At 46.8% G+C, this 72,089-nt stretch overlaps 1 protein-coding gene across 1 annotated transcript; it reads left to right on the forward strand.

Annotated features, from left to right (window-relative positions):
* Nucleotides 1-13,040: 13,040 nt before the first annotated feature.
* Nucleotides 13,041-55,403, forward strand: LOC142187356 (junctional adhesion molecule A-like). Its single transcript, XM_075261558.1, has 7 exons — nucleotides 13,041-13,268; nucleotides 22,379-22,426; nucleotides 22,502-22,612; nucleotides 22,693-22,845; nucleotides 22,927-23,129; nucleotides 31,973-32,072; nucleotides 55,267-55,403. Exons 1-7 carry the CDS (start codon nucleotides 13,202-13,204, stop codon nucleotides 55,281-55,283), a joined length of 699 nt encoding a protein of 232 aa, XP_075117659.1. The 5' UTR covers nucleotides 13,041-13,201; the 3' UTR covers nucleotides 55,284-55,403.
* Nucleotides 55,404-72,089: the final 16,686 nt, after the last annotated feature.

Consider the following 72,089-nt stretch of genomic DNA (forward strand, 5'->3'; position numbering starts at 1 on the left):
ATATGATACCGGTGCACATAACATAGTGCACTTACCTCCAATGGTATACTGGTTATTCCCTGTATGACCCCTGCTATATACAATGCAGACTCCTCACTGTCTGCACCATCTAGAGAGGTCACAGTAATTGTTATTGATATTGGAGTGTGATGGATATGATGCCGGTGCACATAACATAGTGCACTTACCTCCAATGGTATACTGGTTATTCCCCTGTATGACCCCTGCTATATACAATGCAGACTCCTCACTGTCTGCACCATCTAGAGAGGTCACAGTAGTTGTTAGTTATTGGTATTGCAGTGTGATGGATATGATGCCGGTGCACATAACATAGTGCACTTACCTCCAATGGTATACTGTTATCTCCCTGTATGACCCCTGCTATATACAATGCAGACTCCTCACTGTCTGCACCATCTAGAGAGGTCACAGTAGTTGTTAGTTATTGGTATTGGAGTGTGATGGATATGATGCCGGTGCACATAACATAGTGCACTTACCTCCAATGGTATACTGGTTATTCCCTGTATGACCCCTGCTATATACAATGCAGACGCCTCACTGTCTGCACCATCTAGAGGGGTCACAGTAATTGTTAGTTATTGATATTGGAGTGTGATGGATATGATACCGGTGCACATAACATAGTGCACTTACCCCCAATGGTATACTGGTTATTCCCTGTATGACCCCTGCTATATACAATGCAGACTCCTCACTGTCTGCACCATCTAGAGAGGTCACAGTAATTGTTATTGATATTGGAGTGTGATGGATATGATACCGGTGCACATAACATAGTGCACTTACCCCCAATGGTATACTGGTTATCTCCCTGTATGACCCCTGCTATATACAATGCAGACTCCTCACTGTCTGCACCATCTAGAGAGGTCACAGTAATTGTTATTGATATTGCAGTGTGATGGATATGATACCGGTGCACATAACATAGTGCACTTACCTCCAATGGTATACTGGTTATCTCCCTGTATGACCCCTGCTATATACAATGCAGACTCCTCACTGTCTGCACCATCTAGAGAGGTCACAGTAATTGTTATTGATATTGGAGTGTGATGGATATGATACCGGTGCACATAACATAGTGCACTTACCCCCAATGGTATACTGGTTATCTCCCTGTATGACCCCTGCTATATACAATGCAGACTCCTCACTGTCTGCACCATCTAGAGAGGTCACAGTAATTGTTATTGATATTGGAGTGTGATGGATATGATACCGGTGCACATAACATAGTGCACTTACCTCCAATGGTATACTGGTTATTCCCTGTATGACCCCTGCTATACACAATGCAGACTCCTCACTGTCTGCACCATCTAGAGAGGTCACAGTAATTGTTATTGATATTGCAGTGTGATGGATATGATACCGGTGCACATAACATAGTGCACTTACCTCCAATGGTATACTGGTTATTCCCCTGTATGACCCCTGCTATATACAATGCAGACTCCTCACTGTCTGCACCATCTAGAGGGGTCACAGTAATTGTTATTGATATTGGAGTGTGATGGATATGATACCGGTGCACATAACATAGTGCACTTACCCCCAATGGTATACTGGTTATCTCCCTGTATGACCCCTGCTATATACAATGCAGACTCCTCACTGTCTGCACCATCTAGAGAGGTCACAGTAATTGTTAGTTATTGGTATTGGAGTGTGATGGATATGATACCGGTGCACATAACATAGTGCACTTACCTCCAATGGTATACTGGTTATTCCCCTGTATGACCCCTGCTATATACAATGCAGACTCCTCACTGTCTGCACCATCTAGAGAGGTCACAGTAATTGTTAGTTATTGGTATTGGAGTGTGATGGATATGATACCGGTGCACATAACATAGTGCACTTACCCCCAATGGTATACTGGTTATCTCCCTGTATGACCCCTGCTATATACAATGCAGACTCCTCACTGTCTGCACCATCTAGAGAGGTCACAGTAATTGTTAGTTATTGGTATTGGAGTGTGATGGATATGATACCGGTGCACATAACATAGTGCACTTACCCCCAATGGTATACTGGTTATTCCCTGTATGACCCCTGCTATATACAATGCAGACTCCTCACTGTCTGCACCATCACATGATACCACTGGTAACAGCAGACTCCATCGTGCACAACCTTCATGCATTGCGATGTAAGATATTGCAGTATTCAGACCATACTAGATGGATATAAGGAATGATCATATTACGGTTTTATAGGGAGAGCAGATGTAAGTCTTAGAATATTATTAGAACGAACCAATAGAAGAACAGAATGTATTACTAGAGGTGGAGCGTCCTCAGGACCTTCTGATAGACTACGGCTAAGTCCTGTCTGATATTGATGGAGCGCTGGTGTTTCGTCTCCAGATCCAGTACGCCTCTCGTCTAAGGAGCGTCTTAAAGGATTATCTTATCTTATCTTCTTACGATCGCCTCCACGTACTGGGTGAGAAACGTGATCTATGGCATAAAACAAAAATGGTGACACCCTGCCTTTGTGACATAGAGAGACATGCTTGGACGCATTAGACATCTGTTCTGTGGGACCTTGGAAGAATCTGCTCAATCTTCTGATATTCTGACTCTCATTTGGCGCACATATAGTAAACTGCAAGCCGCGCACTCTATTACATATCGCATGGCTGCTATTGCCGTTCAGATCATTAGACATCTTGAAAGATGTTTCATTAGATGCCGCATGGAGAGTGGCCGTCTTTCTGCACATCTGCTGTGACCGCATCTATACAATCCAGAGCCGTCCAACCAAGTGGCCCCAATGTCCTCTTATACATGAAATCCACATCTGCTGTGACCGCATCTATACAATCCAGAGCCGTCCAACCAAGTGGCCCAATGTCCTCTTATACATGAAATCCACATCTGCTGTGACCGCATCTATACAATCCAGAGCCGTCCAACCAGGTGGCCCAATGTCCTCTTATACATGAAATCCACATCTGCTGTGACCGCATCTATACAATCCAGAGCCGTCCAACCAAGTGGCCCCAATGTCCTCTTATACATGAAATCCACATCTGCTGTGACCGCATCTATACAATCCAGAGCCGTCCAACCAAGTGGCCCAATGTCCTCTTATACATGAAATCCACATCTGCTGTGACCGCATCTATACAATCCAGAGCCGTCCAACCAGGTGGCCCAATGTCCTCTTATACATGAAATCCACATCTGCTGTGACCGCATCTATACAATCCAGAGCCGTCCAACCAAGTGGCCCAATGTCCTCTTATACATGAAATCCACATCTGCTGTGACCGCATCTATACAATCCAGAGCCATCCAACCAAGTGGCCCAATGTCCTCTTATACATGAAATCCACATCTGCTGTGACCACATCTATACAATCCAGAGCCGTCCAACCAAGTGGCCCCAATGTCCTCTTATACATGAAATCCACATCTGCTGTGACCGCATCTATACAATCCAGAGCCGTCCAACCAAGTGGCCCAATGTCCTCTTATACATGAAATCCACATCTGCTGTGACCGCATCTATACAATCCAGAGCCGTCCAACCAAGTGGCCCAATGTCCTCTTATACATGAAATCCACATCTGCTGTGACCGCATCTATACAATCCAGAGCCGTCCAACCAAGTGGCCCAATGTCCTCTTATACATGAAATCCACATCTGCTGTGACCGCATCTATACAATCCAGAGCCGTCCAACCAAGTGGCCCAATGTCCTCTTATACATGAAATCCACATCTGCTGTGACCGCATCTATACAATCCAGAGCCGTCCAACCAAGTGGCCCAATGTCCTCTTATACATGAAATCCACATCTGCTGTGACCGCATCTATACAATCCAGAGCCGTCCAACCAAGTGGCCCAATGTCCTCTTATACATGAAATCCACATCTGCTGTGACCGCATCTATACAATCCAGAGCCGTCCAACCAAGTGGCCCCAATGTCCTCTTATACATGAAATCCACATCTGCTGTGACCGCATCTATACAATCCAGAGCCGTCCAACCAAGTGGCCCAATGTCCTCTTATACATGAAATCCACATCTGCTGTGACCGCATCTATACAATCCAGAGCCGTCCAACCAAGTGGCCCAATGTCCTCTTATACATGAAATCCACATCTGCTGTGACCGCATCTATACAATCCAGAGCCGTCCAACCAAGTGGCCCAATGTCCTCTTATACATGAAATCCACATCTGCTGTGACCGCATCTATACAATCCAGAGCCGTCCAACCAAGTGGCCCAATGTCCTCTTATACATGAAATCCACATCTGCTGTGACCGCATCTATACAATCCAGAGCCGTCCAACCAAGTGGCCCCAATGTCCTCTTATACATGAAATCCACATCTGCTGTGACCGCATCTATACAATCCAGAGCCATCCAACCAAGTGGCCCAATGTCCTCTTATACATGAAATCCACATCTGCTGTGACCGCATCTATACAATCCAGAGCCGTCCAACCAAGTGGCCCAATGTCCTCTTATACATGAAATCCACATCTGCTGTGACCACATCTATACAATCCAGAGCCGTCCAACCAAGTGGCCCAATGTCCTCTTATACATTAAATCCACATCTGCTGTGACCGCATCTATACAATCCAGAGCCGTCCAACCAGGTGGCCCCAATGTCCTCTTATACATGAAATCCACATCTGCTGTGACCGCATCTATACAATCCAGAGCCGTCCAACCAAGTGGCCCAATGTCCTCTTATACATGAAATCCACATCTGCTGTGACCGCATCTATACAATCCAGAGCCGTCCAACCAAGTGGCCCAATGTCCTCTTATACATGAAATCCACATCTGCTGTGACCGCATCTATACAATCCAGAGCCGTCCAACCAAGTGGCCCAATGTCCTCTTATACATGAAATCCACATCTGCTGTGACCGCATCTATACAATCCAGAGCCGTCCAACCAAGTGGCCCCAATGTCCTCTTATACATGAAATCCACATCTGCTGTGACCGCATCTATACAATCCAGAGCCGTCCAACCAAGTGGCCCAATGTCCTCTTATACATGAAATCCACATCTGCTGTGACCGCATCTATACAATCCAGAGCCGTCCAACCAAGTGGCCCAATGTCCTCTTATACATGAAATCCACATCTGCTGTGACCGCATCTATACAATCCAGAGCCGTCCAACCAAGTGGCCCAATGTCCTCTTATACATGAAATCCACATCTGCTGTGACCGCATCTATACAATCCAGAGCCGTCCAACCAAGTGGCCCAATGTCCTCTTATACATGAAATCCACATCTGCTGTGACCGCATCTATACAATCCAGAGCCGTCCAACCAAGTGGCCCCAATGTCCTCTTATACATGAAATCCACATCTGCTGTGACCGCATCTATACAATCCAGAGCCGTCCAACCAAGTGGCCCAATGTCCTCTTATACATGAAATCCACATCTGCTGTGACCGCATCTATACAATCCAGAGCCGTCCAACCATGTGGCCCAATGTCCTCTTATACATGAAATCCACATCTGCTGTGACCGCATCTATACAATCCAGAGCCGTCCAACCAAGTGGCCCCAATGTCCTCTTATACATGAAATCCACATCTGCTGTGACCGCATCTATACAATCCATAGCCGTCCAACCAAGTGGCCCAATGTCCTCTTATACATGAAATCCACATCTGCTGTGACCGCATCTATACAATCCAGAGCCGTCCAACCAAGTGGCCCAATGTCCTCTTATACATGAAATCCACATCTGCTGTGACCGCATCTATACAATCCAGAGCCGTCCAACCAAGTGGCCCAATGTCCTCTTATACATGAAATCCACATCTGCTGTGACCGCATCTATACAATCCAGAGCCGTCCAACCAGGTGGCCCCAATGTCCTCTTATACATGAAATCCACATCTGCTGTGACCGCATCTATACAATCCAGAGCCGTCCAACCAGGTGGCCCCAATGTCCTTGTATACATGAAATCCACTGGCGGAGAGAATATCTGCGAGAGAGTCGCCCTTGGTAGATACAACCCTAATACCGTTCTGTAATATAGCCCTTGTTTGGGGATCACATACCATGGTTCTTGATGATTTGTATTATCTGATTGTATCGGGCACTATAGCGTGTCGAGAAAGAAATGGCTGTATCAGGACTGGTTGTTGGAGCCTTGTCTTCTAGCAAATTCTCGCTTTGTTTTCTGGACATAATATGTTTTGCCCTATTCAATGCCCATTGGGGATATTTATGTTCCAAGACTACGTTCCGCCTGCGGCATATAATCCTCATCTTCTGAACACGTCTCGTGCGATAAAGTTCCCCCACCGGAACCGATTGGATTGTATGCCTGGGATGGCAGCTAGAGGCTAACGAAATAGTATTACCCGCGGAGGGTTTGCGGTAAAGAGAGGTGTGAAGAGATGCCGTGGTGCCAATTAAACCTAAATCCAAAAAATTAAAGGGGTATTCCCACGTCGCATACTCACCAGTCTTCACTGCTGTAAAATCTTCTTTCTTCCTGGTTTCTTGCATCATTTGGTGGGCGGGGTTTCACATGCAATCTGCCATTTAGCTCCGCCCCAAAATTTGTGTGTAGCTCCACCCACCCATATTGGACTATGAAGTACAGGCAGGAGCAACTCCATTCTGTGTTACATACAGAGACTGCCTGACTCTGCCATAATGAACACAATTGAATTAGCTAGCCTGATAACTGGGAGAACAGGAGAAATGAAAGCAGCTCCTCTCCCCTATCTGAGTGCAGGAAGCTAGGTCACATGGTGCAGACACAGGAATAGCTAGAAACACAGGCTCCTCCCTGAACTTAGCCCCTCCTCCCTGAGAGCAGCAGATACATCACTGGACTCATGAGCAGATAGGTCAGGGCTGTGTCAACAATGAAGTGAATAAAGTAAGAGTGGACAAACAAAGCAGTTTTACTGAAGCAGTGTATTTAGGAAAAGTCTTACATCCACATTAACAAGCAGTATAGATAGGAGCCTTGTGATGGGACAACCCCTTTAACAAGCAGTATAGATAGGATCCTTGTGATGGGACAACCCCTTTAACAAACAGTATAGATAGGATCCTTGTGATGGGACAACCCCTTTAACAAGCAGTATAGATAGGATCCTTGTGATGGGACAACCCCTTTAACAAACAGTATAGATAGGATCCTTGTGATGGGACAACCCCTTTAACAAGTAGTATAGATAGGATCCTTGTGATGGGACAACCCCTTTAACCAACAGTATAGAGAGAAGCCTTGTGATGGGACAACCCCTTTAACCAGCAGTATAGAGAGGAGCCTTGTGATGGGACAACCCCTTTAAGAAGCAGTATAGATAGGATCCTTGTGATGGGACAACCCCTTTAACCAGCAGTATAGAGAGGAGCCTTGTGATGGGACAACCCCATTAACAAGCAGTATAGATAGGAGCCTTGTGATGGGACAACCCCTTTAACAAGCAGTATAGATAGGATCCTTGTGATGGGACAACCCCTTTAACAAACAGTATAGATAGGATCCTTGTGATGGGACAACCCCTTTAACAAGCAGTATAGATAGGATCCTTGTGATGGGACAACCCCTTTAACAAACAGTATAGATAGGATCCTTGTGATGGGACAACCCCTTTAACAAGCAGTATAGATAGGATCCTTGTGATGGGACAACCCCTTTAACCAACAGTATAGAGAGAAGCCTTGTGATGGGACAACCCCTTTAACCAGCAGTATAGAGAGGAGCCTTGTGATGGGACAACCCCTTTAAGAAGCAGTATAGATAGGATCCTTGTGATGGGACAACCCCTTTAACCAGCAGTATAGAGAGGAGCCTTGTGATGGGACAACCCCTTTAAGAAGCAGTATAGAGAGGAGCCTTGTGATGGGACAACCCCTTTAAGAAGCAGTATAGAGAGGAGCCTTGTGATGGGACAACCCCTTTAAGAAGCAGTATAGAGAGGAGCCTTGTGATGGGACAACCCCTTTAACCAACAGTATAGAGAGAAGCCTTGTGATGGGACAACCCCTTTAAGAAGCAGTATAGATAGGATCCTTGTGATGGGACAACCCCTTTAACCAGCAGTATAGAGAGGAGCCTTGTGATGGGACAACCCCTTTAAGAAGCAGTATAGAGAGGAGCCTTGTGATGAGACAACCCCTTTAAGAAGCAGTATAGAGAGGAGCCTTGTGATGAGACAACCCCTTTAATCTCATCTTTACAAAAATTAGGAGTAAATGATCAATTTCAATAGTTGGTGTTGAGGTGGTCTAATAACATTGGGCGTTATATCTCCCCTCCAAGCGATGAAAATGTCGTCTATATAACGCCCATAGCAATGTAAAAAAGAACTAAAAGGATTGGAAATAGAAAACATGTGAGACTCCTCCCACCATGATAAATAACGGTCAGCCAGTGAAGGGGAACAAGGCGAGCCCATAGGGGCCCCACATATCTGTAAAAAAAAATTGAATCAAATATAAAAAAAATTGTGTTTTAACAAAAATTCTACAACTTGAATAATGAATTTGCAGAAATCGGGGGTGTAATTACTGTAACGGTCCAAATGGTATGACAGTGCCGGGATAGAAGGAGTTAATGTCGCAGGTGAGCCACGAGCTGGAGGGATCCCAGGAAATACCTTACAAGATTTTCATCAAGTCTTTGGAGTCCTTGATGTGTCCTGGGACCCGTGTAACCAGCGGCTGTAAAAAGTCACCCCCCCCCCAAATGCAGAATCTCTCACTATAGGAATCTATGCTGGCAATTCTAGGGCGCCATGGTGGCGGAGAAACGGATTGATGAGTTCTCGGTAGCCCATGGAATCTGGGGGTGACTGGGAATCTATGAACCAAAATCTATTGTTTGGAGTCAGGACTGATCCCCAAACTAGCACCCTCCCCCTTTACTAAATCCTGTAGTGCCTGCCTGAGAATTGGAGCGGGATCTTCCTTCAGTGCTCTGTAAGTTTTCTCATCTTTCAATGACAGACTTCCGGGTTATCCCTAGCGGACGGCAGGGTGCTAGACATGACAGGGAATTTAGGAAAACCGAACCGTGGCTGAGAGGCGACCCTCGCATCAGGATACCTGTCTAGCCACGGCGCCATCTTTTCCACGTTCACCGGTGTCCTTACCATCGCCCGCGCGCTCTTGCTGAGGTTTAGGGGAGGGACGGGTACATCTGGAAGCGGCCTGGGATCCTCCGCAGGAGGCACATTCATGCTTGAACTTGCATAGGCCAAAGAACCGGCAATGGCCCTCGTTAAAGAGCCAGCAGGTTCCTGGTCTACGCACGGCCACCGCACTTGGGGACGGAGCCCCGGGCGCGGTGGCCGAGGACTGAAAGGGCGCAGCAGATCTCTGCACCACCATCAATCAAATCCAAACATCCGTTGCCTGAACGGCCCAACCCAAACCGGGCTGCAGGGACAAGCGACGCCTGAAGTCCTCATCTTCACGCCACCAGGCGCCACCACCATATGTATGAAAAGCTCAGCACAGCGTTCAGGGTGTCGCTGTCCCATAATACCGCCCAGCACATGAAAAGCCTGAATCCAGTTATTTATCGTATTGGCTACACGAGGGCGTCCATCTACAATACGGTCAGTCACTACACGCCTCTCCTTGTCAACCACATGCTGATCGACAGACAGGAGAGACCAAATATCAATATACTGGGTGTTATAAATCTTAGCACGAGCAACGTCATCAACATGGGCGCCTGGGGGAGTCAAACCACAGAAAAAGGAATCTTTATAGAGACCGGCAGCAGGAGGGGGTCACGCAACCCTTGACCCTGCTCACATTGGGAAACCAAGGCCTTTAAGGGCCTTTAAATGTGCGGGGACGTCGCACAACAGCCGGTGTTCGGGCAGATGGAGGCGTTGCTGGAGTGTATTGAGGCTAGCAGTGGCTCCTGTAGACTTGCGCACAAGCGCCGCATTTTCACCAGTAGCTTCGGTACATTTGGGTATTTTTTCAAAAAACGTTGCACCACTAAGACGTAGGCCAGACATGGAACGTGTTGGAGGCTAGCAAGCTCCAGAGCCGCTACCAGGTTCCTGCCATTATCACACATGACAAAAATGCCTGGCCCCAGGTGCAGCAGGGAACAACACATTGCCATCTCAGCCAGGATGGCATCCCTGACCTCGGAGGCACTGTGCTGTCTGTCCCCCAAGCTGATGAGCTTCAGCACGGCCTGCTGATGTCTACCAACGCCAGTAGCTGGGGTCGATTCAACAGCGGAGGAGGAGGAGGAGGGTGGGGTTTCAGCACTCCTGCCAGGAATATTGGGTGGGGAGACAAGGCAGGCCGCCACAGTTTGCGACCCGGTCCCAGCCTCAACTACATTCAGCCAGTGTGCCGTGATTGAGATGTAGCGTCCCTGGCCGCATGCACTTGTCCACGTGTCGGTGGTCAAGTGGAACTTTGTGCAACTTAGCGCAGAACTTAGGGCCTGCCTGATGTTACGGGACACACGCTGGTGCAAGGCTCAACTCACCCAAAGGGCCAAAAACACTGCTGGTGCATGACTCAACTCACCCAAAGGGCCAAAAACTAAATCTCTGCTGGTTAAAGGCTCAACTCACCCCAAAGGGCCTAAAACTCTGCAGGTAGAAGGCTGGGGGTCCGCTCTCTCTCCCTGTGGGAATAGAGGAGGGTACTCTCTATGCTTGACTCTGTAATATCACTGATGACAAGGATACGGCCGCCATCCACCATATGTGACACCGGTCACAAGGACACGGCTGCCATCCACCATATGTGACACCGGTCACAAGGACACGGCCGCCATCCACCATATGTGACACCGGTCACAAGGACACGGCTGCCATCCACCATATGTGACACCGGTCACAAGGATACGGCTGCCATCCACCATATGTGACACCGGTCACAAGGACACGGCTGCCATCCACCATATGTGACACCGGTCACAAGGACACGGCTGCCATCCACCATATGTGACACCGGTCACAAGGACACGGCTGCCATCCACCATATGTGACACCGGTCACAAGGACACGGCTGCCATCCACCATATGTGACACCGGTCACAAGGACGCGGCCGCCAGTCACCATATATATCACTAGTTACAAAGACCAAAATGACAGGACAAGTGTTGCTGTTTCCATCACATTCTTATTGTTAGTACTTGCACTAGTGATCCCTCCTCCCCCCTATAGCCGAGGCCCTGATACTACACACACCACTTATCTACTTAGAATTGTCATTTAAAAAAAACAAAAAAAAAAAAAAAGAAGTAAACTATTTCACAGAAAATAGCAAATTAGTAAAAGTACTAGAGGGGTGACCGGCATCAGTGATAACAGCAGCCATAGGGGTTAATGGGGTCTCCTGGCAGGGGGCATTGTATATGGACTGTGACAATTGGGGGTAATTTAACATCAAAGGTAAGCGGTTTCCTGGATTTACAGAGGTGTTGGTGGCGCTGGGGGCCAAATAAACAGCAGATCAGGTGGTACAATCCAAAATCAGTGGCTTTATTCAGCTGTAGCAGGAACAAAAACAACAAACAGCCCACACACAGGGCAATATCACTAGTCTATGGGGCAAGATACTCTCAGGTTTCTTCTCACCAGTCTGGTGCAAAGTCTTTTCTGGAATCCAGTCCACTTGGGACAGACCTCCTGTCTGTCTCTAACTGGTCCACCTTCCTCTCTGGAGTTGGGCTCCTTTTGGATACCAGTCCTCTTGGGACAGACCTCCTGTCTGTCTCTCACTGGTCCACCTTCCTCTCTGGAGTTGGGCTCCTTTTGGATACCAGTCCTCTTGGGACAGACCTCCTGTCTGTCTCTCACTGGTCCAGTCCACCTTCTCCTGCAGGCCACCAGTAGCGCTCTCCTGCTTTTGGTTGGGACAATCCTGGGCTATCTGATTTGTTTGCGCTGCCTGGTGCCAGGTCCTGGTCCAGATATGGGGTGTCTTCCCTGGCAGACTTATACACACACGGGGTGTTTGTCACTTTTGATTCCTTGGTCTCTTCCCATGAGATTCCGAGGAACCAATTCTTTAGATTCCTCCAGATTCGGCATGGCCTTTCCTCATTGTTCCCTCACCAACCCTGCGCCATATCAGAATCCCCGCTTATTGGTGTGTTACGTTCCCTGGGCTTTATACTCATTTGATTCATGTGAAGGTATCTCCAGCTGAAGCCCCGACATTGAGGCGATGGCGCACCAATATCCCAGAGCTGACGGAGGAGACACTTCAGGAGGTTTTGGAATCCCCACGTTACGTTTCCCCCTCAGCTAACAACAAACTGATTAAGATTTTCCTTTTACACCAGTGTTATCTGACCCCGGCCCGGTTACACCGGATGGCTCGGCTGCCTGGCCCTAATTGTCTTAGATGTCCATGCCCTCGTGCGGACTTTTGGCACATGCTGTGGAGCTGCCCGGTTATCCAGGCCTTTTGGAGGGGGCTGGTGGTTCTCCTGACGGATGTCCTGCATCTCCCGGTCCCACTTTCTCCTGAAATATGCCTATTCGGGGGGTTGGAGGAGGAGTTGTGGCCACATCACACCCGCATCTTCCTTCAGGAATGCTTGTTCTATGCGAGGAAGGCCATTGCCTTGCGGTGGACGGCCCCTCGACCCCCATCCGTTCCCCGGTGGCGGAGGCCGGTTAATGCGGTTCTTCCGTTTAATCAGATTATATATAAAGGGAGGAGTTGTCCCCAGAAGTTTTATAAAGTTTGGGGGGCCTGGTGTGACTCCCCCATGACCCAATATTCTGCCCCTTCCATGCGCTCGGCTATTGATGCCTTCACTCCGTAAGGGGTGGCTGGTGCCGGTTGGGTTCACGGCTCCCCCTGTCTTGTTTCATTTTGTGGGTATAGTGTGTAATGTTCTGCCCTGGACTGTGCGGGCGGTGGGGTGGGGTTCGGGGAGGGGAGGGGAGGAGATGATGTGGCTTATTTCGTATTTCTGCTTCCATTCGATTCTCTGGTTGGTCTACAGCGCCCTCTAGGACCACACCCGTACACTACATAGAAGAGGACGGAGCAATCATTAACCTAGTGCACAGGAGCAGATACACAGGTGCGGTCAGGGACCGTTTACTGGCTCATAAATACGCTATTTCCTTATTGGGACAGCAGAGATATAAGAGGGCGAGGAACGGGGTCAGAAGAGATCAGAGCGAGCCGAGACATGGAGAGTGCAAAGAGGAGACTGCCGGGGGGCCGGACTGTGCTGGGGGTCCTCATCCTATCAACATGTAAGTAAAGGGGGACCCTACAATGTATCACTATCATCATCCCTGACCCCAGGAGGTGACACTCTAATCTCTTATGGCCCAGTACTCTCTGGTTTGCAGGACCGGATGAGCTCGTATATACACATATACACTATATACACGTGAGTGGATATAGGGGACTCTCCTTAGGATATGCCGGGGGCCCCCACAGATCAGCAATAGTTCTGTGTATTGGTTATGTAGCGGTGCTAATAACTCACTGTATATACTGCAGAGCTGCCCCATACCCTTCTATTAGATAGTATATACAGTATATTACCTACCGCCTGTATACATCCACCTCTCCTCCACCGTCTGTATATATCTATATCTCCTGCACCGCCTGTATATCAAATCAAACAAGCTTTATTGGCACGTCCGAATAGATATTTGGCATTACCAAAGCTAGTAAAGTGGGGGAGGGGAGTTGGGGTCGAGGGTGTGAGTGGTGGGTATGGGTGGGGTGGGTGGTTTGGGGTATAACAGTCCGTGGAGTCTCGTCTTCCTCTTCGTTGGTGACCGCTATATGGGGAGGTGGGGGTGGGGAGGGTGTATTGGGATAAATATAACAGTCCATGGAGTCTCATCTTCCTCTGGTTTGGTGACAGCTGGACACGTATTGGGCAGCGATCTCCACAGTGGCCTCTTCTTCTCCCAGTAGGATGTAGAGTTTCCTCTTCTCCCAGTCTGGGATGTGGGCAGAGAGTCTTTGGTAGTAGACGGCCCTCACAGCTGAGTATTTGGTGCAGTGTAGCAGGAAGTGGGTCTCGTCTTCTAGGGCCCCCTGGTCACAGTGCTGGCACAGTCTCTTCTCCCGTGGCTTGTACGTCTGTCTGTATCGCCCCGTCTCTATCTCTAGGTTGTGGGCGCTCAGTCTGTACCGGCTCAGGGTCTGTCTGTGCTTGGGGTGGCGTATTCTCTCCAGGTAGGTGGCCATGGTGTAGTCCCTTTGTAGGGATTGGTACACATTGGTGAGTTTCTTGGAGTTATTTATTTCGTTTCTCCATTCTTCAATGTACCGCTCTCTGTTTGCCTCTGTGGTTGCCTTTATTTCGGCCTTGGTTATCATCTGTTGGTGTTTTTGGTTTGGTGGTTGGCTGCTGTTTGGTTGGTGAGTGTCTGGTTTGCTCCGGTGGCTTAGCCATGCTTGGTGGTGGTAGGAGTCGCTCCCCTGGATGTGTGCCTGGAAAGCTAGCGCCCTCTTCTGTATGGTGAGCCATAGGGGGAGTCTGCCTAGCTCTGCCCTGCAGGCCATGTTGGTGGTGTTGTGATGGACATGTAGCAGGTATTTGCAGAACTCCAGGTGGAAGTTCTCTGTTGGGCTGGAATCCCACTGTGACTGGTCTGGGTAGGTGGCTGGGCCCCAAACCTCACTGCCATAGAGAAGGATCGGGGAGATGACAGCGTCAAATATCTTCATCCAGACCCTCACCGGTGGTTTGAGGTGGTACAGTTGTCTTCTGATGGCGTAGAAGGTTCTGCAGGCTTTTGCTTTCAGGGTTTCTATTGCTGCTTTGAAGCTTCCTGATTGGCTGAGCTCCAGCCCCAGGTCGGTGTAGCTGTTGGTTTTCTCCAGTGTGGAGCCGTTCAGTGTGAATTGTGAGGTGGTGGAGGCTTTATTGTGGCCCTTCTTCTGAAATACCATGACTTTGGTCTTCTTCTGGTTGATGGGTAGGGCCCATGTGGTGCTGAATTTTTCCAGCACTGACAGGCTTTCTTGGAGGTCTTTCTCGGTGGGGGCCAGGAGTAGGAGGTCATCGGCGTATAGCAGGAACTTCACCTCTCGATTGTTCAGGGTGAGGCCTGGGGTTGGTGAGGCCTCCAGGGCTGTAGCCAGTTCATTGATATAGATGTTGAAGAGCGTTGGGCTCAGGCTACAGCCTTGTCTGACCCCTCGGGCCTGTTGGAAGTATGCTGTCCTTTTCCCATTCACCTTCACACTGCACTGGTTTCCGGTGTAGGAGCTCTTGATGACGTCGTACGTTCTTCCTCCTATTCCACTCTCTAGGAGTTTTAGGAGTAGGCCTGGGTGCCATACTGAATCAAACGCCTTCTTAAAGTCCACGAAGCAGGCGAATATCTTGCCTCTTCTGGTGTTGTGGACGTGCGTCTTGATGAGGCTGTGCAGGGTGTAGATATGGTCTGTGGTGCGGTGGTTTGGCATGAACCCTGCTTGGCTCTTGCTGAGGACCCCGTGTTGTGTGAGGAAGGTGAGGATTCTGTTATTGATGATGCTGTTGAACAGTTTCCCCAGCTATGTGCTGCTGACGCAGATCCCTCTGTAGTTGTTGGGGTCATATTGGTCCCCATTCTTGTAGATGGGGGTTATGAGCCCTTTGTTCCAGTCTTCGGGGAAGTGTCCAGCATTGAGCACGAGGGTGAATAGCTTTGCCAGTGCCGCGTGTATTGCTGGAGGGCTGTATTTCATCATCTCTGGTAGGATGCCGTCAGGGCCACTGGCCTTTTTGCCTTTCAGCAGGACAATTCTTTCCTGTATATCTTTTATGGTGATTGGCGAGTCCAGAGGGTTCTGGAAGTCTTTGATGACTTTCTCCATGTCCCTCAGTTTGGTGATTATCTGTTGCTGTTCTGGAGTTCGTTCTTCTTCTGGGATGTTTTTGTAGAGACCTCTGAAGTAGTTGAGCCAGATATTGCCATTTTGGATGTGGAGAGAGTTTTTCTTGGGCTTTGTGCCCATGTGGTGCCAGGTCTCCCAGAATGAGCTGTCCTGGAGGGAGTCCTCTAGTTGCTGTATTTTGTGGGAGAGGTATCTCTGTTTCTTCTCTCTGAGGGTGCCCTTGTATTGCTTGCATAGATTGTTGTAGGCTTCCCTCACCTCCTTGTTGTTGGGGTCCCTGTGTTTTTGGTTGGAGGCTGTTCTTAGGGTATGGCGTAGTGCTTTGCAGTCGCTGTCGAACCATTTGTGGGACTGTTTGTTGGTTTGTCTTATGGATTTGGTTGGTTTCAGGCCTGCTAGTTCTGCTGTGGTCTGTAGGATGTACTTGAGATCCTTCACAGCTCTGGTGACTCCCTGTTGGTCTGGCTGATAGGTGTTTGTATGGAAGTTTGTGAGCAGTGTCTTGATTTCGGGTCGGTTGGTTGCGTTGCTATATTCTATGGCCTGGTGGTTGGCCCATGTGAAATGTCTTGGTAGGTTGTAGAGGCCGGACTGTTGTGGCTCATGTGTGGGTGTTTTGTTCCTGGTTCTCATGTATAGTAGGATCTGGTTGTGGTCTGATAGATGGGAGTCAGGTGCGATTGTGAAGTCTTCAATGTCTGACAGGTCTGCGTCTGTAATGGCATAGTCCACCACGCTGTTGCCCACTTGAGAGTTTAGTGTGAAGCGTCCTCTGGGATCGCCTGTGGTACGTCCGTTTATTATGTACAGTCCTAGGCTTCGGCACATGTTCAGCAGTTGTCTCCCACTCTTGTTGACAATTCTGTCTTGGCTGTTTCTTCTTGTCTGTGTGGGTTCTGGGTGGTGGATCTCACTACCGTGCGTATGTGGGTTGTCGTCAGGAGGCAGGTAGTCTAACTCTGTGCCTGTCCTTGCATTCAGGTCTCCGCATATTAGTACTCTGCCTTTGGGTTGGAAGTGGACGGCTTCCCTTTGTAGGACCTCGTAAGTGTCGGGGTGGTGGTAGGGGGACCCTGGTGGGGGCATATATACTGCACAGAGATAGATGTCCTGCTGGCCGCTGAGGATGGAGCTGCTTATTTTTATCCATATGTGATTAGTTCCACGTTTGGTAGCTTTTACGTGTTCTTTGAGCTCCTCCTTGTACCATATTAGTATGCCTCCTGAGTGGCGGCCATGTTTGGTGGTCTTATTTTTCTGGGCGGGCACTGAGAATTCCTTGCAGCCCATGGGTGTTAGGGACTCGTCATCTGCCCGGGTCCATGTCTCTAGGAGGATTTGAATGTCTATGTTTTTTAGTCTGTCTATGAAGTCTGGATCTTTTGGGTTAGATCTATAGGCTGAGGCGTTCAGCCCTTGTATGTTCCAACTACTGATAGTTAGTGATTTCATCTTCAGTGTGTAAACCTTGTAATGAGCTGTCCTGCAGAGGACGGGCTGGGTTCTTGGTTGGTTGCAGTGTGGCCAGGTATTGGTTTATGTGCATTGCTGTTGTGGCCATTGTAGTGACCGCATGCTCTATTCTCTTTATTGTCTCTATGTCGGTGCTCTGGGTTGCTCTGGTTGGCTTTTTCTTGATAGGTGGCATCTTTGGGGGGTTCTGTCTTGGATATTGGCGGTTGTCGGGTATTATTAACATGGTTCTTTGTCTTGTTTGTTGTCTAGGCCCGGGGTCTCTGTTGAGCACTAAGTCTTTGAATTCCTTCGCTAGGAGGCTGACGCCATGTTTATTGAGGTGTTTGTCATCATATAGGTGACGCTTATCTATGGAGGGGTGTTGTGCCAGGGTGATGCCTGGTGTTTGTCTGATTCTGGTCGCCAGCTCTTTGTTGATCCCCATGATGGTAGCTTCAGAGATGTCTTCTCGTGTCTTCTCGTGTCTTCTCACATATATATATCCATCTCTCCTGCACCCCCTGTATATATCTATATCTCCTGCACCCCCTGTATATATCCACCTCTCCTGCACCCCCTGTATATATCTATATCTCCTGCACCCCCTGTATATATCCATCTCTCCTGCACTCCCTGTATATATCTACCTCTCCTGCACCCCCTGTATATATCTATATCTCCTGCACTCCCTGTATATATCCATCTCTCCTGCACTCCCTGTATATATCTACCTCTCCTGCACCCCCTGTATATATCTATATCTCCTGCACTCCCTGTATATATCTATATCTCCTGCACCCCCTGTATATATCCACCTCTCCTGCACCCCCTGTATATATCTATATCTCCTGCACTCCCTGTATATATCTATATCTCCTGCACTCCCTGTATATATCTACCTCTCCTGCACCCCCTGTATATATCTATATCTCCTGCACTCCCTGTATATATCTATATCTCCTGCACCCCCTGTATATATCTACCTCTTCTGCACCCCCTGTATATATCTACCTCTCCTGCACCCCCTGTATATATCCATCTCTCCTGCACTCCCTGTATATATCTACCTCTCCTGCACTCCCTGTATATATCCATCTCTCCTGCACTCCCTGTATATATCTATATCTCCTGCACCCCCTGTATATATCTATATCTCCTGCACTCCCTGTATATATCTATATCTCCTGCACTCCCTGTATATAACTACCTCTCCTGCACTCCCTGTATATATCCATCTCTCCTGCACTCCCTGTATATATCTATATCTCCTGCACTCCCTGTATATATCTATATCTCCTGCACCCCCTGTATATATCCATCTCTCCTGCACTCCCTGTATATATCCACCTCTCCTGCACTCCCTGTATATATCCATCTCTCCTGCACTCCCTGTATATATCTATATCTCCTGCACCCCCTGTATATATCCATCTCTCCTGCACTCCCTGTATATATCTATATCTCCTGCACCCCCTGTATATATCCATCTCTCCTGCACCCCCTGTATATATCCACCTCTCCTGCACTCCCTGTATATATCCATCTCTCCTGCACTCCCTGTATATATCTATATCTCCTGCACCCCCTGTATATATCTACCTCTCCTGCACTCCCTGTATATATCCATCTCTCCTGCACTCCCTGTATATATCCATCTCTCCTGCACCCCCTGTATATATCCATCTCTCCTGCACTCCCTGTATATATCTATATCTCCTGCACTCCCTGTATATATCCATCTCTCCTGCACTCCCTGTATATATCTATATCTCCTGCACTCCCTGTATATATCTATATCTCCTGCACCCCCTGTATATATCCATCTCTCCTGCACTCCCTGTATATATCCACCTCTCCTGCACTCCCTGTATATATCCATCTCTCCTGCACTCCCTGTATATATCTATATCTCCTGCACCCCCTGTATATATCCATCTCTCCTGCACTCCCTGTATATATCTATATCTCCTGCACCCCCTGTATATATCCACCTCTCCTGCACTCCCTGTATATATCTACCTCTCCTGCACTCCCTGTATATATCTACCTCTCCTGCACTCCCTGTATATATCCACCTCTCCTGCACCCCCTGTATATATCTATATCTCCTGCACCCCCTGTATATATCCATCTCTCCTGCACTCCCTGTATATATCTATATCTCCTGCACTCCCTGTATATATCTATATCTCCTGCACCCCCTGTATATATCCACCTCTCCTGCACCCCCTGTATATATCCATCTCTCCTGCACTCCCTGTATATATCCATCTCTCCTGCACTCCCTGTATATATCCATCTCTCCTGCACTCCCTGTATATATCTATATCTCCTGCACCCCCTGTATATATCCATCTCTCCTGCACTCCCTGTATATATCCATCTCTCCTGCACTCCCTGTATATATCTATATCTCCTGCACTCCCTGTATATATCCATCTCTCCTGCACTCCCTGTATATATCTACCTCTCCTGCACTCCCTGTATATATCCACCTCTCCTGCACTCCCTGTATATATCCATCTCTCCTGCACTCCCTGTATATATCCATCTCTCCTGCACTCCCTGTATATATCTATATCTCCTGCACCCCCTGTATATATCTACCTCTCCTGCACTCCCTGTATATATCTATATCTCCTGCACCCCCTGTATATATCTACCTCTCCTGCACTCCCTGTATATATCTATATCTCCTGCACTCCCTGTATATATCTATATCTCCTGCACCCCCTGTATATATCCACCTCTCCTGCACCCCCTGTATATATCTATATCTCCTGCACTCCCTGTATATATCTATATCTCCTGCACTCCCTGTATATATCTACCTCTCCTGCACCCCCTGTATATATCTACCTCTCCTGCACTCCCTGTATATATCCATCTCTCCTGCACTCCCTGTATATATCTATATCTCCTGCACCCCCTGTATATATCTATATCTCCTGCACTCCCTGTATATATCTATATCTCCTGCACTCCCTGTATATATCCACCTCTCCTGCACCCCCTGTATATATCCATCTCTCCTGCACCCCCTGTATATATCTATATCTCCTGCACCCCCTGTATATATCTATATCTCCTGCACTCCCTGTATATATCTATATCTCCTGCACTCCCTGTATATATCTATATCTCCTGCACCCCCTGTATATATCCATCTCTCCTGCACTCCCTGTATATATCCATCTCTCCTGCACTCCCTGTATATATCCATCTCTCCTGCACTCCCTGTATATATCTATATCTCCTGCACCCCCTGTATATATCTATATCTCCTGCACTCCCTGTATATATCCACCTCTCCTGCACCCCCTGTATATATCCATCTCTCCTGCACCCCCTGTATATATCTATATCTCCTGCACCCCCTGTATATATCCATCTCTCCTGCACTCCCTGTATATATCTATATCTCCTGCACCCCCTGTATATATCTATATCTCCTGCACTCCCTGTATATATCTATATCTCCTGCACCCCCTGTATATATCCATCTCTCCTGCACTCCCTGTATATATCCATCTCTCCTGCACTCCCTGTATATATCTATATCTCCTGCACCCCCTGTATATATCCATCTCTCCTGCACTCCCTGTATATATCCATCTCTCCTGCACTCCCTGTATATATCCATCTCTCCTGCACTCCCTGTATATATCTATATCTCCTGCACTCCCTGTATATATCCATCTCTCCTGCACTCCCTGTATATATCTACCTCTCCTGCACTCCCTGTATATATCCACCTCTCCTGCACTCCCTGTATATATCCATCTCTCCTGCACTCCCTGTATATATCCACCTCTCCTGCACCCCCTGTATATATCCATCTCTCCTGCACTCCCTGTATATATCTATATCTCCTGCACCCCCTGTATATATCTACCTCTCCTGCACTCCCTGTATATATCTATATCTCCTGCACTCCCTGTATATATCTATATCTCCTGCACCCCCTGTATATATCCACCTCTCCTGCACCCCCTGTATATATCTACCTCTCCTGCACTCCCTGTATATATCTACCTCTCCTGCACTCCCTGTATATATCTATATCTCCTGCACTCCCTGTATATATCTATATCTCCTGCACTCCCTGTATATATCCACCTCTCCTGCACCCCCTGTATATATCCATCTCTCCTGCACCCCCTGTATATATCTATATCTCCTGCACCCCCTGTATATATCCATCTCTCCTGCACTCCCTGTATATATCTATATCTCCTGCACCCCCTGTATATATCTATATCTCCTGCACCCCCTGTATATATCCATCTCTCCTGCACTCCCTGTATATATCCACCTCTCCTGCACTCCCTGTATATATCCATCTCTCCTGCACTCCCTGTATATATCTATATCTCCTGCACCCCCTGTATATATCCACCTCTCCTGCACCCCCTGTATATATCTACCTCTCCTGCACTCCCTGTATATATCTACCTCTCCTGCACCCCCTGTATATATCTATATCTCCTGCACCCCCTGTATATATCTATATCTCCTGTACTCCCTGTATATATCTATATCTCCTGCACCCCCTGTATATATCCACCTCTCCTGCACCCCCTGTATATATCCATCTCTCCTGCACCCCCTGTATATATCTATATCTCCTGCACCCCCTGTATATATCCACCTCTCCTGCACCCCCTGTATATATCTACCTCTCCTGCACTCCCTGTATATATCTACCTCTCCTGCACCCCCTGTATATATCCATCTCTCCTCTGCATACGTCTTCCCTCTTGTAGACATCTCCAGTGTCAGGATCCCATCCTCTGAGAAGCCGCATCTCCACCAAGTCTCTAGAAAGGGGCAGGGAGCCGTTGAGGAGCATAGAGTCAGGTCTACCCTAACAGAACCCCACAAAGATCAGCCACGTTCAGGAAGAGGGATCGGGGTCCCCCCTCTGTACAACCCCTCGATAGTCTCATCTCTCTATTAGCTCCCCCACTGACCAACTCTGGTACTACAAGGTTATTAGGTAGAAGCAGCTCCTGATGTCACCGCCTGCCTCTGACAGTCTTGTCTTCTCCCTCTACAGGTGCTGCTGTGTTCGGTGACAACCCTATTAGGGCCAAGGAAGGAGAGAGTAAGTCATCTCATCATGTAGTGCCACTGCCCGGTGACTGCGCCCCCTGCTGACCATGTCATTATCTCTCTGCAGGTGTGGAGTTCCCCTGTGATTACCCCTCCAGCTTTCAGAATCCGCGTATCGAGTGGAAGGTCACTTCCAGCCAGGGAGCCTCGCTCATCTATTTCGATGGACAGAAGACTGGTGCGTGCTCTAACTATAGGGGGTCACAGATCTGCTCGATTCTGACCTGAGGACCTGTCTGACTAGTCTCCTTCTTCTAGTGCTCTACCAGAACCGAACCGAATTTTACCCACGAGGGCTGCGGCTGAATGATGTGACCCGGAAGGATTCGGGCGAGTACACGTGTGAGGTGACGGACACCAGCTCTGGGAAACCATCCTACGTAGAGAAGAAGACCCAGCTGGTGGTCTTGGGTAAGGGACGTTCTTCGACATTTCTCCGATGGCTTTGGTTCTCTTCACAATGTCTCTAACTTGTTCTCTGTTACTTGCCAGTTCCACCATCTACACCCGTGGCTCATGTGCCCAAATCTGTGACCATTGGGAGCCCCACTACACTGCACTGTGCTGAGAGCGACGCCTCGCCCCGCCCCATCATCAACTGGTACAAGAATAATGTCCTAATGCCCGAAGACCCCAAGACCAGTCCCAGCTTCCAGAACTCAACCTACACCATTGACCATACAACTGGAGACCTGGTAACCTGCTGAGCCAAATCCTAATGTACCCTGTATACGTGTCTACCGATCCCTCATGTCTGTACCCATCACTGAATCCACATGTTACTGCTCATGGAGTATGGTGAGCTCCCCATCTCCATACTGATCTCCCCATCTCCATACTGATCTCCCCCATACTGCCCATGGATCTATATGGTGATCTCCCCGTCTCCATACTGATCTCCCCGTCTCCATACTGATCTCCCCTATACTGCTCCTCATCTCCATACTGATCTCTCCTATACTGCCCATTGATCTATATGGTGAGCTCCCCATCTCCATACTGATCTCCCCCATACTGCTCATGGATCTATATGGTGAGCTCCCCTTCTCCATACTGATCTCCCCCATACTGCCCATGGATCTATATGGTGAGCTCCCCATCTCCATACTGATCTCCCCCATACTGCCCATGGATCTATATGGTGAGCTCCCCATCTCCATACTGATCTCCCCTATACTACCCATGGATCTATATGGTGAGCTCCGATCTCCATACTGATCTCCCCTATACCGGCCATGGATCTATATGGTGAGCTCCCCATCTCCATACTGATCTCCCCTATACTGCTCATGGATCTATATGGTGAGCTGCCATCTCCATACTGATCTCCCCTATACTGCTCATGGATCTATATGGTGAGCTCCACATCTCCATACTGATCACCTCTATACTGCCCCTGGATCTATATGATGAGCTCCCCATCTCCATACTGATCACCTCTATACTGCCCATGGATCTATATGGTGAGCTCCCCATCTCCATACTTATCTCCCCTATACTGCCCATGGATCTATATGGTGAGCTCCCCATCTCCATACTGATCTCCCCTATACTACCCATGGATCTATATGGTGAGCTCCGATCTCCATACTGATCTCCCCTATACTGCCCATGGATCTATATGGTGAGCTCCCCATCTCCATACTGATCTCCCCTATACTACCCATGGATCTATATGGTGAGCTCCGATCTCCATACTGATCTCCCCCATACTGCTCATGGATCTATATGGTGAGCTCCCCATCTCCATACTGATCTCCCCTATACTGCTCATGGATCCATATGGTGAGCTCCCATCTCCATACTGATCTCCCCTATACTGCTCATGGATCTATATGGTGATCTCCCCATCTCCATACTTATCTCCATTATACTGCCCATGGATCTATATGGTGAGCTCCCCATCTCCATACTGATCTCCCCTATACTACCCATGGATCTATATGGTGAGCTCCGATCTCCATACTGATCTCCCCCATACTGCTCATGGATCTATATGGTGAGCTCCCCATCTCCATACTGATCTCCCCTATACTGCTCATGGATCCATATGGTGAGCTCCCATCTCCATACTGATCTCCCCTATACTGCTCATGGATCTATATGGTGATCTCCCCATCTCCATACTGATCTCCCCTATACTGCTCATTGATCTATATGGTGAGCTCCCTATATCCATACTGATCACCTCTATACTGCCCATGGATCTATATGGTGAGCTCCCCATCTCCATACTGATCTCCCCCATACTGCTCATGGATCCATATGGTGAGCTACCATCTCCATACTTATCTCCCCCATACTGCTCATGGATCCATATGGTGATCTCCCATCTCCATACTGATCTCCCCCATACTGCCCATGGATCTATATGGTGAGCTCCGATCTCCATACTGATCTTTCCTATACTGCTCATGAATCTATATGGTGATCTCCCCATCTCCATACTGATCTCCCCTATACTGCCCCTGGATCTATATGGTGAGCTCCCCATCTCCATACTGATCTCCCCTATACTGCTCATGGATCTATATGGTGAGCTCCACATCTCCATACTGATCACCTCTATACTGCCCCTGGATCTATATGGTGAGCTCCCCATCTCCATACTGATCACCTCTATACTGCCCATGGATATATATGGTGAGCTCCCCATCTCCATACTGATCACCTCCATACTGCCCCTGGATCTATATGGTGAGCTCCCATCTCCATACTGATCTCCCCTATACTGCTCATGGATCTATATGGTGAGCTCCCCATCTCCATACTGATCACCTCTATACTGCTCATGGATCCATATGGTGAGCTGCCATCTCCATACTGATCTCCCCTATACTGCTCATGGATCTATATGGTGAGCTCCCCATCTCCATACTGATCACATCTATACTGCCCATGGATCTATATGGTGAGCTCCCCATCTCCATACTTATCTCCCCCATACTGCCCATGGATCTATATGGTGAGCTCCCCATCTCCATACTGATCTCCCCTATACTACCCATGGATCTATATGGTGAGCTCCGATCTCCATACTGATCTCCCCCATACTGCTCATGGATCTATATGGTGAGCTCCCCATCTCCATACTGATCTCCTCTATACTGCTCATGGATCCATATGGTGAGCTCCCATCTCCATACTGATCTCCCCTATACTGCTCATGGATCTATATGGTGATCTCCCCATCTCCATACTTATCTCCATTATACTGCCCCTGGATCTATATGGTGATCTCCCCATCTCCATACTGATCTCCCCTATACTGCTCATTGATCTATATGGTGAGCTCCCTATATCCATACTGATCACCTCTATACTGCCCATGGATCTATATGGTGAGCTCCCCACCTCCATACTGATCTCTCCTATACTGCCCATGGATCCATATGGTGAGCTCCCCATCTCCATACTGATCTCCCCCATACTGCTCATGGATCCATATGGTGATCTCCCATCTCCATACTGATCTCCCCCATACTGCCCATGGATCTATATGGTGAGCTCCCCATCTCCATACTGATCTTTCCTATACTGCTCATGGATCTATATGGTGAGCTCCCCATCTCCATACTGATCTCCCCTATACTGCTCATGGATCTATATGGTGAGCTCCCCATCTCCATACTGATCTCCCCTATACTGCTCATGGATCTATATGGTGAGCTCCCATCTCCATACTGATCTCTCCTATACTGCTCATGGATCTATATGGTGAGCTCCCCATCTCCATACTGATCACCTCTATACTGCTCATGGATCTATATGGTGAGCTCCCATCTCCATACTGATCTCTCCTATACTGCTCATGGATCTATATGGTGAGCTCCCATCTCCATACTGATCTCTCCTATACTGCTCATGGATCTATATGGTGAGCTCCCCATCTCCATACTGATCACCTCTATACTGCTCATGGATCTATATGGTGAGCTCCCCATCTCCATACTGATCACCTCTATACTGCTCATGGATCTATATGGTGAGCTCCCCATCTCCATACTGATCTCCCCTATACTGCTCATGGATCTATATGGTGAGCTCCCCATCTCCATACTGATCTCCCCTATACCGGCCATGGATCTATATGGTGAGCTCCCCATCTCCATACTGATCACCTCTATACTGCCCATGGATCTATATGGTGAGCTCCCCATCTCCATACTGATCACCTCCATACTGCCCATGGATCTATATGGTGAGCTCCCCATCTCCATACTGATCTCCCCTATACTGCTCATGGATCTATATGGTGAGCTCCCCATCTCCATACTGATCACCTCTATACTGCTCATGGATCTATATGGTGAGCTCCCCATCTCCATACTGATCTCCCCTATACTGCTCATGGATCTATATGGTGAGCTCCCCATCTCCATACTGATCTCCCCTATACCGGCCATGGATCTATATGGTGAGCTCCCCATCTCCATACTGATCACCTCTATACTGCCCATGGATCTATATGGTGAGCTCCCCATCTCCATACTGATCTCCCCTATACCGGCCATGGATCTATATGGTGAGCTCCCCATCTCCATACTGATCACCTCTATACTGCTCATGGATCTATATGGTGAGCTCCCATCTCCATACTGATCTCCCCTATACTGCTCATGGATCTATATGGTGAGCTCCCATCTCCATACTGATCTCCCATATACTGCTCATGGATCTATATGGTGAGCTCCCATCTCCATACTGATCTTCCATATACTGCTCATGGATCTATATGGTGAGCTCCCATCTCCATACTGATCACCTCTATACTGCCCCTGGATCTATATGGTGAGCTCCCATCTCCATACTGATCTCCCCTATACTGCTCATGGATCTATATGGTGAGCTCCCCATCTCCATACTGATCTCCCCTATACTGCTCATGGATCTATATGGTGAGCTCCCATCTCCATACTGATCTCTCCTATACTGCCCATGGATCTATATGGTGAGCTCCCCATCTCCATACTGATCTCCCCCATACTGCCCATGGATCTATATGGTGAGCTCCCATCTCCATACTGATCTCCCCATACTGCTCATGGATCTATATGGTGATCTCACCATCTCCATACTGATCTCCCCTATACTGCCCATGGATCTATACGGTGATCTCCCCATCTCCATACTGATCTCCCCTATACTGCCCCTGGATCTATATGGTGAGCTCCCCATCTCCATACTGATCACCTCTATACTGCCCATGGATCTATATGGTGAGCTCCCATCTCCATACTGATCTCCCCTATACTGCTCATGGATCTATATGGTGAGCTCCCCATCTCCATACTGATCTCCCCTATACTGCTCATGGATCTATATGGTGAGCTCCCCATCTCCATACTGATCACCTCTATACTGCCCATGGATCTATATGGTGAGCTCCCTATCTCCATACTGATCACCTCTATACTGCCCATGGATCTATATGGTGAGCTCCCCATCTCCATACTGATCACCTCTATACTGCCCCTGGATCTATATGGTGAGCTCCCCATCTCCATACTGATCTCCCCTATACTGCTCATGGATCTATATGGTGAGCTCCCCATCTCCATACTGATCTCCCCTATACTGCTCATGGATCTATATGGTGAGCTCCCATCTCCATACTGATCTCTCCTATACTGCCCATGGATCTATATGGTGAGCTCCCCATCTCCATACTGATCTCACCTATACTGCTCATGGATCTATATGGTGAGCTCCCCATCTCCATACTGATCACCTCTATACTGCCCCTGGATCTATATGGTGAGCTCCCCATCTCCATACTGATCTCCCCTATACTGCTCATGGATCTATATGGTGAGCTCCCCATCTCCATACTGATCTCCCCTATACTGCTCATGGATCTATATGGTGAGCTCCCCATCTCCATACTGATCTCCCCTATACTGCTCATGGATCTATATGGTGAGCTCCCCATCTCCATACTGATCACCTCTATACTGCTCATGGATCTATATGGTGAGCTCCCCATCTCCATACTGATCTCCCCTATACTGCTCATGGATCTATATGGTGAGCTCCCATCTCCATACTGATCTCTCCTATACTGCCCATGGATCTATATGGTGAGCTCCCCATCTCCATACTGATCTCCCCTATACTGCTCATGGATCTATATGGTGAGCTCCCATCTCCATACTGATCTCTCCTATACTGCTCATGGATCTATATGGTGAGCTCCCCATCTCCATACTGATCACCTCTATACTGCTCATGGATCTATATGGTGAGCTCCCATCTCCATACTGATCTCCCCTATACTGCCCATGGATCTATATGGTGAGCTCCCCATCTCCATACTGATCACCTCTATACTGTCCCTGGATCTATATGGTGAGCTCCCCATCTCCATACTGATCACCTCTATACTGTCCCTGGATCTATATGGTGAGCTCCCCATCTCCATACTGATCTCTCCTATACTGCCCCTGGATCTATATGGTGAGCTCCCCATCTCCATACTGATCTCCCCTATACTGCCCCTGGATCTATATGGTGAGCTCCCATCTCCATACTGATCACCTCTATACTGCTCATGGATCTATATGGTGAGCTCCCATCTCCATACTGATCACCTCTATACTACCCATGGATCTATATGGTGAGCTCCCCATCTCCATACTGATCTCCTCTATACTGCTCATGGATCTATATGGTGAGCTCTCCATCTCCATACTGATCACCTCTATACTGCCCCTGGATCTATATGGTGAGCTCCCATCTCCATACTGATCTCTCCTATACTGCCCATGGATCTATATGGTGAGCTCCCCATCTCCATACTGATCTCCCCCATACTGCTCATGGATCTATATGGTGAGCTCCCCATCTCCATACTGATCTCCCCCATACTGCTCATGGATCTATATGGTGAGCTCCCCATCTCCATACTGATCACCTCTATACTGCTCATGGATCTATATGGTGAGCTCCCATCTCCATACTGATCTCCCCTATACTGCTCATGGATCTATATTTTGAGCTCCCATCTCCATACTGATCTCCCCTATACTGCTCATGGATCTATATGGTGAGCTCCCCATCTCCATACTGATCACCTCTATACTGCCCCTGGATCTATATGGTGAGCTCCCCATCTCCATACTGATCTCCCCCATACTGCTCATGGATCTATATGGTGAGCTCCCCATCTCCATACTGATCTCCCCCATACTGCTCATGGATCTATATGGTGAGCTCCCCATCTCCATACTGATCTCCCCCATACTGCTCATGGATCTATATGGTGAGCTCCCCATCTCCATACTGATCTCCCCCATACTGCTCATGGATCTATATGGTGAGCTCCCCATCTCCATACTGATCTCCCCCATACTGCTCATGGATCTATATGGTGAGCTCCCCATCTCCATACTGATCTCCCCCATACTGCTCATGGATCTATATGGTGAGCTCCCCATCTCCATACTGATCTCCCCCATACTGCTCATGGATCTATATGGTGAGCTCCCCATCTCCATACTGATCTCCCCTATACTGCTCATGGATCTATATGGTGAGCTCCCATCTCCATACTGATCTCCCCTATACTGCTCATGGATCTATATGGTGAGCTCCCCATCTCCATACTGATCTCCCCTATACTGCTCATGGATCTATATGGTGAGCTCCCATCTCCATACTGATCTCCCCTATACTGCTCATGGATCTATATGGTGAGCTCCCCATCTCCATACTGATCACCTCTATACTGCTCATGGATCTATATGGTGAGCTCCCCATCTCCATACTGATCTCCCCCATACTGCTCATGGATCTATATGGTGAGCTCCCCATCTCCATACTGATCTCCCCCATACTGCTCATGGATCTATATGGTGAGCTCCCCATCTCCATACTGACCACCTCTATACTGCTCATGGATCTATATGGTGAGCTCCCCATCTCCATACTGATCTCCCCCATACTGCTCATGGATCTATATGGTGAGCTCCCCATCTCCATACTGATCACCTCTATACTGCTCATGGATCTATATGGTGAGCTCCCATCTACATACTGATCTCCCCCATACTGCTCATGGATCTGTATGGTGAGCTCCCCATCTCCATACTGATCACCTCTATACTGCTCATGGATCTGTATGGTGAGCTCCCCATCTCCATACTGATCTCCCCCATACTGCTCATGGATCTATATGATGAGCTCCCCATCTCCTTACTGATCTCCCCTATACTGCTCATGGATCTATATGGTGAGCTCCCCATCTCCATACTGATCACCTCTATACTGCTCATGGATCTATATGGTGAGCTGCCATCTCCATACTGATCTCTCCTATACTGCTCATGGATCTATATGGTGAGCTCCGATCTCCATACTGATCTCCCCCATACTGCTCATGGATCTATATGGTGAGCTCCCCATCTCCATACTGATCACCTCTATACTGCCCCTGTATCTATATGGTGAGTTCCCATCTCCATACTGATCTCTCCTATACTGCCCCTGGATCTATATGGTGAGCTCCCCATCTCCATACTGATCTCCCCTATACTGCCCATGGATCTATATGGTGAGTTCCCATCTCCATACTGATACCTCTATACTGCTCATGGATCTATATGGTGAGTTCCCATCTCCATACTGATACCTCTATACTGCCCCTGGATCTATATGGTGAGCTCCCATCTCCATACTGATCTCCTCTATACTGCCCATGGATCTATATGGTGAGCTCCCCATCTCCATACTGATCTCCCCCATACTGCTCATGGATCTATATGGTGAGCTCCCCATCTCCATACTGATCTCCCCTATACTACCCATGGATCTATATGGTGAGCTCCCCATCTCCATACTGATCACCTCTATACTGCTCATGGATCTATATGGTGAGCTCCCCATCTCCATTCTGATCTCCCCTATACTGCTCATGGATCTATATGGTGAGCTCCCCATCTCCATTCTGATCTCCCCTATACTGCCCATGGATCTATATGGTGAGCTCCCCATCTCCATACTGATCACCTCTATACTGCTCATGGATCTATATGGTGAGCTCCCCATCTCCATTCTGATCTCCCCTATACTGCCCATGGATCTATATGGTGAGCTCCCCATCTCCATACTGATCACCTCTATACTGCTCATGGATCTATATGGTGAGCTCCCATCTCCATACTGATCTCCTCTATACTGCTCATGGATCTATATGGTGATCTCCCCATCTCCATACTGATCTCCCCTATACTGCTCATGTATCTATATGGTGAGCTCCCCATCTCCATACTGATCTCCTCTATACTGCTCATGGATCTATATGGTGAGCTCCCCATCTCCATACTGATCTCCCCTATACTGCCCATGGATCTATATGGTGAGCTCCCCATCTCCATACTGATCTCCCCTATACTGCCCATGGATCTATATGGTGAGCTCCCCATCTCCATACTGATCTCCTCTATACTGCTCATGGATTTGTGTGGTGATCATCTATTTTTCCACATCCCTTCTGTATAGGTGAGCGCTATTAACCACAATTTCCTTCATTGTCCTTTAGACCTTTAACCCTGTGACGCAGGCGGACGCTGGGGACTATTACTGCGAGGCGTCCAATGAACTAGGTCGCCTGACGTCTGTACCAGTCACTATGGAGACATGTGAGTACACGTTCTGTGGTGTGGAGCCCACTGTTGTCTTCTGCAGCTGGAGAAGGTGTATGCAGGTGTGCATGTGTATGAATATATGAAGTATGAGTGCATGTATGCAAGTGTGTATGAATATATGATGTATGAGTGTATGTATGAAGGTGTATGCAGGTGTGTATGAATATATGATGTATGTATGAAGGTGTATGCAGGTGTGTATGAATATATGATGTATGTATGAAGGTGTATGCAGGTGTGTATGAATATATGATGTATGTATGAAGGTGTATGCAGGTGTGTATGAATATATGATGTATGTATGAAGGTGTATGCAGGTGTGTATGAATATATGATGTATGTATGAAGGTGTATGCAGGTGTGTATGAATATATGATGTATGAGTGTATGTATGAAGGTGTATGCAGGTGTGTATGAATATATGATGTATGTATGAAGGTGTATGCAGGTGTGTATGAATATATGATGTATGTATGAAGGTGTATGCAGGTGTGTATGAATATATGATGTATGTATGAAGGTGTATGCAGGTGTGTATGAATATATGATGTATGTATGAAGGTGTATGCAGGTGTGTATGAATATATGATGTATGAGTGTATGTATGAAGGTGTATGCAGGTGTGTATGAATATATGATGTATGTATGAAGGTGTATGCAGGTGTGTATGAATATATGATGTATGTATGAAGGTGTATGCAGGTGTGTATGAATATATGATGTATGTATGAAGGTGTATGCAGGTGTGTATGAATATATGATGTATGTATGAAGGTGTATGCAGGTGTGTATGAATATATGATGTATGAGTGTATGTATGAAGGTGTATGCAGGTGTGTATGAATATATAATGTATGAGTGTATGTATGAAGGTGTATGCAGGTGTGTATGAATATATGATGTATGTATGAAGGTGTATGCAGGTGTGTATGAATATATGATGTATGTATGAAGGTGTATGCAGGTGTGTATGAATATATGATGTATGAATGTATGTATGAAGGTGTATGCAGGTGTGTATGAATATATAATGTATGAGTGTATGTATGAAGGTGTATGCAGGTGTGTATGAATATATGATGTATGTATGAAGGTGTATGCAGGTGTGTATGAATATATAATGTATGAGTGTATGTATGAAGGTGTATGCAGGTGTGTATGAATATATTATGTATGTATGAAGGTGTATGCAGGTGTGTATGAATATATGATGTATGTATGAAGGTGTATGCAGGTGTGTATGAATATATGATGTATGTATGAAGGTGTATGCAGGTGTGTATGAATATATGATGTATGTATGAAGGTGTATGCAGGTATGGGGACTGCCGTGGGCCAAGGATGAGGATGCGTTATGCCAACAGATTACCTGCAACTCAGGTCAGAAAACTGTCCGGAATTATAGCCAAAGTCTAGGTCAGTACTTCTGGGTAATGGTAACTCCCAAGATGCACCCGAATTACCAAGAGGGCGGGGCCCCCGAGCATTTCTGATGCCTCACACACCAGTGAGAATTTAAGAAGAGTGGTGTAGAAAGCTACACGCATGTGGCACACATCACTTAAGATCTCTAAGCATGCAGCACACGTCACTCACACACTACACACATACGGCACACGTCACTCACACACTACACACATGCGGAACACGTCACTCACACACTATACGCATGCAGCACACGCCACTCACACACTACACGCATGCGGAACACGTCACTCACACACTATACGCATGCAGCACACGCCACTCACACACTACACGCATGCGGAACACGTCACTCACACACTATACGCATGCAGCACACGCCACTCACACACTACACGCATGCGGAACATGTCACTCACACACTATACGCATGCAGCACACGCCACTCACACACTACACGCATACGGCACACGTCACTCACACACTACACACATGTGGAACACGTCACTCACACACTACATGCATGCAGCACATGTCACTCACACATTTCACGCATACGGCACGTCACATACACTACATGCATGCAGCACATGTCACACACTACACGCATGCGGCACACGTCACTCATACACTACTATGACAGAAGGACAAGACACGTGATCCTAGAGACAGACAAGAAGAATGACATTTAGCCACTCCCCTTTCTCCCGGGCAGTTATGGGCAGTGACAGGGAAGTCCCAACACAATTTCAGCAGGTCAGTGGCCTCAGCATGTAGTGGTCACTTATCTGGAGCTTAGACATTGGGTCCATGGCGCTCACATAGACTGGAGTCACAAGGGGAGACCTAGAGGAGATCTCCGACTGCCGAGCAACCTGAGGCCGGAACATCACTGCAGATCCGGAATCAATACAGGATTCATCAGAAACCCGTCCGAAGAACAAGGACTGCCCTATGAGGTCTCCAAAGTCCTCACAACCACCTCCATACTGAAGTCTCTGGACAGATCTAGAGCCAAAGATAGGAACCGTCATCTCTGATAATTCCTTCAATTCTGTGGATTCATTATAGGAGATACTTATATATCGCCAACATATTCTGCAGCACTTTATAGATACTGTCAGGGACTGTCCCATATATGGCTCACTATCTAGATTATAAATCAAGAGGGAAGAGTGGCTGGACAGTAGACCTCCAGGAACAGAGCTCTAGAACAAGACGACCACACGACAGTGACTGGACAGAATACTAATGCCTCCAGGAATAGAGCTCTAGAATAAGAAGACCACGCGACAGTGACTGGACAGAATACTAATACCTTCAGGAACAGAGCTCTAGAATAAGACGACCACACGACAGTGACTGGACAGAATACTAATACTTTCAGGAACAGAGCTCTAGAATAAGACGACCACACGACAGTGACTGGACAGAATACTAATACCTCCAGGAACAGAGCTCTAGAATAAGAAGACCACGCGACAGTGACTGGACAGAATACTAATACCTCCAGGAACAGAGCTCTAGAATAAGAAGACCACGCGACAGTGACTGGACAGAATACTAATACCTCCAGGAATAGAGCTCTAGAATAAGAAGACCACACGACAGTGACTGGACAGAATACTAATACCTCCAGGAACAGAGCTCTAGAATAAGAAGACCACGCGACAGTGACTGGACAGAATACTAATACCTCCAGGAATAGAGCTCTAGAATAAGAAGACCACACGACAGTGACTGGACAGAATACTAATACCTCCAGGAACAGAGCTCTAGAATAAGAAGACCACACGACAGTGACTGGACAGAATACCAATACCTCCAGGAACAGAGCTCTAGAACACGAAGACCACACGACAGTGACTGGACAGAATACTAATACCTTCAGGAACAGAGCTCTAGAATAAGACGACCACACGACAGTGACTGGACAGAATACTAATACTTTCAGGAACAGAGCTCTAGAATAAGACGACCACACGACAGTGACTGGACAGAATACTAATACCTCCAGGAACAGAGCTCTAGAATAAGAAGACCACGCGACAGTGACTGGACAGAATACTAATACCTCCAGGAATAGAACTCTAGAATAAGAAGACCACGCGACAGTGACTGGACAGAATACTAATACCTCCAGGAACAGAGCTCTAGAATAAGAAGACCACACGACAGTGACTGGACAGAATACTAATACCTTCAGGAACAGAGCTCTAGAATAAGACGACCACACGACAGTGACTGGACAGAATACTAATACCTCCAGGAATAGAGCTCTAGAATAAGAAGACCACGCGACAGTGACTGGACAGAATACTAATACCTCCAGGAACAGAGCTCTAGAATAAGAAGACCACGCGACAGTGACTGGACAGAATACTAATACCTCCAGGAATAGAGCTCTAGAATAAGAAGACCACACGACAGTGACTGGACAGAATACTAATACCTCCAGGAACAGAGCTCTAGAATAAGAAGACCACACGACAGTGACTGGAAAGAATACTAATACCTCCAGGAACAGAGCTCTAGAATAAGAAGACCACACGACAGTGACTGGACAGAATACCAATACCTCCAGGAACAGAGCTCTAGAACACGAAGACCACACGACAGTGAACTGGACAGAATGCTAATACCTCCAGGAACAGAGCTCTAGAATAAGAAGACGACACAACAGTGACTGTACAGAATACTAATACCTCCAGGAACAGAGATCTAGAATAAGAAGACCACGCGACAGTGTCTGGACAGAATACTAATACCTCCAGGAACAGAGCTCTAGAATAAGACGACCACACGACAGTGACTGGAAAGAATACTAATACCTCCAGGAACAGAGCTCTAGAATAAGAAGACCACACTACAGTGACTGGACAGAATACTAATACCTCCAGGAACAGAGCTCCAGAACAAGACGACCACACGACAGTGACTGGACAGAATACTAATACCTCCAGGAACAGAGCTCTAGAATAAGAAGACCACACAACAGTGACTGGACAGAATACTAATACCTCCAGGAACAGAGCTCTAGAATAAGAAGACCACGCAACAGTGACTGGACAGAATACTAATGCCTCCAGGAATAGAGCTCTAGAATAAGAAGACCACACGACAGTGACTAGACAGAATACTAATACCTCCAGGAACAGAGCTCTAGAATAAGAAGACCACACAACAGTGACTGGACAGAATACTAATACCTCCAGGAACAGAGTTCTAGAATAAGAAGACAACGCAACAGTGACTGGACAGAATACTAATACCTCCAGGAACAGAGCTCTAGAATAAGAAGACCACATGGCAGTGACTGGACAGAATACTAATACCTCCAGGAATAGACATCTAGAATAAGAAGACCACACGACAGTGACTGGAAAGAATACTAATACCTCCAGGAATAGACATCTAGAATAAGAAGACCACACGACAGTGACTGTACAGAATACTAATACCTCCAGGAACAAAGCTCTAGAATAATAAGACCACACGGCAGTGACTGGACAGAATACTAATACCTCCAGGAACAGAGCTCTAGAATAAGAAGACCACACGACAGTGACTGGACAGAATACTAATACCTCCAGGAACAGAGCTCTAGAATAAGAAGACCACACGACAGTGACTGTACAGAATACTAATACCTTCAGAAACAGAGCTCTAGAATAAGAAGACGACACAACAGTGACTGTACAGAATACTAATACCTCCAGGAACAGAGCTCTAGAATAAGAAGACCACGCAACAGTGACTGGACAGAATACTAATGCCTCCAGGAATAGAGCTCTAGAATAAGAAGACCACACGACAGTGACTAGACAGAATACTAATACCTCCAGGAACAGAGCTCTAGAATAAGAAGACCACACAACAGTGACTGGACAGAATACTAATACCTCCAGGAACAGAGCTCTAGAATAAGAAGACCACACAACAGTGACTGGACAGAATACTAATACCTCCAGGAACAGAGTTCTAGAATAAGAAGACAACGCAACAGTGACTGGACAGAATACTAATACCTCCAGGAACAGAGCTCTAGAATAAGAAGACCACATGGCAGTGACTGGACAGAATACTAATACCTCCAGGAATAGACATCTAGAATAAGAAGACCACACGACAGTGACTGGAAAGAATACTAATACCTCCAGGAATAGACATCTAGAATAAGAAGACCACACGACAGTGACTGTACAGAATACTAATACCTCCAGGAACAAAGCTCTAGAATAATAAGACCACACGGCAGTGACTGGACAGAATACTAATACCTCCAGGAACAGAGCTCTAGAATAAGAAGACCACACGACAGTGACTGGACAGAATACTAATACCTCCAGGAACAGAGCTCTAGAATAAGAAGACCACACGACAGTGACTGTACAGAATACTAATACCTTCAGAAACAGAGCTCTAGAATAAGAAGACGACACAACAGTGACTGTACAGAATACTAATACCTCCAGGAACAGAGCTCTAGAATAAGAAGACCACACGACAGTGACTGTACAGAATACTAATACCTCCAGGAATAGAGATCCAGAATAAGAAGACCACACGACAGTGACTAGACAGAATACTAATACCTCCAGGAATAGAGATCTAGAACAAGTCGACCACATGACAGTGACTGTAGAGAATACTAATAGCTCCAGAAACAGAGCTCTAGAATAAGAAGACCACACGACAGTGACTGTACAGAATACTAATACCTCCAGGAACAGAGATCTAGAATAAGAAGACCACACAACAGTGACTGGACAGAATACTAATACCTCCAGGAACAGAGCTCTAGAATAAGAAGACCACACAACAGTGACTGGACAGAATACTAATACCTCCAGGAACAGAGTTCTAGAATAAGAAGACAACACAACAGTGACTGGACAGAATACTAATACCTCCAGGAACAGAGCTCTCGAATAAGAAGACCACACGACAGTGACTGGAAAGAATACTAATACCTCCAGGAATAGACATCTAGAATAAGAAGACCACACGACAGTGACTGTACAGAATACTAATACCTCCAGGAACAAAGCTCTAGAATAATAAGACCACACGACAGTGACTGGACAGAATACTAATACCTCCAGGAACAGAGCTCTAGAATAAGAAGACCACACGACAGTGACTGGACAGAATACTAATACCTCCAGGGACAGAGCTCTAGAATAACAAGACCACACGGCAGTGACTAGACAGAATACTAATACCTCCAGGAACAGAGCTCTAGAATAAGAAGACCATACGACAGTGACTGTACAGAATACTAATACCTCCAGGAATAGAGATCCAGAATAAGAAGACCACACAACAGTGACTGTACAGAATACTAATACCTTCAGAAACAGAGCTCTAGAATAAGAAGACGACACAATAGTGACTGTACAGAATACTAATACCTCCAGGAACAGAGCTCTAGAATAAGAAGACCACACGACAGTGACTGTACAGAATACTAATACCTCCAGGACAAAAGCTCTAGAATAATAAGACCACACGGCAGTGACTGGACAGAATACTAATACCTCCAGGAACAGAGCTCTAGAATAAGAAGACGACACAACACTGACTGTACAGAATACTAATACCTCCAGGAACAGAGCTGTAGAATAAGAAGACCACACGGCAGTGACTGTACAGAATACTAATACCTCCAGGAACAGAGCTCTAGAATAAGAAGACCACACGACAGTGACTGGACAGAATACTAATACCTTCAGGAATAGAGATCTAGAACAAGTCGACCACATGACAGTGACTGTAGAGAATACTAATAGCACCAGGAAAAGAGCTCTAGAATAAGAAGACCACACGGCAGTGACTAGACAGAATACTAATACCTCCAGGAATAGAGCTCTAGAACACGAAGACCACAGGACAGTGACTGTACAGAATACTAATACCTCCAGGAACAAAGCTCTAGAATAATAAGACCACACGGCAGTGACTGGACGGAATACTAATACCTCCAGGAACAGAGCTCTAGAATAAGAAGACCACACGACAGTGACTGGACAGAATACTAATACCTCCAGGAACAGAGCTCTAGAATAAGAAGACCACACGACAGTGACTGGACAGAATACTAATACCTCCAGGGACAGAGCTCTAGAATAACAAGACCACACGGCAGTGACTAGACAGAATACTAATACCTCCAGGAACAGAGCTCTAGAATAAGAAGACCATACGACAGTGACTGTACAGAATACTAATACCTCCAGGAATAGAGATCCAGAATAAGAAGACCACACGACAGTGACTAGACAGAATACTAATACCTCCAGAAACAGAGCTCTAGAATAAGAAGACCACACGACAGTGACTGTACAGAATACTAATAGCTCCAGGAACCGAGCTCCAGAATAAGAAGACCACACGACAGTGACTGTACAGAATACTAATACCTTCAGAAACAGAGCTCTAGAATAAGAAGACGACACAATAGTGACTGTACAGAATACTAATACCTCCAGGAACAGAGCTCTAGAATAAGAAGACCACACGACAGTGACTGTACAGAATACTAATACCTCCAGGACAAAAGCTCTAGAATAATAAGACCACACGGCAGTGACTGGACAGAATACTAATACCTCCAGGAACAGAGCTCTAGAATAAGAAGACGACACAACACTGACTGTACAGAATACTAATACCTCCAGGAACAGAGCTGTAGAATAAGAAGACCACACGGCAGTGACTGTACAGAATACTAATACCTCCAGGAACAGAGCTCTAGAATAAGAAGACCACACGACAGTGACTGGACAGAATACTAATACCTCCAGGGACAGAGCTCTAGAATAACAAGACCACACGGCAGTGACTAGACAGAATACTAATACCTCCAGGAACAGAGCTCTAGAATAAGAAGACCATACGACAGTGACTGTACAGAATACTAATACCTCCAGGAATAGAGATCCAGAATAAGAAGACCACACGACAGTGACTAGACAGAATACTAATACCTCCAGAAACAGAGCTCTAGAATAAGAAGACCACACGACAGTGACTGTACAGAATACTAATAGCTCCAGGAACCGAGCTCCAGAATAAGAAGACCACACGACAGTGACTGTACAGAATACTAATACCTTCAGAAACAGAGCTCTAGAATAAGAAGACGACACAATAGTGACTGTACAGAATACTAATACCTCCAGGAACAGAGCTCTAGAATAAGAAGACCACACGACAGTGACTGTACAGAATACTAATACCTCCAGGACAAAAGCTCTAGAATAATAAGACCACACGGCAGTGACTGGACAGAATACTAATACCTCCAGGAACAGAGCTCTAGAATAAGAAGACGACACAACACTGACTGTACAGAATACTAATACCTCCAGGAACAGAGCTGTAGAATAAGAAGACCACACGGCAGTGACTGTACAGAATACTAATACCTCCAGGAACAGAGCTCTAGAATAAGAAGACCACACGACAGTGACTGGACAGAATACTAATACCTTCAGGAATAGAGATCTAGAACAAGTCGACCACATGACAGTGACTGTAGAGAATACTAATAGCACCAGGAAAAGAGCTCTAGAATAAGAAGACCACACGGCAGTGACTAGACAGAATACTAATACCTCCAGGAATAGAGCTCTAGAACACGAGGACCACAGGACATTGACTGTACAGAATACTAATACCTCCAGGAATAGAGATCCAGAATAAGAAGACCACACGACAGTGACTAGACAGAATACTAATACCTCCAGGAACAGAGCTCTAGAATAAGAAGACGACACAACAGTGACTGTACAGGATACTAATACCTCCAGGAACAGAGCTCTAGAATAAGAAGACCACACGACAGTGACTGGACAGAATACTAATACCTCCAGGAACAGAGCTCTAGAATAAGAAGACCACATGACAGTGACTGGACAGAATACTAATACCTCCAGGAACAGAGCTCTAGAATAAGAAGACCACACGACAGTGACTGGAAAGAATACTAATACCTCCAGGAACAGAGCTCTAGAATAAGAAGACCACACGACAGTGACTGGACAGAATACCAATACCTCCAGGAACAGAGCTCTAGAACACGAAGACCACACGACAGTGAACTGGACAGAATGCTAATACCTCCAGGAACAGAGCTCTAGAATAAGAAGACGACACAACAGTGACTGTACAGAATACTAATACCTCCAGGAACAGAGATCTAGAATAAGAAGACCACGCGACAGTGTCTGGACAGAATACTAATACCTCCAGGAACAGAGCTCTAGAATAAGACGACCACACGACAGTGACTGGAAAGAATACTAATACCTCCAGGAACAGAGCTCTAGAATAAGAAGACCACACGACAGTGACTGGACAGAATACTAATACCTCCAGGAACAGAGCTCCAGAACAAGACGACCACACGACAGTGACTGGACAGAATACTAATACCTCCAGGAACAGAGCTCTAGAATAAGAAGACCACACAACAGTGACTGGACAGAATACTAATACCTCCAGGAACAGAGCTCTAGAATAAGAAGACCACGCAACAGTGACTGGACAGAATACTAATGCCTCCAGGAATAGAGCTCTAGAATAAGAAGACCACACGACAGTGACTAGACAGAATACTAATACCTCCAGGAACAGAGCTCTAGAATAAGAAGACCACACAACAGTGACTGGACAGAATACTAATACCTCCAGGAACAGAGCTCTAGAATAAGAAGACCACACAACAGTGACTGGACAGAATACTAATACCTCCAGGAACAGAGTTCTAGAATAAGAAGACAACGCAACAGTGACTGGACAGAATACTAATACCTCCAGGAACAGAGCTCTAGAATAAGAAGACCACACGACAGTGACTGGAAAGAATACTAATACCTCCAGGAATAGACATCTAGAATAAGAAGACCACACGACAGTGACTGTACAGAATACTAATACCTCCAGGAACAAAGCTCTAGAATAATAAGACCACACGGCAGTGACTGGACAGAATACTAATACCTCCAGGAACAGAGCTCTAGAATAAGAAGACCACACGACAGTGACTGGACAGAATACTAATACCTCCAGGGACAGAGCTCTAGAATAACAAGACCACACGGCAGTGACTAGACAGAATACTAATACCTCCAGGAACAGAGCTCTAGAATAAGAAGACCATACGACAGTGACTGTACAGAATACTAATACCTCCAGGAATAGAGATCCAGAATAAGAAGACCACACGACAGTGACTAGACAGAATACTAATACCTCCAGAAACAGAGCTCTAGAATAAGAAGACCACACGACAGTGACTGTACAGAATACTAATAGCTCCAGGAACCGAGCTCCAGAATAAGAAGACCACACGACAGTGACTGTACAGAATACTAATACCTTCAGAAACAGAGCTCTAGAATAAGAAGACGACACAATAGTGACTGTACAGAATACTAATACCTCCAGGAACAGAGCTCTAGAATAAGAAGACCACACGACAGTGACTGTACAGAATACTAATACCTCCAGGACAAAAGCTCTAGAATAATAAGACCACACGGCAGTGACTGGACAGAATACTAATACCTCCAGGAACAGAGCTCTAGAATAAGAAGACGACACAACACTGACTGTACAGAATACTAATACCTCCAGGAACAGAGCTGTAGAATAAGAAGACCACACGGCAGTGACTGTACAGAATACTAATACCTCCAGGAACAGAGCTCTAGAATAAGAAGACCACACGACAGTGACTGGACAGAATACTAATACCTTCAGGAATAGAGATCTAGAACAAGTCGACCACATGACAGTGACTGTAGAGAATACTAAAAGCACCAGGAAAAGAGCTCTAGAATAAGAAGACCACACGGCAGTGACTAGACAGAATACTAATACCTCCAGGAATAGAGCTCTAGAACACGAAGACCACAGGACAGTGACTGTACAGAATACTAATACCTCCAGGAATAGAGATCCAGAATAAGAAGACCACACGACAGTGACTAGAAAGAATACTAATACCTCCAGGAACAGAGCTCTAGAATAAGAAGACGACACAACAGTGACTGTACAGAATACTAATACCTCCAGGAACAGAGCTCTAGAATAAGAAGACCACACGACAGTGACTGGACAGAATACTAATACCTCCAGGAACAGAGCTCTAGAATAAGAAGACCACATGACAGTGACTGGACAGAATACTAATACCTCCAGGAACAGAGCTCTAGAATAAGAAGACCACACGACAGTGACTGGAAAGAATACTAATACCTCCAGGAACAGAGCTCTAGAATAAGAAGACCACACGACAGTGACTGGACAGAATACCAATACCTCCAGGAACAGAGCTCTAGAACACGAAGACCACACGACAGTGAACTGGACAGAATGCTAATACCTCCAGGAACAGAGCTCTAGAATAAGAAGACGACACAACAGTGACTGTACAGAATACTAATACCTCCAGGAACAGAGATCTAGAATAAGAAGACCACGCGACAGTGTCTGGACAGAATACTAATACCTCCAGGAACAGAGCTCTAGAATAAGACGACCACACGACAGTGACTGGAAAGAATACTAATACCTCCAGGAACAGAGCTCTAGAATAAGAAGACCACACGACAGTGACTGGACAGAATACTAATACCTCCAGGAACAGAGCTCCAGAACAAGACGACCACACGACAGTGACTGGACAGAATACTAATACCTCCAGGAACAGAGCTCTAGAATAAGAAGACCACACAACAGTGACTGGACAGAATACTAATACCTCCAGGAACAGAGCTCTAGAATAAGAAGACCACGCAACAGTGACTGGACAGAATACTAATGCCTCCAGGAATAGAGCTCTAGAATAAGAAGACCACACGACAGTGACTAGACAGAATACTAATACCTCCAGGAACAGAGCTCTAGAATAAGAAGACCACACAACAGTGACTGGACAGAATACTAATACCTCCAGGAACAGAGCTCTAGAATAAGAAGACCACACAACAGTGACTGGACAGAATACTAATACCTCCAGGAACAGAGTTCTAGAATAAGAAGACAACGCAACAGTGACTGGACAGAATACTAATACCTCCAGGAACAGAGCTCTAGAATAAGAAGACCACACGACAGTGACTGGAAAGAATACTAATACCTCCAGGAATAGACATCTAGAATAAGAAGACCACACGACAGTGACTGTACAGAATACTAATACCTCCAGGAACAAAGCTCTAGAATAATAAGACCACACGGCAGTGACTGGACAGAATACTAATACCTCCAGGAACAGAGCTCTAGAATAAGAAGACCACACGACAGTGACTGGACAGAATACTAATACCTCCAGGAACAGAGCTCTAGAATAAGAAGACCACACGACAGTGACTGTACAGAATACTAATACCTTCAGAAACAGAGCTCTAGAATAAGAAGACGACACAACAGTGACTGTACAGAATACTAATACCTCCAGGAACAGAGCTCTAGAATAAGAAGACCACACGACAGTGACTGTACAGAATACTAATACCTCCAGGAATAGAGATCCAGAATAAGAAGACCACACGACAGTGACTAGACAGAATACTAATACCTCCAGGAATAGAGATCTAGAACAAGTCGACCACATGACAGTGACTGTAGAGAATACTAATAGCTCCAGAAACAGAGCTCTAGAATAAGAAGACCACACGACAGTGACTGTACAGAATACTAATACCTCCAGGAACAGAGCTCCAGAACAAGACGACCACACGACAGTGACTGGACAGAATACTAATACCTCCAGGAACAGAGCTCTAGAATAAGAAGACCACACAACAGTGACTGGACAGAATACTAATACCTCCAGGAACAGAGTTCTAGAATAAGAAGACAACGCAACAGTGACTGGACAGAATACTAATACCTCCAGGAACAGAGCTCTCGAATAAGAAGACCACACGACAGTGACTGGAAAGAATACTAATACCTCCAGGAATAGACATCTAGAATAAGAAGACCACACGACAGTGACTGTACAGAATACTAATACCTCCAGGAACAAAGCTCTAGAATAATAAGACCACACGACAGTGACTGGACAGAATACTAATACCTCCAGGAACAGAGCTCTAGAATAAGAAGACCACACGACAGTGACTGGACAGAATACTAATACCTCGGGGGCGGAGCTTGACCGCCGAGCGCAGTGGTAGCATGTGCCTGTAGCTCCGCTGCATATTAAGCACATAGAGCGTCTCGTAGCTTCATTCCTGGGGAGAAAATGGGCAAAGCTGGCAGAGACAAGGGGGGTGACTTACCTGGCACGCCGAAGACAGCGAAGCAGCAGTCCGACTTGCAGAAATTCCTCCGTAAGAAGAGCCCGCATGCTCGCAGCCGTTCTCCCAAGATGGCGCCGGCGGGCGCGCCTGCTGTGGCGCCCGTGTTCGGCTCCGATGTGGACAGTGGAGGAGAAGGAGATAGCGATGAGGGAGCGGCGCCGATGATTTCCAAAGCCTTCCTGAGGAAAGAATTTCACCGAGCTCTACAACAGGCTCTCCAGCCGGTAAGGATGGACTTGGCGGACATTAAATCTGATTTGGCCTCACTAGGCCGCAGAGTGGAGGTGACGGAGGAAGGCTGCTCGAGTCTCACAGCACATGCGAGGGCGTTGGAGATGGTGGTCGCCTCGCAGAAAGATCAAATAGACCGGGCTCTCACCCTCCTGGAAGACCAGGAGAATAGGAGTAGGAGGCGAAACGTGCGGATAAAAGGTATCGCGGAGGAGTGTGCTCAGGAGGACTTAAGGGACAGAGCTATGGCCATCTTTACTGCTCTTTTGGGCCCAGATCGTGCTTCCTCTGTAGTAATAGAAAGAGTGCACAGGGCTCTACGCCCCAAACCAAAATCTGGAGATCCCCCCAGAGATGTATTGTGTGGACTCTTATCCTATGTGGATACTCAGGATATATTGTCAGCTGCGCGGGCTAAGCCCGATTTTGTTTTTGAATCTGATAAACTGTCCCTTTATCAAGATCTTGCGCCCTCTACTCTGGCGAAGCGTCGACAACTCAGGCCTCTCTTAGAGGTATTGCGCAAGATGAATATTGCATATTCCTGGCTATACCCCTTCGGACTGTCTATCCAGTTTAAGGGACGTCGCTTGATTGTACAATCTCCTGCTGATCTCACGGTAGTCTGGGAATGTCTAAATATAACTCCGTTAGATATACCATCCTGGTTACCTACGCCCGATTTATCAAAGCTTCCGGAGCTGCCCCCTCCTGATACATGGCCGCCTGCTTCTCGACTTAAGTCACCGAAATCTAGAAGGGCGCTGCACAAGTCCTTATCCTCGGTGTGAGCGAATTGTCTAGGCAGATATGTTGGACTGGCTGTAGTCTAGAGACTTACATCTATCCTTATCCTGCTTACAATGCCTGTGCACTGTTTAGAGGGATTCGTCATTGGGACCCGATTTTTGTATTGCGATACAACCTTGTTTAAGACATGAATAACCTCATTTACGTCTGTAATCCGGTGAAGAGATCGCTGTTTTTGTTGTTTTCATGTCCTATACTGATATTAATGTCTGTTATTATTACATGTTATCACACGTTGGCCTAGACTCTTGCCCAGCTTACTTTTTCTCCCGAGTTCAGGGAGCTTAGTTATAATACAGGTGGTGGCTATCCATTTGACGCTGGTGGTCTATCGGATACTTCGGTTCCGGGTTTGAGTTGAGATTGAGTTACTTATGTATCCCAGCTTACTTAAGAGATAGATGCTATCTATAGATTATTTAGCTCCTTTCTAGTTTTTTTTTTTTTTTCTTCTCCTTTCTCTTTTAATCTTTAAGCTTTGATGCTGGGTGTCCCGGCTCTAGGAGCCCGCCTTGTTATCTGTTACATTAGCTATTTAACTATTCTATTGTGTCCTTGTATCCTGCAGGTTTGATTTTTAATCTCTTTTTTATGGCTTTCACTGAGACGTTGTGTGTGCTTGCCGCACCAAGTTCTTTCTCCCCATAGTCACTCGTCTCTGGGTAGTTTGCGTCCAGAGATCTAGTTGGCTATACTTCCTTTAGGTAGGGAGTGTTTGTTCATTAGCAGCGCCCGTACAGGCCGGGGCGCTTCTTTGAAGACCAGCTGGTCATCTTTATTAATAGCTTGTTTTATTTGATTGTTCTGTGTCCTACCCCATTGTGATACCCCTTTGTCTTTGTGTGTTTGTTTTTGCCCCTTTGATCCTTTGTCCTCTGTTGTACTTCTATTGTTCCCCCTTGTTCATTCTCCTACTTCTTATATCTCTCTTCTAGACTACTTCCTCTACTTCTACTTCTTCTTCTTCTTCTTTTACTTCTCCTCCCTCTTTTTCCTCTTTCTCCTCTCTTCCCTTTGCAGAGTTTTTGGACAGGCCCTCCACCCACGAGTTCCGCTCCGATGGCGGGGACGATGGTGACCTCCTATAATGTCCATGGCTGGAACGCTCCTGAGAAGAGACACAGTGTTCTTCTCCTGCTACAAAAGTTGAATACGAAGGTAGTGTTTTTGCAGGAGACACATTTTAAAACTGGTAGAATTCCCAAGTTGCCTACAAATTATTTTTCTAAATGGTACCATAACCCGAGTAGTTCTGGAGCTTCTAGGGGGGTGACTGTCGCTTTTCATCATTCCATTCCCTTTGCATGCGAACAAGTTTATTCAGATCTCAATGGGAGAGCGCTATTTGTAAAGGGGAAAATTGCCATGGATGCGTACACGTTTGTAAACATGTATGTTCCGACCTCAGGTCAGATATCTTGGCTAGTGGAGACTTTTGAAAGATTACGATTGTTTGCGGAAGGGACCATTGTTTTTGGTACTGATTTAAATATAGCTTTGAATCCACTGTTAGACTCTTCCAGTGGAAAATCACAATTGTCGCAAAGAGCCCTTAGGAAACTGCACCTACTTCTCCAAGAACTAGACTTGGTTGACATATGGAGACTTTTACATCCATTAGTCAAGGATTATTCCTTTTATTCGAATCCCAGGTCCTCCTATCAGAGGCTTGATTATGTATTTGTTTCTAAGAAGCTAGTCCCTTACTGTAAGAAGGCACAGATTGGCCCGATTTCCCTATCAGACCATGCTCCAGTGTCTTGTGCCATACGATTTCTTCCCCTTCCTCGTGCAGACTTCTCTTGGAAGTTAAATGAGAGACTTCTTGATTCAGCTGAAGTGCGTGACCTGATATCCAAACACCTGTCGGAATTTTTTAATATAAACCTCACTGGAGATATCAGTCCCACGGTAGTGTGGGAAACCCACAAACACTATATAAGAGGTATCCTGATCGCACAGGGAGCAAAACAGAAAAAGTTGCAGCAGCAGAAGATTGATTCCCTGCTCCGTCAGATCTCTGAGTTAGAGAAATTACACAAGCGCACCCAAACTCTGTTACAACTTCAGAAGTTGACAGATCTTAGGACGGAGTTAAAAGATATTTTGGCAGCAAAGGCAGCTAAGCATTTTTTGAACTACAAACAGAAATTGTACTCACATGGTAATAAGGGGGGCCGTATGATGACCTCCCTGATTAAAAAGGCTCAGGCAAGGACGTACATACCCTCCATTCGTACTTCTGCTGGTTTAGTTCTGTCTAACACCTCCTCTATAGCTGAGACGTTTAGAGAATTTTATACATCCTTGTATAATCTCAATCCTACTGATACAGTTGAGGCTGCGGAGTTGAGGAAGGTGGCTATCACTAAGTTCCTATCTTCCCTGTCTTTACCCACTATAACCAAAGATCAGGCTGAGCAGCTGCTAGATCCGATTTCGGAGGCAGAACTTAGGTCTATTATCTCCTCCTTCCCTGCCCATAAGAGCCCGGGCCCTGATGGGTACTCTTTGATATATTACAAAACTTTTCAGGATATTCTGGTGTCGCCTCTGACTAAGTCGCTTAATTCAGCCCTTTCAGGAGCTTCGCTCCCTAAACAGGCCTTGGAGGCACATGTCACGCTGATTGCTAAGGAGGGGAGGGACCCCCAGTTATGTGGGAATTATCGTCCAATTTCCTTATTGAACTTGGATTTGAAGATTTGGGCCAAGTTGTTGGCCTCTCGCCTCAAACCCTTGCTACCTGAACTGATTAACGAAGAGCAGGTAGGATTTGTTAAATCCAGAGAGGGCAGGCAGAATTCGATCCGTCTCTTGCATATTACTCGCTTATCTCAGACGTTATCTACCCCCATAGTCCTTCTTGGTTTAGACGCCGAGAAGGCATTTGATCGTGTTAGTTGGGAATTCCTAATGGCCACACTCGAGAGATTTGGGATACCCAAGCCATTTATTTCTGCTATTATGACCCTGTACTCTTCTCCCTATGCTCGGCTTAAGGTAAATGGTACCCTTTCTGCCTCTTTTGACATCGCTAATGGCACGAGACAGGGCTGCCCTCTTTCACCGTCCCTCTTTATCTTAACGTTAGAACCCTTCTTGCAAAAGGTTAGAGAACATCCGGGGATCTTGGGGGTCCCTCTTCCTGGTGGGTCCCTCCACTCCTTGGCTTTTGCGGACGATGTCTTGTTTGTACTTTCTGACCCTTCGACGAGCTTACCACATGTAATAGAGGTGATTGAAGAGTATAGCTTTCTGTCTAATTACAAAATTAACCCGGATAAATGTGAACTACTTAACCTCTCCCTACCCCCAGCCGAGAGGAAGACTCTAGCAGAACGGTTCCCATTCAAATGGTCAGACTCCTATCTTAAGTATTTAGGAGTTAAGATAACTCGATATCTTAAAGATCTTTATGATCATAATTATGTCCCTATGCTGAAGGAGGTAGATAAGCTTTTAGCGAAATATGATATACCCTGTATCTCCTGGTTTGGTAGGAGAAGTTTGTTGAAGACGTATATAGCTCCTAAGATTTCCTACCTGCTCAGAATGCTGCCGATAAAGCTGCCGCTCTCTTTCTTCAAACATCTGAGGTCCTCTTTCTCTCGCTTTCTATGGAGGGGTAGGAGGCCTCGATTGGCATATACCGCTCTCAGCAGAAGGAGATTGGAGGGTGGGATTGACGCTCCAGACCTGTTATATACGTATGAGGCAATCCAATTACAGTTTTGGACAGAGACGGCGACTGTGTCGCCCTCTTCTCCGGTGGGAAGATTGCTTAGGAAGGTCTACGGTGACTACTTTCTTGCCGACTTATGGCTTTCGCCAAGCCCGGTGTCGGTAGGGAGGACAATTTCTAAATCTGATATTATTTTTGGCGGGGCACTCACGGTTTGGGAAAAATACCAACCATTGATCGCTCCAACCCCATCTTTATGTTTACCAGCTGCCTTGGTCCCAGATATCCTCCCGAGTAAGCCTCGAAAAATTGAAGACTTTTGGAATGCGCTCTTGTATACTCCTTTGATCTCCCTGTGTGATAGTGGTGACTTCCCAGAGCCAGATGCACTACGTTCCCTGGATGCTTTTGGCAAAATTGCCAATAAACTGTCCTTTTTACATTTAAGTCATTATGACAACTGCAGAAAGGCCTTCGAGGCCTCTTTTGACTGGAGGAGGGGATCTACATATTTTGAACAGATTTACCTCCTGGCCAATCCGAAAAAGTACAAGTCTTCTTCCCTGTTGTACAAAGTGATCAGACCGCCTAGGATCATTAAACCCTTCTACCTATCTAGTTGGGAATCTGAACTACAGGTCACACTTGACCCTTCAGAGGTTGCAGTGATTCTCTCTAGGTCCTATGGTATGTCGACATGTGTGCGGATTCAGGAAACACACTTCAAGCTGCTTTCGAGATGGTACTGTTCCCCTGACTGGCTGGCGACGCATGGTCTGATAGATTCTGGAACCTGTTGGCGATGTGGCTTGGAAAGAGGCACATTGCTGCACCTATGGTGGTCATGCACGAAGCTGAGAGATTTTTGGTCTGGGGTGGAAACTAAATTGAACGAGCTTTGCCCAAACTTACCTGATCTTACGCCATCCTTACTGATTTTCTTCCTTCCACTACCGAATATCCCCAAGCACACTCAGAGATTAATTTATCATCTCCTCTCTGCAGCTAAAGCCCTGATACCGTTGTATTGGAAGCAAACCTCAGCCCCTTCCTTATCGGAGTGGGTGGCCAAAACAAATCAGATTGCTCGTTTTGAGGAGATGTTGAGTTGGAACAGGAGGAATAGAAGTTCATATCTCAAGGTCTGGCAACCCTGGCTTGAGATTAGATAGGTTCGCTCACTGTGTTGATTTGCTATCTTCTTTGGAGACAAATCCCATGGGGATGTGCTACCCTTCACTCCTGTGTGTTTGGAGGGGAACCTGTGTCGAGAACTCTGCTACGCTTATGTCTTTATTTCTCTTCTTTATATCTGTTCTTACTCTCCCCCCCCCCCCCTCTTCTGCTTCTTCTTTATTTTTCCTTTCTTCTTTCTCCTTTTCTCCCCCCCCCCCCCATTTTTGTGAAAATGAAAAAAAAAAAAGGAGTTTATTGACTTTATTATACCATTATCTGTGTTGTGCTTTGCTATTTACACTCTCATGTCAATTTTCAAGCGCTGCCGGGCTGTGCCCTGTCTGTTTTTGATTTGTCATTTGATATGGTTTTTGTATACTTTTATGTCAATAAACCTGAATTAAAAAAAAAAAAAAAAGAATACTAATACCTCCAGGAACAGAGCTCTAGAATAAGAAGACCACACGACAGTGACTGGACAGAATACTAATACCTCCAGGGACAGAGCTCTAGAATAACAAGACCACACGGCAGTGACTAGACAGAATACTAATACCTCCAGGAACAGAGCTCTAGAATAAGAAGACCATACGACAGTGACTGTACAGAATACTAATACCTCCAGGAATAGAGATCCAGAATAAGAAGACCACACGACAGTGACTGTACAGAATACTAATACCTTCAGAAACAGAGCTCTAGAATAAGAAGACGACACAATAGTGACTGTACAGAATACTAATACCTCCAGGAACAGAGCTCTAGAATAAGAAGACGACACAACACTGACTGTACAGAATACTAATACCTCCAGGAACAGAGCTGTAGAATAAGAAGACCACACGGCAGTGACTGTACAGAATACTAATACCTCCAGGAACAGAGCTCTAGAATAAGAAGACCACACGACAGTGACTGGACAGAATACTAATACCTTCAGGAATAGAGATCTAGAACAAGTCGAACACATGACAGTGACTGTAGAGAATACTAATAGCACCAGGAAAAGAGCTCTAGAATAAGAAGACCACACGGCAGTGACTAGACAGAATACTAATACCTCCAGGAATAGAGCTCTAGAACACGAAGACCACAGGACAGTGACTGTACAGAATACTAATACCTCCAGGAACAAAGCTCTAGAATAATAAGACCACACGGCAGTGACTGGACGGAATACTAATACCTCCAGGAACAGAGCTCTAGAATAAGAAGACCACACGACAGTGACTGGACAGAATACTAATACCTCCAGGAACAGAGCTCTAGAATAAGAAGACCACACGACAGTGACTGGACAGAATACTAATACCTCCAGGGACAGAGCTCTAGAATAACAAGACCACACGGCAGTGACTAGACAGAATACTAATACCTCCAGGAACAGAGCTCTAGAATAAGAAGACCATACGACAGTGACTGTACAGAATACTAATACCTCCAGGAATAGAGATCCAGAATAAGAAGACCACACGACAGTGACTAGACAGAATACTAATACCTCCAGAAACAGAGCTCTAGAATAAGAAGACCACACGACAGTGACTGTACAGAATACTAATAGCTCCAGGAACCGAGCTCCAGAATAAGAAGACCACACGACAGTGACTGTACAGAATACTAATACCTTCAGAAACAGAGCTCTAGAATAAGAAGACGACACAATAGTGACTGTACAGAATACTAATACCTCCAGGAACAGAGCTCTAGAATAAGAAGACCACACGACAGTGACTGTACAGAATACTAATACCTCCAGGACAAAAGCTCTAGAATAATAAGACCACACGGCAGTGACTGGACAGAATACTAATACCTCCAGGAACAGAGCTCTAGAATAAGAAGACGACACAACACTGACTGTACAGAATACTAATACCTCCAGGAACAGAGCTGTAGAATAAGAAGACCACACGGCAGTGACTGTACAGAATACTAATACCTTCAGAAACAGAGCTCTAGAATAAGAAGACCACACGACAGTGACTGTACAGAATACTAATACCTCCAGGAACAGAGCTCTAGAATAAGAAGACCACACGACAGTGACTGGACAGAATACTAATACCTTCAGGAATAGAGATCTAGAACAAGTCGACCACATGACAGTGACTGTAGAGAATACTAATAGCACCAGGAAAAGAGCTCTAGAATAAGAAGACCACACGGCAGTGACTAGACAGAATACTAATACCTCCAGGAATAGAGCTCTAGAACACGAAGACCACAGGACAGTGACTGTACAGAATACTAATACCTCCAGGAATAGAGATCCAGAATAAGAAGACCACACGACAGTGACTAGACAGAATACTAATACCTCCAGGAACAGAGCTCTAGAATAAGAAGACCACACGACAGTGACTGGACAGAATACTAATACCTCCAGGAACAGAGCTCTAGAATAAGAAGACCACATGACAGTGACTGGAAAGAATACTAATACCTCCAGGAACAGAGCTCTAGAATAAGAAGACGACACAACAGTGACTGTACAGAATACTAATACCTCCAGGAACAGAGCTCTAGAATAAGAAGACCACACGACAGTGACTGGACAGAATACTAATACCTCCAGGAACAGAGCTCTAGAATAAGAAGACCACATGACAGTGACTGGACAGAATACTAATACCTCCAGGAACAGAGCTCTAGAATAAGAAGACCACGCGACAGTGTCTGGACAGAATACCAATACCTCCAGGAACTGAGCTCTAGAATAAGAAGACGACACAACAGTGACTGGACAGAATACTAATACCTCCAGGAACAGAGCTCTAGAATAAGAAGACCACATGACAGTGACTGGACAGAATACTAATACCTCCAGGAACAGAGCTCTAGAATAAGAAGACCACATGGCAGTGACTAGACAGAATACTAATACCTCCAGGAACCGAGCTCTAGAACACGAAGACCACAGGACAGTGACTGTACAGAATACTAATACCTCCAGGAATAGAGATCCAGAATAAGAAGACCACACGACAGTGACTGGACAGAATACTAATACCTTCAGAAACAGAGCTCTAGAATAAGAAGACGACACGACAGTGACTAGACAGAATACTAATACATCCAGAAACAGTGCTCTAGAAAAAGAAGACCACACGACAGTGACTGGACAATGCTAATACCTCCAGGAATGGGGATCTAGAACAAGACCATACGATAGTGACTGTAAAGAATACTCATACCTCCAGCTGCGGAGATCTAGATGACGGTGACCAGAGACATAAGAGGAGTACAGCATAGTAACACATCTCATAAACTAAAACCAGCACCAAACTCTACCAGACTACATGTGAGTTGCGTGAAGAGAACGTATACTGTATGTGAGTGATATGTAATTCCCATGTTTTGTATGAGTGAGTTTCATGTGTAGCCCGTGTGAGTGCAGCTTGTCTGGTCCCTCTTATATGCCATCTGGGTCAGTCCTATGTGTAGAGCGTGTGTAGGGTCCAAGTCTGGAGCAGGCATGTATGTAGAGTGTGACCCTTGGATAACACGTGTTCTCTGCTTTGCTTCATGTCGTTCTCAGTGTGCGCAGCAGAATGAGGGCAGTGGCGCCATCAGCGGGGTCACATCCATGGAGAGCAGACCACAGGAGATGATGGGGGGCGTCAGACCAGATCACAGATCTTACAGGATTGGTAGAGCCTGACGTAGAGAAATAAAAACAATTGGAAAACTCCCTGAGATGTGTGTGCAGCCTGACTACATGTTACACGTTACATACATGAAGGGGGCGGGGCATCACTGTCTATACTACGAGATCAACACAAAACCATCAGAAAAAGTCCATTCTAAAACTACCAACCTCACCCAATACTGCCAACCTAACCCAACACTGCCAACCTCACCCAACACTGCCAACCTCACCCAACACCACCAACCTCACCCAACACTACCAACCTAACCCAACACCACCAACCTCACCCAACACTAACAACCTAACCCAACACTACTAACCTCACCCAACACTAACAACCTCACCCAACACTAACAACCTCACCCAACACTGCCAACCTCACCCAACACTACTAACCTCACCCAACACTACTAACCTCACCCAACACTAACAACCTCACCCAACACTACTAACCTCACCCAACACTGCCAACCTCACCCAACACTGCCAACCTCACCCAACACCACCAACCTCACCCAACACTACCAACCTAACCCAACACCACCAACCTCACCCAACACTAACAACCTAACCCAACACTACTAACCTCACCCAACACTAACAACCTCACCCAACACTAACAACCTCACCCAACACTGCCAACCTCACCCAACACTACTAACCTCACCCAACACTACTAACCTCACCCAACACTAACAACCTCACCCAACACTACTAACCTCACCCAACACTGCCAACCTCACCCAACACTGCCAACCTCACCCAACACCACCAACCTCACCCAACACTACCAACCTAACCCAACACCACCAACCTCACCCAACACTAACAACCTAACCCAACACTACTAACCTCACCCAACACTAACAACCTCACCCAACACTAACAACCTCACCCAACACTGCCAACCTCACCCAACACTACTAACCTCACCCAACACTACTAACCTCACCCAACACTAACAACCTCACCCAACACTACTAACCTCACCCAACACTGCCAACCTCACCCAACACTGCCAACCTCACCCAACACCACCAACCTCACCCAACACTACCAACCTAACCCAACACCACCAACCTCACCCAACACTACCAACCTCATCCAACACTAACAACCTAACCCAACACTACTAACCTCACCCAACACTAACAACCTCACCCAACACTGCCAACCTCACCCAACACTACTAACCTCACCCAACACTGCCAACCTCACCCAACACTACTAACCTCACCCAACACTGCCAACCTCACCCAACACTACTAACCTCACCCAACACTGCCAACCTCACCCAACACTGCCAACCTCACCCAACACTGCCAACCTCACCCAGCACCACCAACCTCACCCAACACTACTAACCTCACCCAACACTGCCAACCTCACCCAACACTGCCAACCTCACCCAACACCACCAACCTCACCCAACACTACCAACCTAACCCAACACCACCAACCTCACCCAACACTAACAACCTAACCCAACACTACTAACCTCACCCAACACTAACAACCTCACCCAACACTAACAACCTCACCCAACACTGCCAACCTCACCCAACACTACTAACCTCACCCAACACTACTAACCTCACCCAACACTAACAACCTCACCCAACACTACTAACCTCACCCAACACTGCCAACCTCACCCAACACTGCCAACCTCACCCAACACCACCAACCTCACCCAACACTACCAACCTAACCCAACACCACCAACCTCACCCAACACTAACAACCTAACCCAACACTACTAACCTCACCCAACACTAACAACCTCACCCAACACTAACAACCTCACCCAACACTGCCAACCTCACCCAACACTACTAACCTCACCCAACACTACTAACCTCACCCAACACTAACAACCTCACCCAACACTGCCAACCTCACCCAACACCACCAACCTCACCCAACACTACCAACCTAACCCAACACCACCAACCTCACCCAACACTACCAACCTCATCCAACACTAACAACCTAACCCAACACTACTAACCTCACCCAACACTAACAACCTCACCCAACACTACTAACCTCACCCAACACTGCCAACCTCACCCAACACTACTAACCTCACCCAACACTGCCAACCTCACCCAACACTGCCAACCTCACCCAACACTAACAACCTCACCCAACACTACTAACCTCACCCAACACTGCCAACCTCACCCAACACTGCCAACCTCACCCAACACCACCAACCTCACCCAACACTACCAACCTAACCCAACACCACCAACCTCACCCAACACTACCAACCTCATCCAACACTAACAACCTAAAACAACACTGCCAACCTCACCCAACACTAACAACCTCACCCAACACTAACAACCTCACCCAACACTGCCAACCTCACCCAACACTAACAACCTCACCCAACACTACTAACCTCACCCAACACTAACAACCTCACCCAACACTACTAACCTCACCCAACACTGCCAACCTCACCCAACACTGCCAACCTCACCCAACACTAACAACCTCACCCAACACTACTAACCTCACCCAACACTAACAACCTCACCCAACACTACTAACCTCATCCAACACTAACAACCTCACCCAACACTGCCAACCTCATCCAACACTAACAACCTCACCCAACACTACTAACCTCACCCAACACTAACAACCTCACCCAACACTACTAACCTCACCCAACACTGCCAACCTCACCCAACACCACCAACCTCACCCAACACTACCAACCTCACCCAACACTGCCAACCTCACCCAACACTAACAACCTCACCCAACACTACTAACCTCACCCAACACTGCCAACCTCACCCAACACCGCCAACCTCACCCAACACTACCAACCTAACCCAACACCACCAACCTCACCCAACACTACCAACCTCATCCAACACTAACAACCTCACCCAACACTGCCAACCTCACCCAACACTAACAACCTCACCCAACACTACTAACCTCACCCAACACTGCCAACCTCACCCAACACTGCCAACCTCACCCAACACCGCCAACCTCACCCAACACTACCAACCTAATCCAACACCACCAACCTCACCCAACACTACCAACCTCACCCAACACTAACAACCTCACCCAACACTACTAACCTCACCCAACACTGCCAACCTCACCCAACACTGCCAACCTCACCCAACACTGCCAACCTCACCCAGCACCACCAACCTCACCCAACACTACCAACCTAACCCAACACCACCAACCTCACCCAACACTAACAACCTCATCCAACACTAACAACCTAACCCAACACTGCCAACCTCACCCAACACTAACAACCTCACCCAACACTACTAACCTCACCCAACACTAACAACCTCACCCAACACTACTAACCTCATCCAACACTACTAACCTCACCCAACACTGCCAACCTTACCCAACACTAACAACCTCACCCAACACTACTAACCTCACCCAACACTGCCAACCTCACCCAACACTGCCAACCTCAGCCAACACTAACAACCTCACCCAACACTGCCAACCTTACCCAACACTAACAACCTCACCCAACACTACTAACCTCACCCAACACTGCCAACCTCACCCAACACTGCCAACCTCAGCCAACACTACCTACCTCAGCCAACACTACCTACCTCACCCAAAACTACCAACCTCACCCAACACTGCCAACCTCACCCAACACTGCCAACCTCACCCAACACTACCAACCTCACCCAACACTACCAACCTCACCCAACACTGCCAACCTAACCCAACACTGCCAACCTCACCCAACACTACCAACCTCACCCAACACTGCCAACCTCACCCAACACTACCTACCTCATCCAACACTAACAACCTCACCCAACACTAACAACCTCACCCAACACTGCCAACCTCACCCAACACTACCTACCTCACCCAACACTACTAACCTCACCCAACACTGCCAACCTCACCCAACACTGCCAACCTCACCCAACACTACCAACCTCACCCAACACTGCCAACCTCACCCATCACTACCTACCTCACCCAACACTAACAACCTCACCCAACACTACCAACCTCACCCAACACTACCAACCTCACCCATTACTACCTACCTCACCCAACACTACCAACCTCACCCAACACTACCAACCTCACCCAACACTGCCAACCTAACCCAACACTGCCAACCTCACCCAACACCACCAACCTCACCCAACACCGCCAACCTCACCCAACACCGCCAACCTCACCCAACACCGCCAACCTCACCCAACACTGCCAACCTAACCCAACACTGCCAACCTAACCCAACACTACCAACCTCACCCAACACTACCTACCTCACCTAACACTACCAACCTCACCCAACACTACCTACCTCAGCCAACACTACCTACCTCACCCAAAACTGCCAACCTAACCCAACACTGCCAACCTAACCCAACACCACCAACCTCATCCAACACTAACAACCTCACCCAACACTAACAACCTCACCCAACACTGCCAACCTCACCCAACACTACCTACCTCACCCAACACTACCAACCTCACCCAACCTACCTCATCAGTCCTCTGCCGGAGGATTGACTATAACTCCACTGCCAATCCCAAAATAAATCAGCAAAGGACTCCGAATATCCTCAAGTGTCAGAAACTTATCAATCAAAAGTCTACCCAAAGATTTCAGAGGTAGCTGTACAGTGCAGTGGGAAAGTTTTCAGCCCTGTTCACATTTCTCATTTTGTTAGAACCCCACAAACATTCTGCCCTCTCTATCCCTATACCACCACCAGGCTTCACTGTAGGGATGGTATTGGGCAAGTGATGGGCGGTGCCTGGTCTCCTCCGGACATGATGCGGCCACCACCATATTTCACTGTAGGGATGGTATTGGGCAAGTGATGGGCGGTGCCTGGTCTCCTCCAGACATGATGCGGCCACCACCATATTTCACTGTAGGGATGGTATTGGGCAGGTGATGGGTGGTGCCTGGTCTCCTCCAGACATGATGCGGCCACCACCATATTTCACTGTAGGGATGGTATTGGGCAGATGATGAGTGGTGCCTGGTCTCCTCCAGACATGATGCGGCCACCACCATATTTCACTGTAGGGATGGTATTGGGCAGGTGATGGGCGGTGCCTGGTCTCCTCCAGACATGATGCGGCCACCACCATATTTCACTGTAGGGATGGTATTGGGCAGGTGATGGGTGGTGCCTGGTCTCCTCCAGACATGATGCGTCCACCACCAGGCTTCACTATAGGGATGGTATTGGGCAAATGATGAGCGGTGCCTGGTCTCCTCCAGACATGATGCGTCCACCACCATGTTTCACTGTAGGAATGCTATTGGGCAAATGATGAGCGGTGCCTGGTCTCCTCCAGACATGATGCAGCCACCACCAGGCTTCACTGTAGGGATTGTATTGGGCAGGTGATGGGTGGTGCCTGGTCTCCTCCAGACATGATGCGGCCACCACCATATTTCACTGTAGGGATGGTATTGGGCAGGTGATGGGTGGTGCCTGGTCTCCTCCAGACATGATGCAGCCACCACCAGGCTTCACTGTAGGGATGGTATTGGGCAAGTGATGGGCGGTGCCTGGTCTCCTCCAGACATGATGCGGCCACCACCATATTTCACTGTAGGGATGGTATTGGGCAAGTGATGGGCGGTGCCTGGTCTCCTCCAGACATGATGCGTCCACCACCATATTTCACTGTAGGGATGGTATTGGGCAAATGATGAGCGGTGCCTGGTCTCCTCCAGACATGATGCAGCCACCACCAGGCTTCACTGTAGGGATTGTATTGGGCAGGTGATGATCGGTGCCTGGTCTCCTCCAGACATGATGCCACCACCACCAGGCTTCACTGTAGGGATGGTATTGGGCAAATGATGAGCGGTGCCTGGTCTCCTCCAGACATGATGCGGCCACCACCAGGCTTCACTGTAGGGATGGTATTGGACAGGTGATTGGCGGAGTATGGTCTTCTCCAGACATGACACTTGAATATTATAAGGCCACAGAGTTCCATCTTAGCTTCACCAAACCTGAGAATCTTGTTTCTCACCATCCGTTTCCTTTAGGTGATTTCTCACAACCTCCAGACGGCATTCATGTGCCTTCTATCGAGAATAGATTTCTGTAATAGAATTTTTGATTAATTTCTGGTTAAGCCATTTCCAAATACACCGCAAGGGACTGGAAGATCAGCCATAGGAAGCAAAACATGAAGACAGGAGACAATCTATAATCCTACACCATTCTGGTTAGTAGAGTCTAAAGCTCCTCCAAGGTCTTCACCACAACCCGCCACAAACCAGGTCGGGCTCTCCTGATCAGACACCCAAGTTACCTACTGAATGTGGTGAAAAAAAATAGGTTCACGTATAGACTTAAGATCAGACAAGCAAACCTATAGAAGAAAAATGTAACATACAAGCCAGGACCGAGACCAGGAGAGCACAGGAGCATCCAAATCTACTGCAGAAGAGCAACAACATGGTCCAAGCCAGGACCAAGACCAGGGGTGCACAAGAGTATCCAAATCTACTGCAGAAGACCAACTACAGGGTCCAAGCCAGGACCGAGACCAGGGGCGCACAAGAGTATCCAAATCTACTGCAGAAGACCAACAACATGGTCCAAGCCAGGACCGAGACCAGGGGCACACAAAAGTATCCAAATCTACCGCAGAAGACCAACTACAGGGTCCAAGCCAGGACCGAGACCAGGAGAACACAGGACTATCCAAATCTACAGCAGAAGACCAACAACATGGTCCAAGCCAGGACCAAGACCAGGAGAGCCCAGGACTATCCAAATCTACTGCAGAAGACCAACTACAGGGTCCAAGCCAGGACCAAGATCAGGGGCGCACAGGAGTATCCAAATCTACTGCAGAAGACCAACAACATGGTTCAAGCCAGGACCAAGACCAGGGGCGCACAGGAGTATCCAAATCTACCGCAGAAGACCAACAACATGGTTCAAGCCAGGACCAAGACCAGGAGAGCACAGGACTATCCAAATCTACAGCAGAAAATCAACTACAGGGTCCAAGCCAGGACTGAGACCAGGAGAGCACAGGAGCATCCAAATCTACCGCAGAAGACCAACAACATGGTCTAAGCCAGGACCAAGACCAGGAGAGCACAGGAGCATCCAAATCTACCGCAGAAGACCAATAACATGGTCCAAGCCAGGACCAAGACCAGGAGAGCACAGGACTATCCAAATCTATTGCAGAAGACCAACAACATGGTCCAAGCCAGGACCGAGACCAGGAGAACACAGGAGCATCCAAATCTACAGCAGAAGACCAACAACATAGTCCAAGCCAGGACCGAGACCAGGAGAGCACAGGACTATCCAAATCTATTGCAGAAGACCAACAACATGGTCCAAGCCAGGACCGAGACCAGGAGAGCACAGGAGTATCCAAATCTACAGCAGAAGACCAACAACATGGTCCAAGCCAGGACCGAGACCAGGGGCGCACAAGAGTATCCAAATCTACAGCAGAAGACCAACTACAGGGTCCAAGCCAGGACCGAGACCAGGAGAGCACAGGAGAATCCAAATCTACTCTACGATTTACAGATAGGTTCATAGGAGCCCTAAGAGCAGGTTACCACCTAAGCTCAGGGTTGGATGATGGGGCAGCACTCTGGTTGGCTCAGCATCTCACAGCTTGACTTGTAGACATAACCACCTGCACTGCAATGTATGAGGGTTACCAGCAGGATTACTAATACTCAGACTGCTAAGAATGTCTTCCCGCCATGAGTCCCAGATTGGTGGAGGGCTGCAGTGATGGCTGACTTTCTGGAAGTTTCTCCCATCTCTACTCTACAAAGGATCTTTGGAGCAATGGGTTCTTGGTCACCTCTCCCTGATGGCTTAGTTTGGTTGGGCACATAGGCTCCAGGAGAAGTCCGGGTTCTTCCACACTTTATCCATGTAAGAATTCTGCAGGCTGCTGTGCTCTCAGGGGCTTTCAGGGCATCGGAGATGTCCTTGTCCCCTTCTCCAGATGTTGACCTCCACACCGTCCTGTCTCTGCAGTCTCCAGACAGGTCTCTCCTCCTCCTCATGGCTCTGATACACATTGTCAGCTGTGAGACCTTATATACAGACGAAGGCGACATCACAAATCCTGTCCAATCATCTGACCAATCTGGATGATTCTGAGAGTGTTCAGGAGAAGGTCTATGGTCAGAGGAGAAATGCTGCCTATGACCCAAAGAACCCCGACCCCACTGCCCAGCATGGAGGTGGACATTATGTTTGGGATTTTCTCTAAGGGCACAGGACTACGTCACCACATCAATGGGAGAATGGACCGTAACATCTTGAATGACAACCTCCTTCCCCCCACCAGGACATTAATAATGGGCCGTGGCCGGGTCTTAAAGCAGGATAATGACCCATGGAGGGGCCCAGCCAGTGTCCAGACCTTATGGAGGGGCCCAGCCAGTGTCCAGACCTTATAGAGGGGCCCAGCCAGTGTCCAGTCCTTATAGAGGGGCCCAGTCAGTGACCAGAGCTTATGGAGGGGCCCAGCCAGTGTCCAGACCTTATGGAGGGGCCCAGCCAGTGTCCAGACCTTATGGAAGGGCCCAGCCAGTATCCAGACCTTATGGAGAGGCCCAGCCAGTGTCCAGACCTTATGGAAGGGCCCAGCCAGTATCCAGACCTTATGGAGGGGCCCAGCCAGTGTCCAGACCTTATGGAAGGGCCCAGCCAGTATCCAGACCTTATGGAGGGCGGGGCGGAGTCTGACCGCGAGAGTGAACGGATGCAGAGAGAGTGAGCTCCGTCATTACAGACCTAGAAACCTTGCATTTTTAGCTTTCTACACCCGAGAATGGTGAAACCTGGTAAGGAGAGATCCCAGGAAACTCCTGGGACCCCGAAACTTTCAAAATCCCAAGGAGATCTACAGAAATTCTTGCGAAAAAAGACGGCTGTGTCACCTGCCCGCTCTCTCAAGATGGCGCCGGCGGTTAGCCAAGAGCAGGATGTAGCAGAGGACTCAGACCTGGAGAGCAGCATTGGAGGTGAGCACACAGATTCTGACTTTGCCACTACCTCCAAGGCTTTTTTTCAAAAAGCTATAGCTAAAGCCCTGAACCATGCACTAAACCCTGTGCTTTCCGAATTAGCAGAAATAAAAGCAGAAATCCATAGCATGGGGAAAAGAGTGCATACACTGGAATCAAACTGCGTAGCACTTAAAAATCACTCCACGACAGTCACAGCTACCCTGCACAACTATAAAGATTATATCAATAGATCTTTAATATTAATTGAAGATCAGGAAAACCGGAATAGGAGAAAAAATATAAGAATTAAAGGCCTACCTGAGGAAGGACAGTCAGAAGACCTTTTCAAAATGGCGTCTTCACTCTTTACAGACCTTTTAGGAGAAGAGAGAGCCCAGAAAGTTACCATAGAACGCATACACAGAGCGGTTAGGCCCCGTCCGCAACCAGGTGAGCCACCGCGAGATATTATATGTGGACTGCTCTCGTACCTGGACACCGCAGCCATCTTGACAGAGGCAAGAAATCGCTCCTCTATTTCTTATGGCGATTCAGAAATTCTTCTATTCCAGGATGTTGCGCCATCCATATTGGCGAAAAGACGAATGCTCAAACCCCTGCTGGAGGCTTTACGACAAAAAGAAGCAAAATATGCTTGGCTTTACCCGTTTGGAGTCGCTGTAACATACAAAGGCCGTAGGATCTCAGTCCATACACCGGACGATTTACCTGCAGTTTGGAATCTCTTAGGCATCCCTCCGGTAGAAGTTCCACCTTGGCTGCCGATGCCACCTCTCCCAGACCTTCCTGATCTTCCAGACATGGAAGTTGACACGAATGCTGCTTCATCCTTCAGACACAAGTCACCGAAGAGCAAGAAATTCTTTTCTAAAAATAGGTTCAACTCAGAAGTCTGATCCACACAACCTTGCAAAGATTAGGTGGGACAGTGCGTGAGTACTATGACATTATAGTAATTATTATTTGACACTGGGCTTACATAATCTGAACCTTTTTGGCTATATGATTCTTTTTTCTATGGACATTCTCCAGCTAGATCATATACTCTTATTGGACCTATAGGATATAGGACTTCTAGCTTATACACAAGTATCTTTTTTTTTCTTTTTTTTCCCATAGTCTGCTTGGTCACTCGGACTCTGACTATTGTTTGATTTTTTGTCTTTTGAAATGTGGCATTCGTATAAGACGAATATATTATACTTGTTGATCACTATGCTTACATATCTTGACTTATTCTATAGTTCAATAAGTGTTTTATCTATTCTTAGCTCACTGATGTTATTGCATTATTTTCCCATGTGTCTGGCGGCTGCTAGAAGGGAGAGTATTTTTCAAGAGTTAAGAGAAATAATATGTCACTAGTGATGCAATCTGTAGAGTTACCGTCCTGTTAATAGGTTTTGTATCTTTAGTAGTGATGGGCCACCGTACCGCTACCCCCTATAGTATATAAAAGGGTTATATGTTTATACTCCTTACCGTTTACAGGTATTCACCTGACCTCTTTTTCTTTCCTCTTTAAGGCAAGATGTTTTCTCCTAGGTTTGTTCACCGATCAGACGTAATAGGTAATTGTTATTCTATTCTCCCCTACCCCCCAAACTTTACATCTTCTAATTAGGCAGTTTGTGAGCATTATAGATCCAGATACCCTGCTGGTAATATATAGTTAAAGAGTAACAGATCCCTTCCTGGAATTTTTTCATATTCATTTCAATTTCAGATTCCGCTCTAGTCCCACCCTTTTTGCCCTCCCTTCCCTTCTGCCCCCCCCCCCCTCTTTTTTTTTTTCTTTTCCCCCTAATAGCTTCTCATTTGTTTTTGATTTGTTTTCCTTTTCATACTTCAAATCACAAACTCAAGTTATCCCACTGAGGTTATTATGGCGGTAGTAACAGTCACAACATTTAATGTGAATGGGCTCAATGTACCCCAAAAGAGACATGGAGTCGTACACCTTGTAAAGAATTTAAAGGCAGACATTGTTCTGCTTCAAGAAACGCATCTCAAAGCTAACAAGATACCCAACTTCCCTAAGAAACCTTATAGCAATTGGTACTTTAGTTGCCATCCGACTTCGGCCAGCAAAGGAGTGGCAATTGCTATTCGCAACTCAGTCCCCTTTACTTGTCAACAACGATATATTGACGCTGAGGGCAGAGCATTATTTTTAAGAGGCACACTCGCTTCAAGACCATTGACCATAGCGAACATATATGTCCCAAATTCAGAACAGAGCCAATGGATTGCCTCTGTTCTACAAGACCTACGGAATTTTGCTGTAGGTGACATAATATTAGGAGGTGACCTAAATGCCACATTAAACCCCATTTTGGATTGCTTGTCTAGCAGATCCTTTCTTACCCAGAAAACCATAGGGTCCATAAACAGATCCTTACATGATACCGGTTTGACGGATATTTGGAGGTACTTACATGCAAATACTAAAGATTTCTCCCATTTCTCGCAACAGTTTAACTCCCATCATAGACTGGATTACCTTTTTTGTACGTCATCCCTATTACAACATGTATCATCTGCAAAAATTTCTTGTGCCACTATCTCGGACCACACGCCAGTCTCTGCGACTTTAGTTATTCCAGAAATCACAACTAGCGTGTGGACGTGGAAACTTAATGATGGTCTACTTAACGACAATAAGCTGGTGGAGGAGGTTAGAAGGGATCTGACAGAATTTTTCCAAAATAACTGCACCACTGATGTGTCAAAGGGAGTGGTGTGGGAGACACATAAATCTTTTGTAAGAGGAGTACTAATATCCAAAGCCACTAAAGCAAAGAAAAATAGACAAAAGGAAGTAGACACACTACTAGCTGAAATTTCAGCCATAGAAAGAGTACACAAACTAACCAGACTCTCTGCTCAAATGGAGGAATTGCTGACACTCAGGGAGAAACGAAAAAGGATTTTCCATAAACAAACTGCGAAACATCGCCTCTTTCACAAACTTAAACTTTACGAACATGGTGACAAGGGAGGGAAGGTTATGACAAACTATATAAAACAGTTAAAAGATAAATCTTTTATGAAATCAATTCGGAGTGACTCTGGAGAGGAATCTAATGATACCGAAACAATTGCTAAATACTTCCATTCCTTCTATGAGAAACTATACAACATCAATGTAACAGAGACAGCCTTAGAAACAAAAAGAAGAGATCAGGAAATTGAAAAATTCCTAGATTCCCTACACTTACCTGCCTTAGACCCAGATATGTCCTCTAAATTGATGGAACCCATATCTATTCAAGAAGTTAACAAAGTCCTAAATTCTTTTAAGCCGGGCAAAAGTCCTGGGCCTGATGGCCTCACGCTCGCTTATTACAAAAAGTTTAGTGACATATTATTACCACAGTTGACTTCTTTATGTAATGACCTGTTATTGGGAGGACATCTAACGAAACAAACTCAAGAGGCCTTTATAACGCTGATAGCGAAGGACGGAAAAGATCCTAGCCTCTGTGGCAGCTATCGGCCAATATCCTTACTAAATTTGGATTTAAAAATATGGGCCAGGTTACTCTCCTTGAGAATTCAACCCCTGCTCCCGCATTTGCTGAACGAGGAACAAGCAGGGTTTGTCAAAACTCGCAAAGGAAAAGACAATACACACAAACTGTTACACGCAATTGCCCTCTCCCGTAAGCAGAAAAAATCGTTAGTCCTTCTGGGTGTTGATGCCGAGAAGGCTTTCGATAGAGTTGATTGGAGGTTCATTAAAGCGTCTCTTAAAAAATTTGGATTTCCCCAACCTTTTATTACGGCCATCTTTTCCCTGTACTCTGACCCAAGTGCTCGATTAAGAGTTAATAACATCTTTTCCCCATATTTTAGTATAAAAAATGGTACAAGACAAGGATGTCCTCTATCCCCATCTTTATTTATATTGACATTAGAAACATTACTCCAAAAGGTACGGCAAAATGACCAAATCAAAGGCCTATCTTTTGGCTCCAGAACCCTCCAATCTCTCGCTTTTGCGGACGACGTCCTATTCCTCGTCACAAACCCAGAAATCGGTCTCCCAATCTTGACAGACTTATTGAAAGGATATGGTTACTTATCCAACTACAAGCCAAACTTAACAAAATCTGAGGTATTGGTTATCTCCCTCCCATTGAGCATACAACAGAAAGCTCAACACAATTCTCCATATCAGTGGAAGAGAGATTATATTAAATATCTTGGTATTAGGCTAACAAGTGACCTAAATAACCTTTACAAGGAAAATTTCCTTACTTTATTAGATGAAATCAAGACCTCCTTGGAATCTTATGACTTACCTTTGCTCTCCTGGATGGGACGTAAGAATTTACTCCAAACTTATATAGTTCCGAAAGTTCTGTATAGATTTCAAATGCTGCCCATCTCGCTACCACCCTTATATCTTAAAACATTACGTACTCTTTTCAACAAATTCTTGTGGAGAAATAAACCTCCTAGGCTACCTTACAGCCTTTTGACACGCCAAAAGACCAAAGGCGGAATAGATTTACCAGACATGAATCTATACTATAAAGCTAATATGCTGTCTACATGGCTATCATTAAGCGCCCCTGCCCCAAACTCTTTGACCCATGATCTGGCTGAGTACGCCCACGGTAATAACCTGACTCGTAGGCTTTGGGCCCCGACAACTAAATCATTGAGAGCGAAAGACATGGACTTTCTATTGAAAGGACCGTGCGAAGTATGGCTTAACACGAGATATCAGATTGCCCCTCCTCCCTCGAGGGTTTACCCGGCAGAAACTCTTCCTTATTTGTTAACGAAAGAGATCAGGAGTGTACCTGATTTTTGGCATAAACTCAAAGGCCTCTATATTGATAATCTTTTTGAGAACGGAAAGCCTCTCTCTTATGATAAACTTCAGAACCTCCTACCTAACGTCAAGTTATCTTTTTTGCACTATGAACACTTCAAATGGTGTGCAACTCAATTGCCCGACTTAGCTACTCTTAAGAAACTTCTAACAACTTTTGAAAAACTCATAATAGCCCGACACCCATCGATGAGAAAAATTTCGAAGTGCAAATCTGTGCTAAAAGAAAATAATAGCATTTATAAACCTGCGTATCTCGCTTCATGGGAAAAAGAACTAAAAATAAGACTTACAGATGAGGACACCAAAATGATATTACGTAACTCACAAGGTTTCTCAATCTGCACTAAACTGCAGGAGATGCACTTCAAAACTCTCTCCAGATGGCATCGGACCCCTTCTTGGCATGTGTCGAGAGGTCTAGCTCAATCCGATACCTGCTGGAGATGTTCAGCTTCAGGAGGGACTCCTTTTCATATTTGGTGGACATGCCCCAAAATCCAGGTATACTGGTCACAGATTCTTGACAAACTTAAAGAAATCACGTCAAAACACATTCCCTTATCTCCAGCTCTAATTTTGCTATCTCTACCTCATTCTGAATTCACCCCCAGAAGAGGTGATATGGCAACTTTACTCGTTGAAATGGCAAAGGCATTAATACCCAGGTATTGGCTCCAACCTGACCCTCCTCCAATCTCGCTCTGGATGGAATCAATCCACCAATTAGCCAGATTCGAGGAACTCATCAGTTGGTCCAAAGGAAAACATCATGACTACTTAAAAAACTGGAAACCATGGCTGAAATACAGTAATACTGGCCTCATGATGGATAACGAAATATTACATAAGGCCCTCTACTCCCTGATGCAACTCATTCTATCTGCTTTTTACTGGAATATGATAGGATAAAGACTTACTCTTGAGCCCCCTCCCCCCTCTTTCCCTACTCCCTTACCATTCCCTACCCTACCCAAACTATTTTCTCGTTCTCCATTTTCAAGAGCACTCTAGAGAGGTTATACCTCTCCTCCTCAGGACATACATCTCCAACCGATCTATTGTTGTGTATCTGGACTACCTCACTTTTCAATGTTCAATTATTGTTCATTTCAGATATTCTGTTCACATGATGTTAGAAATTTCTTTATCTTTTTCAATTCTGTATTTGCTACTTAACTTGTAAATGTTTGTAAAACTCAATAAAAATAGATTTACAAAAAAAAAAAAACCTTATGGAGGGGCCCAGCCAGTGTCCAGACCTTATAGAGGGGCCCAGCCAGTGTCCAGACCTTATAGAGGGGCCCAGCCAGTGTCCAGACCTTATAGAGGGGCCCAGCCAGTGTCCAGACCTTATGGAGGGGCCCAGCCAGTGTCCAGACCTTATAGAGGGGCCCAGCCAGTGTCCAGACCTTATAGAGGGGCCCAGCCAGTGTCCAGACCTTATGGAGGGGCCCAGCCAGTGTCCAGACCTTATGGAGGGGCCCAGCCAGTGTCCAGACCTTATGGAGGGGCCCAGCCAGTGTCCAGACCTTATAGAGGGGCCCAGCCAGTGTCCAGACCTTATAGAGGGGCCCAGCCAGTATCCAGACCTTATAGAGGGGCCCAGCCAGTGTCCAGACCTTATAGAGGGGCCCAGCCAGTGTCCAGACCTTATGGAGGGGCCCAGCCAGTGTCCAGACCTTATGGAGGGGCCCAGCCAGTGTCCAGACCTTATGGAGGGGCCCAGCCAGTGTCCAGACCTTATAGAGGGGCCCAGCCAGTATCCAGACCTTATAGAGGGGCCCAGCCAGTATCCAGACCTTATAGAGGGGCCCAGCCAGTGTCCAGACCTTATAGAGGGGCCCAGCCAGTATCCAGACCTTATGGAGGGGCCCAGCCAGTGTCCAGACCTTATAGAGGGGCCCAGCCAGTGTCCAGACCTTACAGAGGGGCCCAGCCAGTGTCCAGACCTTATAGAGGGGCCCAGCCAGTGTCCAGACCTTATGGAAGGGCCCAGCCAGTGTCCAGACCTTATAGAGGGGCCCAGCCAGTGTCCAGACCTTATGGAGGGGCCCAGCCAGTATCCAGACCTTATGGAAGGGCCCAGCCAGTGTCCAGACCTTATGGAAGGGCCCAGCCAGTGTCCAGACCTTACAGAGGGGCCCAGCCAGTGTCCAGACCTTATAGAGGGGCCCAGCCAGTGTCCAGACCTTATAGAGGGGCCCAGCCAGTGTCCAGACCTTATAGAGGGGCCCAGCCAGTGTCCAGACCTTATAGAGGGGCCCAGCCAGTGTCCAGACCTTATGGAAGGGCCCAGCCAGTATCCAGACCTTATGGAGGGGCCCAGCCACTGTCCAGACCTTATGGAAGGGCCCAGCCAGTGTCCAGACCTTATAGAGGGGCCCAGCCAGTGTCCAGACCTTATAGAGGGGCCCAGCCAGTGTCCAGACCTTATAGAGGGGCCCAGCCAGTGTCCAGACCTTATAGAGGGGCCCAGCCAGTGTCCAGACCTTATAGAGGGGCCCAGCCAGTGTCCAGACCTTATAGAGGGGCCCAGCCAGTGTCCAGACCTTATAGAGGGGCCCAGCCAGTGTCCAGACCTTATGGAGGGGCCCAGCCAGTGTCCAGACCTTACAGAGGGGCCCAGCCAGTGTCCAGACCTTACAGAGGGGCCCAGCCAGTGTCCAGACCTTATAGAGGGGCCCAGCCAGTGTCCAGACCTTATAGAGGGGCCCAGCCAGTGTCCAGACCTTATAGAGGGGCCCAGCCAGTGTCCAGACCTTATAGAGGGGCCCAGCCAGTGTCCAGACCTTATAGAGGGGCCCAGCCAGTGTC

The sequence above is a fragment of the Leptodactylus fuscus genome, unplaced genomic scaffold, assembly GCF_031893055.1.
Source record: "Leptodactylus fuscus isolate aLepFus1 unplaced genomic scaffold, aLepFus1.hap2 HAP2_SCAFFOLD_200, whole genome shotgun sequence".
NCBI lineage: Eukaryota > Metazoa > Chordata > Amphibia > Anura > Leptodactylidae > Leptodactylus > Leptodactylus fuscus.

Bases quoted from the DNA above. Each gene is read 5' to 3' on its own strand.
- LOC142187356 (XM_075261558.1), top strand. From the start codon at position 13,202: ATGGAGAGTGCAAAGAGGAGACTGCCGGGGGGCCGGACTGTGCTGGGG. The intron at 22,613-22,692 runs GTGCGTGCTCTA...TCCTTCTTCTAG, and splicing joins TTTCGATGGACAGAAGACTG to TGCTCTACCAGAACCGAACC. The intron at 23,130-31,972 runs GTAACCTGCTGA...ATTGTCCTTTAG, and splicing joins ACCATACAACTGGAGACCTG to ACCTTTAACCCTGTGACGCA.